Below are 72,089 nucleotides of genomic sequence, written 5' to 3'. Positions count from 1 at the left end.
AGGGAGCTCACCGCAGCAGAGTCTCACAGATGGTCTAGCCAGTCCAGACTGGGGTATGCTGTGTGTCTGTTCCCTGCCATGGCCCCGGAGCTGTTCTGCACTGTTTCTGGTCACCTAGTAGTTATTCTGGAGGAGGAACTAAGACACGCACACCTTACTAAGCTGCCATCTTTGAAGATCTATCATCATCACAAGGTTTTTACAATCACAGGGGCAGAAGATAAAGGCTATATAATCATTATCAGAGATCAGGGCAGCTGGATTACAATTTAGAAATTTTAAGCATTTCCCTTTGTCTACTCCAATATATCAGAAAGCAAAAAGGAATATGTATGTAATGATTCAGTAATTAAAATAATTCCTTAAATCCTAATTTCCTAGTGATTTGGAGCAGGAATGTGCCTGGGTATACTAGTGACAAGGTGGCCAGCATGGCTGGAACTGCTTGAGCAGAGAGCTGACGGAGACAAGGTCAGAGAAGCAAAGTGGGATGTATCTAATTATGTACAGCCTTGTAGGCCATTATAAAAGTTTTGTTTTATTTGTGAAATCTGGCACCATTGCCAGATTTTGAAAGTGGAATGACATGATCCAACTTACACATGTAAAGGATTTCTTAAGAAAGGTAATGGGTGGTGGTGACGGTAGACGAAAACTAATAAAGAGGTTAATTTAGTAATTCAAGGGAGAGATAATTATGGTGATGGGGCAAGGGTAGGAGAAATGGTTGGATGCTGGATTTGAATGCAGGGTCAACATGATTTCCTGATGGATTAGATGGTATTATGAGTGAAGGAGAGTCAATATCAAGTTTTTTTTTGTCCTGAGAAACTGACAGTTCTGTTAGCTGAGGTGAGGAAGGCATTAGGTAGATTGTTTATTTAAGGTATCTGTTAGACATATGAGTGGATTTGGTGATAAAGGATTGGATGTGCGAGTTTGGAATTAGGAAAACAGATTTGAATAGAAATCCAAATTTGGGTATCATCAGCATGTATAAAAGATATTTGATGGCCTGAAAATAGATGAGTTTACTAAGGCAACAAGTATTGGTAGAGACAAGTCCTAAGGTAGAGCCCTGAGACATTAAGAGATCATAGAGCTGCAGAGGAACCACTTGGCTGAGTGTAGAAGGGACACTTCCCAAATCTGGGTTCCTTGCTTGGCCCAGCTAGTAGAGATCACACCAAACAGGACTGAGGAGGAAAAAGAGGCTTATTTATGCCAGTGGGAGGACTGGGGAGATTTTCCTTATCAGCCTCCTGAAGTGATTTTTCCATTGGCTTTTATACCCATCAGAGACAAAGAGAGAGAATTTTCTTAGTTAATAGGTAACAGAGGTAAGGAGAATTTCAGTTGTTTATCTTAGTTATTTTCTATTTCTTTCAGGACTGATATCCTGTGACACCTGGGAAAGGTACCTTCTGTCTAAGGAGATAGATGAAAGGCCTATTATATTTGGGAGGTCTGGGGTAATTAAGCTAACTCAGGTCTGGGTGCAGGCTTTACATTTGCATACTGCTCCTTTGTGAGACTAAGAACTACCATGAACGGCCTGCTTCCACCTTAAAGTTACATTCAAAGGCTGTTTTAAAGGTCACATGTTAAGGCTACTTCATAGTTTCAGGCTCACTTAGAGTTTTAAGATTATATTTAAAAGTTACTGTTACATGAGAAGCAGTGAAAGAGTGAGAAAGTAAAATCAGTAGGGGATGGTGCCCTAGTAGCTGAGAAAAGAAAGTAGATCAAGGAGGAAGGAATGATCAAGTGCATCAAATGGGTCAATGTGAAGTTAACAATGACTCTGATAAGAGATATTTCAAAGTATTTTCAGTAAAGTGGTTGGAGTGCACTTAAGATAACACGAGAGGAGAGAAATTGTGACTACAGACAACTCATTTGATAATTTTTGCTATAAAAGTGGGCAGATAAATGGATGTGTATGAGGATGTGGCTTAAAAATTTGTTGGGTTTCTTTAAAATAGAAGAAATAATGGCGTATTTGAAGGACAGTGGGAATAATCCAGGAGAAAGAGAAAAATTGGTGAAATATAACAAAAGAGGAGAAATGCTGAACTCATGTTCCTTGGTAGGGGAGAAGGGGTGGAACCTGAGGCACAAGTGAAGGAGAACTTTACAGGAGAATGGGTAGTTTATCTATAGCAGCAGGAGAGAAGGCAGATCTTATGGGTACAAATACTGTTATGGGTTAGATGTGGGAGGTTGCATGCATCTGTGGAAATTTTCTTCTCTTACTTGAGTCAATGAATTTGCTTTCGACTTAAGCCACTCAAGATAGCTTCTATTTAATACAACCAAAGATTTCTTGAGAGAACAAGCAAGGGAAATTAAATAATTTCCCCCAGGTTCATGCAGCTAATAAGGAAGCCCAGTATTTAACGAAGTGGAATGGGAGTCAGCCAGATGGTGGAGCTTGTTCTTAAAACCAAGTCTAGTCTAATTCAGTCCTTTAAACAGCTTTTTTTTCACACTATCATCACAAGGTTGTGTATTCATCACCACGATCATTTTTTAGAACATTTGCATCACTCCAGAAAAAGAAATAAAAAGAAAAAAGAAACACTCATACATATTATACACTTTATTCCTCCCTCTCATTGACCACTAGCGTTTCCATCTACCTAACTTATTTTACCTTTTCCCCCCATTATTTGTTTATTTATTTATTTTTATCCATTTTTTTTACTCAACTGTCCATACCCTGGATATAAAGAGCATCAGACACAAGTTTCTCACAACCACACAGTAAATGTTGTATCTTTATACAATTGTCTTCAAGAATCTAGGCTACTGGACCACAGTTCAACAGTTTCAGGTACTTCCCTTCACCCACTCTATTACACCATGAACTAAAAAGGAATATCTATATAATGCATAAGAATAGCCTCCAGGATAACCTCTCAACTCTGTTTGAAATCTCTCGGCCACGGAAACTTTGTTCTTTCTCATTTCTCTCTTTCCCCTTTTGGTCAAGAAGACTTTTTCAATCTCTAATGCCAGTCCTGGTTTATCCCAGACTTTCTGTCCCACATTGCAGGGAGATTTACACCCTTGGGAATCATGTTCTACATGGAGTAAGGCAGTGAGTTCACATTCTGAGATAGTTTAGAAAGAGAGGCCACCTCTGAGCAACAAAAGAGGTTTTCTGGGGGTGACTCTTAGGCATAACTTTAAGTAGGCTTACCCTATCCTTTGCAGAAATAAGTTTCAAAGTGGCAGAACCCAAGACTGAGGGCTCAGCCTATTGATTTGGTTGTCCCCACTCATTGTGAGAATATCAGAAGTTCTCCAAATGGGGAAATTGAACACCTCCCCCCTTCTGCCCATTCCCCCAAGGGGACCCCACAAATGCTTCTTTATTCACTGCCCAAATTGCTCTGGAATTTATCAGGGCCTCATACTAACCTGGACAAACTCACAAAAATCATTCATTCTTGCAGGTGTTTGTTAAGTGACTAGTAGGCATCACACAGCTAAATATGAAACTGGCAGTATCAACAAAAGAGTATGATTTTGGTGCACTGATAGATCAAAGCAGAGAGACATCATTTGGTCAGAGGTATCCAGGAAGACTTCTGAAAGGGTGCTTGAGCTGAAAGCAAAATGATGAGGAAGCATTAAGAAGATAAAGGGCTGAGGAAAGAGTAGTTGAGGCACTGAAAACCGTGTGGACCATTCCTTCAGGTGTGAAAGAGTTCAGACATGTGAGGGAGGGAAGAAGTTCAGAATGGCTGGAACAGAGACTCTAAGAGGAACTGGAATGCCATAAGGTGGAACTGGACAGGGCTAGATCATGGAACTTCTAAAATGGAATTTAAATACAAGGGATAAGTGCTATGAAGCACAAATAGGGTGCAAATTTTAAAAATCGGTGGCAGGAATGTATTTATGAGTCATTTAAAATGTTTTCACATAGTTCAGTTCTCACAGAATAAGTGCTTTTTGTTTTTTTAAAAATGATGTTTTCATTTCTATTTTACAATGAAAAAACTTAATGCCAGGTGACTAGTAAATGTAATCTTTTAAAGAGCCACTTGGATGAAATCTTATGAAGTAACATTGAAGAATAGTGATAAATGGAAAAGAAAATATAATGATGAGTTAGAATATTGGATACTAACTTTGGTGGGCAATTTTATATAAAAATATGATCCATTATATTGTTTCAGAAGTCCCTGATATATAGGACTTCAAAGGTAATCATAATTTGAAATATATACTTTGTTTTGAAGATTAGAAAACAAATCTATGGTTTTAGAAAAGAAAGCTAAAATATAATTTGTTTTATTAAGTGCTTTACTCCAATTTTAAGCATAACTGCCCTAAGTGATAAATATTTTGAAATATATAATTGGTTTGCATTATCCAGTAATTTCCACTTATTCAAATTTGATTTTGAAAAAGACGTAGAAAGTCTCCTCCCAGCATTATTATCATGTTCTAAAGTTCATCTGAAGGGGAGAGAACTTGAGTGACAGCAGCTCCCACCCTGTGTGTGGGATCCTTGTGTGCTATATTATATGGCTTAGATGTAGACAATATTTAGTCTGAAAGTTTTAAGTATTTCATGACTGTCTGTTTGTCATTATGCTACAATTTTGTGGAGTTTGTTGAAAGACCTCTTTTTTTAATGTTTTTTTTCTTCAATGATTTTTAAATTCAGATAAGACTATCTAAATTCTACAATAAGTGGTTCATGCTGTCATCATGAAGCTGTGCATTCATCAGTACAGTTGATTTTGAAAATTTCTTTACTCCAAAATCAATAAAAATAAAAGTAAAAAGGAACACTTAAAACATCCCATACCCCCCAAACCTCCGATTCATTATTTAATTTTTGTCTTTTTTATTTCTTACTCATCTGTCCATACACTGGGTAAAAGGTGTGTCAGTCACACACTTTAATCACACCTTAAAAGCTCTACAGTTTTTCAATCATCTTCAAGAATCAAGGCTAATGGATTCCATTCAATAGTTTTGGGCATTTCCCTCTGGCTACTCCAATATACCAAAAAACTGAAAAGGGTCATCTATATACTGCATAAAAATAACCTCCAGAAAGTCCTCATGATTCTACTTGAAGTTTCTCAGTCATTGAAACTTTATTTTGTCTCATTTCTCTTCCCCCTTTTGGTTAAGAAGGATTTCTCATTCCCACAATGCCAGGGCCAGGCTCATCCCTAGGAGTCATTTCCCACGTTGCCAGGGAGAGGTACACCCTGGGTGGAAAGACTGCTCTTAACGAAACTTTATGCTTGGTGCTGTGGGGCACACAGATAATCGCTGCCCTCATGTGGATTATAATTTATAAATAGAGAATAGAAATCCGATGTTTAGTAATGTAAGGGAGACTACAGTGGGCAATGAGAGTAGCTACCACTAGCAAAGTGACTATAATTATCTAGGTTCCTTTGATGCATTATCTCTAATCCTGTCAACAGCTATAAATAGTTTGAATTATTGTCCTCAAAATCTATAGAAATAGAGGCTCTGAGCCATTAGATGATGTGCCTATGGTTAAATAGCATGAAAAGGGCACAGCCAGGATTCAAATCTAATCCATATTTATTTTTTAAAATATCACTGCTCAGCAACAGAGGTGCAGACAAGATGAATCAGCAGTTACTAAGTTCCCAGGATGAAGTAAATAATTTTTGTTTGTTTTTTTAGTACTTCAATATGTGATTTTGTGATTTTGAAAATGTTTTCTTTTGAACTGTGAAAGTAAAGAATTCTCCTTATAGAAAATTAGAAAATAACTTTTTTGTTTTTTTAGTACTTCAATGTAGTTTGTGATTTTGAATGTTTCCTTTTGAACCATGAAACTAAAAGATACTCCTTGCACAAAATTAGAAGATATTCAAAAACAAAAAGAAGTAAATAAAAATTATTTGTAAGCTTACTAGAGAGAGTCACCATTTACATTCTAGGATAATTTTTTCCTTTTTTTCTTCTGTATGGTCATGACTGTGTCTGTATTGATATAAATTTAAAACTGTATACAACATGACTATAATTTTGTACTAATATATTTATATATGCATATAAACTATATAGCTATAGACATAAAATTATATATAAATTTTGTGAATAAAATTGAAGTCATGTTATATCTAAAACTCATCTTTTTTCACTTAACTGTTTTTTTTGGGGGGAGGGTGCATGGTCTGGGAAGTGAATCTGGGTCTCCCGCATGGCAGGTGAGCATTCTACCACTGAACCAGCTCTGCACCGTTTTCACTTAATGGTTTTTTTCTTGTTAAGTATTTTTTAGTTATCCAATGAACTGTGGAAATGTGATTCCTTATATTTCTGTAATAGTCAGTATTGTGTTTTCATTAGTCAGGATTCTCCAGGGAAACAGAACAGACAGAAATCCGATAAAAATATGTAAATATTGTGAGATTTCTTATAGGAATTGGCAAGTCCAAATTCTGTAGGACAGGTGACAAGCTGGGAACTCTGATGAAGGTTTCATTGGCTGCCCCAGGAGAAGCTGGGTGGTGGAATTAGGGATCAAAATTCTTCTTTCTGACTGCTGCAATCATCTCATTGCTGAAGGCACTTTCCTTTCTTGATTGTACATGTAATCTTCCATGAATGCCATCAACTGACTGATGATTGAAGCCCCTGAAATATCCTAACAGTAACAATCAGGCTAGGGCATGCCATTCAAGTTGACGCACAAACTTATCCACCACAATGGTTTTCCCACAATTTATGTTATTCTCGTCCATTTGTTGAGTTTTATGCTATTGTAAGTTTTATGCTATTATAAGTAATTCTGCACAAAATATCTTTGTAGAACAAACTTGGAATACAATTGTCTTCTCAGAGTACATTCAAGCAGAAGAATTGCTTGACTAAGATGTGTGAATAACTTTAAGAGCTGTAACGCAAATTGCTAAATTGTGTTGGTGCCTTAGAGTGTTTAGTTTTGACTGCGAGTTGGAAAAGCTCTCTTCAGGTCAGGGGAAGTTCGAACTGCATCTTTGCTTCAGCAAGCATTAGTTGAACGTGTAATATGTACCAAACACTCTGTTAGGCTTTAGAGATCATCATAGATGAAGCAAGGTGATCCTGCTCAAAGCAGGTGGTCCTCAGTATGAGTCTCCTCTAGCTCAGATGATCACTTACTCTTTGGATCCTCCCCAAGTTCCTCCCCAACTCCCTGGTGGTATTTTGATGATGTGCTGAGCTTCTTAAGGCAAACAGCCTTAGGTTAGGTCTTAATCTTTGTTTCTATCCAGCTGCATAGTCTTGGATAGGTTATTTAACTTCTTTAAGCTTTTGCACCCATAAAATGGGAATAATAATACAACTGGTACACTTGTGTTTTTGTGAGGATTGAATGGCATGGAAATCAGTTCATTGTCTGGCATAGAATAGATTTGCAGTAAACATCAACTATTATTACCATGTTCCTATGTTGTGATGATTGAGGTGTCAGTTCGATGCTTCTGGAGCTTAATTCTCAATGACGACTGAAGATCCAAAGCAAAAGTGGTGTGGAAAGAAATAGAATAAAAATGTTTATGTCATAATAAATGAAAGGGGTGGAGAGAAACAGTGCTAATGATATCAGATTTTATTTTTGGTGCCAGTCATTGTCTTAAGTGCTTTATATATTATATATATATTAATTTTACCCCATGAGACTATTATTATTATTCTAATTTTACATATGAGATAAATGAAGAAAGAGAAATAAAATAATTTGTTCGATGATTTACCAAGAGAAGTTAAACATGATTCTGTTCTGCTGTACATTTACAAACAGGGTACCCTTTAATTCTTTCTCTAACTCTTTGTAGAAATGATTAAAGTAGTTATCATCCTCATTTTACAGAGGAGGAAATTGGGATTCAAATAATATCAAGAAAGTGTCTGTAGTTCCATGACTATGAAAGAGAGCTGTGTTTGAATCCACAGCGACATGGCACCAAATTTTACAGTTTCCTCTATTCCATTTTGTCTCTTACTTTGAGGAATAAATAGCGAATTATTGTTTTTTCTTGTATGACTAACATAATTTATTACATAGTATTCATAAATACATTTTTCTACTACTCATGCACTCTAAATAAAGTTAAAGATATTGTAAAGTAAATAAGGAGGGTTTCCTCAATGAACTTTAACTGAAGGAATAAATAGCACAGTTTGAAGATTTAATATAATTTCTGTTTTGAATTTTCTTTAGAATAAGAACATGCAGAGACACAAACAGTTGATTTTCGCGTGTCAGAGACAATATTATAAAAAGAGAATCCCTTTTCAAAGTCAGCATGTAAATTAAGACAGCAAAATCTGGTTTGAAAAGTCTTCATTAGTTCATTCCCCAAAGAATTTTAATTATAGCAACTGCTCTACTCTGCCAACTGGTAGAGTTTTCCCATCAGAGTTGTGTGTTTATTCTACAATATGGAACATAATCTGAAAAGTAAGTTCAAGGCTAAGCACTGTTATTGACTGGACATGTCAAAACCCAGTAGGACAGCATTAGCACGTGAACAGCAGGTATTGCATCTGTGGACCCCTGATAATGAGTGTAAACAAGTGAACTCTCAACTCTCAAGTTTCACGCTTCTCATCAATTGGAAAATGAACAAGATAGGATTTGGAGTCTAGGGGATATGGTGGCAAGACACCGGGCTTTTCTTTGCAATGTAAATATATCTGCTAGGTTTACTAGCCTGAAGTGTATTCCGCGCCTTTAAATGCTAAGCCACAATTTCTATCTTCCAAGTGGCCCTAATCAGTTTACCAAACCAAACTGTGTTAAGGTTTGTCTGTGAAAAGTCAAGTAACTAAGTATCGGATCCCCAGGCCAGCAGGTCCTTAGCAATAGAATTCATCTGTGGTGCAGAATGTATTTGACTTCTTCCACGGAGGCAAGTTTTGTCAGACAATAAGCATTTAATAAAGATCCATGCTCCTTTATCTGCAATTCCAAAGTCAAACTTGTTTTGAAAAGACTTTAAAAAAATTACTGTGGAGTTTACATAAAATACCAGATCCTAAATGTTCAGTTTGACGTTTTTTCTTCTTTTAACATTTTGTAAACCTGTGTAATTCCCCACCCAATACAAGACATAAATAATTTCCATTAACCCAAAAGTTTCCTTCTCTGGCATGCTACACCCATTCTCAGACAGTCCTTACAGCAGCCACTTCCTGACTACTATCACCAGTGGTTGGTTTCGCCTTCTCTTGGACTTCATATAAAGTCAGATAGAATATTCTCTTTTGTGCCTGAATTCTTTCATTCAAAACAAATTTTCAGATTCATCCATATTGAATGTAGTTGCCTTCTTTTTTCCCCTGAGCTGTGTTCCATTTTATAAACACAACACACTTGGTATATCCTTCTGTTGATGAACATCTGGGTGTTTCCAGTTGGCTACGATGAATAGGCTGTTATGACTTTCCTTGCATAAGTCACTTTGTGGACATATATTTCTTATTTCTCTTGGGCAAATACCTAGGAATGGAATTGCTGGGTCATAGGGTGGATGTTTAATTTAGTAAGAAACTGCCAACTAGTTCTCTGAAGTTGTTGTACCACTTTTCACTTCCACCAGCAAAGAACAAGAGTTTCATTTGCTTCTCATCCTCACTTGCATTTGCTATTGTTGACCTTTTAGACTTAAGGCATTCCAGTAGATGTGAAATAATATCACATTGTGATTTTTAAATTTGTAATCCCTGATAATTAAAGGTGTTGAACACTTTTACATGTGCTTACTGGTTGTTTTAGTTTGCTGAAGTTGCCAGAATGCAATATACCAGAAATGGGTTGGCTTTTATAAAGGGGATGTATTAAGTTACCAGTTTACAGTTCTAAGACCATAAAAACGTCCAAACTAAGACATGCAGATAAAGATACTCTTGCCTCCGAAGGAAAGGCTGATTTCTGTCTCATGGGAAGGCAGGTGGTGGGCATCTGCTAGTCTTTGTTCCTGGTTATGGTTCCATCATCTCCAGCTGCTGATAGCAGTGACTTCCTCTCTAAGCATCTATGGGCCTTCGCCTAGCTGCTCCAGGGCAAAACTCTGGAATTCATCTCTTAGCTTGGTGTCTCGTGGAAAGGCACATGGCAACATCTGCTGGGTTCTTGAGTAGCTTACATTGGCTGTCCTTGCCTCCGATGTCTCCTGTGGCTGCTGCATTTCCAAACGTCTGGGTCTGAACTTTCCCTGTTGGCATTCCAAGAATCTCAAAATGTCTGTGTCTATGTCACTTCTGAGGTTTCTTCAAAATGTTTTCCTTTTTAAAGGACTTCAGTAAATAATCAAGACCCACCTTAAACAGGCAGAGTCACATCTCCATTTAATCAAAAGGTCACACCCACAATTGGGTGTGCCACATCTACATGGAAACAATCTAATCAAAAGTTCCACCTTACAATATTGAATTAGAATGAGGAGAACATGGCTTTCTTGGGGTACAAAAGAAATAAAAACCAGCACACATACCATTTGCATGTTTTCTTTTGTCAAGAGGCTTATACTTTTTTGGCCCATTTTTTTCATAGGATTGTTTTACTTTCTATTGTCGATCTGTTGAAGTTCTTTATATATTTTGGGTATGAGTCCTTTATCAAACGCATGTATTGCAAATGTTTTTTCTCACCATCTTTGGCTTTCCCGATAATTAAAACCCGAACATTTTAGAATAAACTTGAATAAATTCATTTAGCAGCAAATCCTGATCCCAAGTAATGTATAGTTCTCTAGATTTTACTTATGTCACTTAATAAGAATTTTTAAATGTTTCACTGTAACTATACTAATGTACTTAATTATAAAATACTGTTCCTGAATCCCCGGGAGGTATTATACCATATATTATATAGACACTGTTTTAATTTTCCATAATCAGGAATATTTTAGATCTCAAAAGGCATTTGGTCTCCAGAGATATGAATAAGAGTTATGGACTCAGGTCTCCGCATGTCCTTGTATGAAGATCATGTTACTGGACTGCTCAGTAGCAAACCTGTGGCCAAAAATTGGCACCTTGTATTCGCATAATTTGTTTAATTATCATTATTGTAAAAATTGTTCATGATAGCATCTCTTTCAAAGTATAAATTTCTGGAAGGCATAAACATGCTTGTCTTCTATATTTTCAAAAGCACATCAAGACCTTCTAGCAAATTAAACTTCATTAAATGATAAGCACTCTGAGAAATAAAATGGACTTTTCCTTGTGAATTGTTCAGAGTTGACTTTGGGAGCCTTCATTTCTAAGTTTATAATTCTTTATGTATTTCTTCCACTTTGGTACATTTTGTCTTAGAAATATATTCCTCAAAAGAACCCTTTAACCTAAACATTCAATTATAATAACTGCAAGTTCATATTGATCTAACTTCTAGCTTTACATGATCAGTATTTGGATGGTGACGTGGTGGCGGATTATGCAAACTCAAACGCAATAGTTAATAAAACAGTGACATTTATTTCTGAAATTCTCAACTAGATGATCATTTAAGATATTGGATTGGGTAAAGTTGAGAACTTTCAATTCTTTTAAGTTTTATCAACTTATGTAAGTAATTTTGATTATGTTGATTACCAAAAATTACTTCAGTAGAGAAGTTATTGAAAACAATTTTGATTCTTTTTTCATTTTAACTTGAACTATTTCTCAATCAAAAAGACCTTCATTGTTTTGTGTCTCTTTTTGGGAAAAAATCTTGTGAAAAAAATTGGTTTTTGGGAAAAAATTTTGTGTTCTATCCTTTGTCGAGTTTTGGCTATTTGTTAAATTAGATTAAATATATCAACTCTAAGTCATGATATGCATTTCATGAAATGTATATTAACTCCTTGTCTGTGTGTTTCACTCTTTCTTTTCTTCCAAAATTGCAATTTAACAAAGTCAAATAACTTTAATAGTATTTTCAGGGGGAATTAAACAGGTGGTTGAAAAATAATACAGATCTTTAAAAATATTCACACCTAATAAATCTAAGCTATTGAAACAGAAGATGTGTACTGCAAGATTTTGTTCCTTCCCTAAAGAAATTTTAAGATTATACAAACAGACATATTTTTAAAAGGTGTCTTTCTCTTAGTTATTTCTCTTTACTTTTGACAAAGATGAAGTAGCTATAAAAAGAATGTGGTAGATACACAATGCATTTTAATCCAATGTGAATGAATTAGGACAAATAGAAGAATTTCCCTTGTTATGTTACAGGATTTTATTCAGTGTATTTGCTCACTTTGTAGGTTAGTAAGATAATAGTCAAAGACAGATAGTTGTTTAATATGAATTGAAGCATCACAAGCTTATTCAACAGGTTTGGTTCACAGTGCCTACCCATGCAAAAAAAAAAAAAACTTATCCCCCCAAAAATAGACTGTTGCTTTTACACTTCAAGCTTGAAAGATAAAATTTTCCTGGAAAAGAGATGATGAAAACAAAACAAAACAAAGTAAAAAAAGGGAAAATTGAAGAGAATTATTTTATCTTTGAAACTGATTATGTACCGCTCCTACTCTTTCATATATTGATCTTGCAAAGGATAATGGGAATAGTAGAAATGGACAATGAGGTGTCCCTCAAGAAGAAAATTCTGAAAACAAACTCTCTTACTTTCCTAGTTTAAGGAGACAAGTTTGGAGCATGCATGAGTAAAGGAAGAACCATATTGGTGTATGTTAAACATTTATTGGGTTTGTTTTTATCACCTTGAGGCAAGGTCATGGATGGAGAGCAAGCCCAAGTCCCACATCTCCATGCTTCTTCCTTCTTAGTAAACATTCCCAGACCTCTCTGAACAACTGATATTAGATGAAACATATCCAATGAACAGTAGAGAAGCCACAATGAGTTTATTACCATTCATTTAATATGTTAAACATATTAAGTTTTTAAATCTTCATATCATACAGTTTAGAACAGTAGTATTCATATGGTAGCCACTAGTTATACATGACCACTTAAATTAAAATCAAAATTAAATTAAATTAGTTTTGGTTAATGGATGGTGGTGCTGGTAGCACAATGTTGTAAACAAAAATAAGAGTACTGAGTTATATATTCGAATGTGGTTAAAAGGAATACATTTTGTTTTGTCAATATGCTACTAGAATAAAATTTTAAAACATACATGCACACAGGACTGTACAACACAAAGAATGAATCCTAATGCAAACCATAGACTATTGTTAATAGTACAATGATAGTAATATTCTTTCATCAATTTTAGCACATGTACCATACAAATGCATGGTGTTAATAATAAGTGGTATATGGGAATTCTATTTTCTTCATGTTTTTTTTGTAAACCTACAATTTCTGTAAAAAACAAAAGGAAATTATTGGGGCATGTGAAAAAATTGGGATATAGAATGTAAGCTTTAGATAAATTTTAAGTTTCTTGAACTCAACAACTGCATTTGTGGTGGATACATAGTGAATATCCTTATTCTTAGGAAATGCACAAGTGTTCAAGGAGCATGATGTATTCACCCTTCACTCAAGTGATCAGAAAATGGATTGATGAATAGATAGACAGACAGATGGATAGGTAGATTAATGGATTGATAGATTGATAGAATGGTATGGGAAAGGTGGCAATATATTCAATTTGATGGATCAGGGTAACAGAGGGTAGGAGTAGGGTTGTGTTGGAGTCCTTTGTATGGGGTTTGTATTATTTTTTGTTATCATCCTTAAGTTTGAAAGTATTTCAAAATAAAAAAAGTTTAAAATTCTTAAAAAATTAAATTAAATTCAAATTTCAGTTCTGCAGTCATAGTATTTCAGGTGCTCAATAGCTGCATATGACTTGTGCTTACCATGTGAGACCTCACAGATAAAGAACGTTTCTGTCATCACAGAAAGTGTGGCCAGACTCACTGTTTTAGAATATAAAGTCTGGCCAACTTTATATATATGGCAAGCCATATTCATAATAATCAATTTCCCAAGTGACTTTTATCTTTATTATAGGTTTTCCCTGTCTCAGGAAAAACCTGATTTGCTTTTGCCTAGACAGAAACAACTTTTAATCCATACAAAGAAATGGTAGTTCAGCTACTTCTGAACAAAAGCAAATCCAGTCAGGAGGGGGTCCCCTACCTTTTTTTCCCCAAGAAAAATCAACTTTCACAGAATGTTAAAAATATTTTATGTTGGCTGCATCCTGAGTATTTGCTTGCAGACATCTGCTCCACCACCCCCCGCCCCCCACTTGTGGTGGCATCAGAGGGACTTGTGCGGTGTCTGTTTCAGGTGGTCTCAAGTCATTCTGCAGAGTGTTGGGCAAAGCAGAAGACACGGCACACTGCAAGGCAGAGACCCTGGTCCAGCCAAACATCTGCCCCCACAGCCCCACCTCTCAACTCCACTGAGGCAAAGACTGAAGCATCAAAGAAAAGTACAAATTCCTCACTACACATTTAATTGTGCAAACCTACACCCGGTAAATGTTTTCTCCGACCCAGACTGGTAGTTAGCTTATGCCCTAAAGCATGAGAAAAGGGTCATTAATTATACAGGGAACTCGGTTTTATAAGGAGCACTTCAGTATGGAAAACAGAATGCAAACCACTTTTAACTCATGTGTTTCTAGGTCCTGTCCATAAAAGTGGAACATGGAAGGTTTTATACTACTTCTTATCTTAAGAAGAAAGAAATATTGACCCCTCATTAAAAATATTGCTGGTGGAATGCATAGAGAAAGCAGAGTTAGAATGGAAATTTAATAGGTTGAAGTGAAGTATATAAGTTCTTGCCCGATCCCTGTCCTTGCTAGGGACACACTATTCTCTCTTTTCTCTTTTAACTATAAAGTATATAAAAGGTGTTAGGGCTTACAGAGCTTTTTATTGTTTTATTTTAAAGTTTTAAGGCTGATCTATGGAAATTTAATCCCCTTCACCCCTAAGAAAAATGTGAAAATTCCCATCTGAGTCAGTGTAGAGAAAGAGGAAGGGAGAGAAAGATTGCTTTCTAGCACTTTCCATGAACTACCCAAAGCTGTATCAAGTGGCCACTGTCCCAGTGGACATCTTCCCTTGGAAGCCAACATTTGTGATCAGACAGCTATGACTGCTATTAGAGGGGAAAGCCTTATTCTACCAGGAGTAGGCCAAGATGAGGTTGGTGTCTGTATAGTCTTAGAATCTGTGAGCAGGCTGGGCCAGGCCTGAAACAAAGGGGGAGATGGGCAGATACTGTTTCTGGCAAAATTTCTATCAATTCAAGCAACTACCACAAACCAATTCCTGTGCGGGTCTCCCGCTGAAGAAAGAGTGTAACTCAAAGGTAGTGCTTTGGCTTGCAGGCCATGTGCAATGGCCATTCATGCTGCTTCTGTTAGAATAGCTGACAAATTATTTCACCTCACTTGATTTCCTTTACCTCTTCATCTATAAAACCAGATATGGAAACACCCCTTGCATATAGTAGATTCCAAAGCAACGATGGTTCTTATGGCTGATAATGTACTGTGGGTGACTTTCCCAAGTGGTGCCCCAGGGTTTCATTGAACTAAGACTTTCCTGTCACATCTCTTCCACTTTGGACTTCAGCTTTCTGAGATGACAACTGGGCCAGGACAAAAATTATTTTTGTCTAAAAAAAAAAAATCAAAGGTTTAGATTTTTCTGCTTAGGGTTTTCTCCTTCTGCACCCTCTAAGAAAGGATGTGCTGTTTCTATACCAAATTTTTGGTCTTAGGCTTTTGTGATATGATACCGTAATTAAGGAGGGGGTCAAAAGCAGACTCCAAATGTGGGGCCATAAAAGAAAAGTGGAGTTCATAGAAAGACAAAGGTCCTGGGCCAGTGTTGGAAGAAATATGAAGGCAAAGATAAGGCACATCTTTGTTTGCATGTAAGAAAAAAAAGTGTGAGAGAAAAGGAGGGTTTAAGAAATGTCACAGTGAATAATGTGTTTACAAATATAAGAAGCAAAAAACCTGTACTATTTCTAACTTAATGTTCATCTTGCCAGAGTGTGTGTTTTAGACTACACCAGCACATTGATGTTAAATGCTGTTGTCATTTCTTTAGTAGATTCACAACAAGGCCAATTCCAGTTAGCTCACCTGTGCAAGCACGTTAGTGGCAGATGTGCTTGTTGACTGGAAAACTCTCACTCTCCCTGTGGTTCCATATGATCAGGTGTGTGGAAGGCTTTGTTGTCTAATACACCTGTCTTTTTATTGGAAACTATTTCAGTCAAGGAGATGGTACTAGAGAGAATTTTTACAAAGTCTAGGAACCCATGGTATACCTCAAGTCTAACTGTGGACCAGCTTTTTATTCCTAGATGTAGCATGGGGGAGGCAGGAAGGCTCAGGGCTAGAGGCTTTTTAAATGTGGGACGTTTTATTAGTAGACATTTACAGTGTGAGTGAAAAGCTCCTTGTTGCTAGAGCTGGCAGTCTTCAGGCTGCACCAAAGAATATGATGTGGTTTGAGAATACCCTTTCCAGTTCACCCCAGCACCAGTTGTGAGGTGGGGGGATTGCTCAGAGAACTTGATGTTCAATCTTGTTTTCAGTGTACAAGATCTCCTTTCAGTCATCTAGAATTGCAGAAAAACTATGAAGACAGTTTTAAAATGCCAAGTAGGATTGTGGTTATATCACAACCTTTAGGGACCTTAAATACTGAAAAATTTCTGGTATTCTTCCCACTTACAATCACTCTAAATTACAGAAGAAGACTAAGTTAGTAAAACAAAGTTCTGCTCCCTTCCTCCCATGATAAACTACTTTGGTGCTTCTAATTAAAATATCACATGTATTCTTTCAAAAACAGTTTTGAGATCTTTGATTAGTTGGCATCCTAAGTATGGGTTTAGGCAACCATTGGGTAATTTCTTTCAATGAAGCTGACATGCAATTTGAGAAAATAGCTGAAGGGTGAAGCCAGCCTCCCTGAAACTTGGTAACTGAATAGAGGCTCTCTAGTCAAACTCATTCTCCCCAGCTCATTCTTCTCGACAGTGCCCTGCTGCCCTGGTGGTGGCCTCTTCCCTGGGCATCTAGTGGCTTTGTACTGCCCCCTGGCTGCCCAGGTCCCTCATCCAGACCTGTTGTCTATGGTAGGCTGCAGTTCTTCAAACCTTCCCACTTCCTCCCTCTCGCCGCCAGTAGCATTTGTAGACCATCCCCACGCAGCCTATGTACGCGACAATGTGGCTGATGCATGCACATGAGATGGAATCCCCTGATTTCAGGGTGTGACAACTAGTTGGAAGTCATTAGAATTTATGTACTAGAGCAGATAATAATCTAGCCTGTTTGTTTCTTGTCTCTCTAATAACACAAAGGGCTTTTTCTTTAAGTCAAGCTCCTAGCCAATTTCCCCTAATAAGCCTGTTTGGAATTATCCACCATATTACATAAAACATATTCTCAAAGCATTTATGCTTTTCAGTTTCTTCCAGGTTGTATTGTCTGAGTCTAGAAAATTGATAAAATAATCCTTATTATGGTAATAATGTTATTACTATAATAGTAATAATATTCACAAATAACTAACACTTACATTGCACTTCACAATTTCCAAAGAATGTGATTTCATGGATCTTTTCATCTGAACTTCACACCAGTCTTGTTTTGTAGGTAGAGGAGTTATTATAGCTACTATAGAATAGTTAATGAACAACCCCCTGCCACATTTTAACAGGGACTTTCTAGAGATAGAATTTCTTGACACAAAAGATCAAAACACTATTAGTAGTTTATAATAGTGATTTTCTTTTTTTTTTAATTTTTGGCAGGCTGCAAGGGGGAGGCCATATTTGCACTATAAAGAACACTCTATAAAAAAGTACTGAGATTCCCTTTCATACAGCCCTTATCCCTTAAGGCCCAGGATAACTACTACCTCTTCTGTGAAGCCAGCTTCACTATCCAATAGACATTCTTTATTCTTGCCCTGCTGACAGCAATACTTTTACAAAGCTTTTGTGCTTGCATCCTCACTAGATTGTGCGTTCCTTCAGGCTTATTTTACCCTCTTTTATGTGACCAGCATGTGATACAGTACTTAGAGCACGTAGTAGATGCTCAGTAAACATTTGTTGACTGATGAAGTCAGTGAACGAATGAATCAGCAAATGAATGATTGGGATCAGTTACTTGAGTTGAGGAGAGGCCACTAAATCAAGATTTCTAATTTTAGCAAGGATGTTTTAAGCTGAAGGAATAGGAGAAGCTCTCCAAATTTTAATTCAGAATCTCCCCTGTCAACGTGAAGCTTGTTTTGGATCAGCTCCCTGAAAGCTGCATCTTTTGAAATGCTTCCAAACAGGAGCAGCAGTCTTAAGAGAGTTCAGACAAGCAGAGATTGCTTAGAATAGTAGTTGGATCTAACAGTTCACGAGAGGACACCTTACAATGCTGTCCTTTCCATAAACTAAGAATGATTCCTAAGAAAAGCACTCTTGCTACTCTTTTAAGTGCTTGCAAAAATTCACAGAGGCAGCAGCTTGTAGACAAGGCTAAGATTCCTGGTGACTGATTTTTTAAGTATTCCATTCAGAATAAAAAGAACGCAAATGTAAAATGCATCTTCTGCTAGCTGCTGTTGAAACACAGCAGCTATCATTAGCGCTGATAAGCTGCTTGTCAGCACTGTGACTTCACCTTACAGAAAAACTGCAGACTTTTCCTCATGTATTAGCACAAGAGCTAGTAAAAGGCTTCAATAGCTACTTTTTAGACAGATCTTCTATAGCTTAAAACACTTAATCAACAGAGTTCTGGCTTTACACCCCGGTACATTAATAACATTAATTTCACTCAGCCTTTAGAAGCAAGAGAGTCCCACCTCCAGACGTTTATTTGAAGATGTCTGAGGGCCCACACGGGCGGGAAGGTAACAATACTTCTAAAGAAAAAACTACGTGGAGAAGGTGGCGATTAGGAAGAGTAGTAATTATACCTGAAATGTTAATAACTGGATATCTTTTCTGAACTCTTACAAGTATTTACATTTAAAAAGATAAAATTGCTAAAAAAAAATAGAAGAAGAATAAGAACAGTTTCAGTGAAAAATGGGCAATTTTCTTTTTTGTTATTGATGTTACTGCCTAGTTCGCTTAGTGATTCTTCTGTGTGAGCCTGGATAACTGAAGGAAACCATTATTATGCAAAGTACTCTGGCAGAAATGGCATTACATATCTCATACGATGGGGAATATCTTTCTTTCTTACTTTTTTTTTTTTAAATGCAGGGGGAAAAGAAAAGAAAGGGAAATGAACTATTCAGGGTTTGGGGTTTTCAGTGAAAACTCATTCCTGTGCTTGCCAATATTATCCTGCAGCTGGGTATATACTACTGCTATACTATGAAGGAGAGACTAGAAATTCAAATGGTCTCATCTTATGTTCTTAAGTTCAAGTTAGGGATAGCAGAATATCACTTTTAATAGATTTTAGCATCTCTTCTTTCTTCACAAAGGTCAAAACAAGATTATTCAAGAGATTGGTGGTATGTATCTAAAAGGTCAAATGTACATGTCTTTTTAAATAATTATGAGATAATAAGAGTAAGAATTAGAAAAGCAAGCATTGTTAGTTTTTAAATTCAATATTAAAAAAACACAAAATGATGTTGCTCCATTTACAAAGGAATGACATCAGCTATGGAGAATCCGAAATCTATACCATTTGCAATGTCCATCTTTTTTCTTTCTTCTTGGCCTAAATGAGACCTGGGTATATTTCTGTGAAAAGAAAATCAAGCTTGTATATTTCAAATTTAGATTCAAGGTTATAGTGTATCGAAAGAGAAATTCCTGGAGGGTGGCTTGGTTTTGATAACTCTTTTCCCTTTCACCGTTTGCCAAGGGGAAGACGTTCCTGCCTCTATCATTTGTTTCCATTTTCTTCATTCACAAGACAGATATCAATCTGTAAAGAGTAGAGGAAATAAAGTTAAGCAAGAGGGATATATTGGTTTGCTAAAGTTTCTGGAATGAATATTTCAGAAATGGATTGGCTTGTACAAAGGAGGATTTATTAAGTTACAAGTTTACAGTTGAGACCAAATTAAGGCATCCAGTGAAAGATGCCTTGCTGCTGAAGAACCAAGATGGCATTTGGGGTTCCTCGACCACATCATTTGGTGATGTTGGTTGGCCCTTCTCTCCAAAATGTCTTGGGCTTCTGCATGTCCTCGCTTGTTCCCCCAGGGGCATTTCTGTCTCTGTTAGCATCTCCAAACATCTCTGCACTCTGAGCAATATGTGTCCTCTCATAAAGGACTCCGGTAAAAGATTAAGACCTACCTTGAACTGGGTGGGTCACATCTCTTTGGAAACAACCTAATAAAAAAATTCCCACCCACAATATGTCTGCCCCCACATGGATTAGAAGAACATGGCTTTTCTGGGGTACATAACAATTTCAAACCAGCACAAGGGGCTTTACATATATTTAAGTCTCCAAGTCAAACCCATTATTTTCTGAACTACTTAAAGAAATTAAAGTGCTCCATGATGTTATTTTCAACCACTTGTTGGAATCTTGAAAAGAACAAAACAGTCGTTGAGGGCTAGAGAAAAGCAAACATAATCTTGATATTTTAAAAGAACATTTCAGTATGGATAATTTTCAAACGTATGGAAATGGAATAATATTTCCATTGAACTGTCTTAAACTTATCACACAGTTTCAACAATTATCAATTCTTGTTTCATCTATAATATGTACACTTTTTCCTAGCCTGTAAAATTTTGAAGCAAATCCCAGACATCATATTTTTATCTCCATATTGTTTGATATATATCTATAAAATAACTCATATATTGCAATTAACATAATTGCAATTTCATTATACTAACTAAAAATGGAACAATAATTTATTAATATTATCAAATATCCAGTAAGTGGGCAAACTTCCTATTGCCTCATGAAGGTCATAAGTGGGTTCATTTTATAATTTTTTTGTTTGATTCAAGATCCAATTAAGTCCATATATGGCAGCTGATTTTTTCTAAGTTTCTTTTAATTATTAGTTCCCCTCTCTCTCCCTCTCTCTTTTATTTCTTACATTTTTATTATTGTTATTGAAGAAGGTTATTTTCATGTAACATTTCCTGTGGTCAAAATATTGCTGTTCCATGCTTGTGGGGTACATGGACAAGTTTCTCTGTCTTCTAAATATCCTGAAAATTGGTTGTTGGATCTAAATTTTTGATCAGATTTGGTTTAGTTTTTTTTTTCCAAGACAATTTCATAGGTGATATTTTGTTCTTCTAAAAGTAGGCAAAAAAATATCTGATTTTCTCTCCTTTGGGAGCTTCACAGAACTTGATCTCAGTGTCTACATCAAGTAATTCATTAAGAGGAACAAAATGGTGATATTCTACTTCTATCCTTCATTTATTAGTTGGGTTACTACTATAAGTGAAGTTTTCTTTGATCTACTGTTAAGTTACCCAATAGTACATTAGTATGCAAGAGGCAGGATAAATGTTTGATTTCTTTGTCTTTATTCTTTCATTTTCAAAATAATGAGTTCTATCCCTAACATTTTCTGACAATGGCCAAAATAGGGTTTTTTTTGTATTATAATAAATTCATGAAAGTACACATACTTAATTGCTCCAATACATTGCACTTATTAGTTTCACTGATGTTCAAATGAAATAATTTTTTTTTTCTAGTGAGAGTATCTTTAATTTGGCTCCTGAGAATTTTAAAACTTACTAGAATATACTTGGATAGAGCCATGCTCTCTTGTGTTGACAAGATACTTCAGGATTATCTTATTTGGTTCATCACCCAGATGTAGGAAGTCATTTTTTCTAATGATTTCTGTGTCTTTTCAGAAGGAAATGTTATATGAAGACCATAGTCTGTGTTTTAGATACAAGGTGTACCCTTGCACCTAGATTAAGCATTACTTCTAGGTAGTCATTGTTTCTTTTTTAGTGGATACAATTAGGTATAGGGTTTTGCTTTTTAAAGATAAAATACATCATGATTTCATGTTGATACTTTCTATTGAAATTCAAGTTTTTACATTTGCAACTTCTTTTTCCCACGCTAAGATCTCAGCTTTTAAGGGCAAAGCAGTCTTTGTGTCAATGTCTCTCTAATCACTTTTATCCTCTGATGCACAATTTTTAGACGATTCATCAGGAAAGATTAAAAAATATTCCCCATGTCTTTATATGTTGTTAACAGTTTGTCAGCAAGTGGATAAAACTCTCTGATTCCCATTTTTTCTCAAGGTATGTTTAAAATTTTACTCCATCATCTTCTTGCATTGCTGACAATGCAAGAATTTAACAGCATTGCCATTGAAAATCCAATGACAAATTGAATTTGTTTCTTGTTTGGATGCTCAAAACTATCTATTTTTAAAGTCCAGTGATTTTTATTAATGTTTCTTGGTGTATTAAGTTCATGCTGTGATTCTAACAAAATACCACAAACTTAGTGGCTTAAAAATAACACCTTTATTATCTTTCAGTTCTGAAATTAGAAGTCTGAAATGGATCTCTTTGGGCTAAAATCAAGGTGTTGAGAAGATTGCATCCTTTTCTGAAGGGTCAGAGGGAGAAATAATTTTCTTTTCTTTTTCATCTTTTCGAGAATACCCATATTGCTTGGTTCACAGCCTCTTTACCATCTCCACAGTCAGCAATATTGTCTCTCCCACTGACCACAGCCAGGAAAGCTTCTCTGTCTTTCAGGATTTATGTGATTAGATCAGGCCACCTGTAAATCCAGTTTAATTTCTTCATCTCAAAGCCCTTAACCTTAATCATTCTGCAAAGACTCTTTGCCATAAAGAGTAACGTATTCACAGTTTCCAGGAACTAGGGCATGCACATATTTGGGGAGACAATCACCAAGTCTGCTTAATCACACTTGGTTTTCCTTGTTACAGACCAATTTTCCAGGAGCATGGTAGCTCAGTTTAATGTGTAGTTTCAGATTTTGTCTTATGTTTGAAGCATTTTCTTGAATTATAGATTTTATTGTTACTGTTCATTCTGTTCCCTTGTATTGCTTTACTTTTTTCTGGAATATGTTGCAACTTTTTTTTTTTTTACCTAGCTTCTACTTTGACATGCTCTCTCTAATCTTTTTTATTTCTTTCTTCATGTCTCTGTTATTTATTTAATTTTCTCCTTTTCACCTTCTATTTTTTTATGTATTGTGTTTGTTTTTTCTTGTGTTCCTTCTGGTTTAGTCTTCATTTCTGAAGGGCTTTTTTTCTTTTATTTTAAATTTTCTTCTGCATTCTATCCCTTATTTACTTATATTTGTTTATTTATGATAGAACTTCGTTTGCACTTATGCTCATTCTTTGTGTTATACAGTTTTATTTGTTCTGACAAATGCATAATGTCATATATCCTCCATTACAGTATTATACGGAATAGTTTCACTACTTTAAAAATTCCCTGGGCATCATTTATTTATCTCTCTCCTCTTGTCCCAAACTCCTGGAAACCACTGATGTTTCTACTTTCTCTACAGTTTTTCCTTTTCAAGAATGTTATATAGTTACTGTTATGTGGAAGGTAACCTTTTCAAACAAATCTGTTTCATTTAGCATTATGCCTTTAGAATCCTTAACATCTTTTCAAGGCTTGATATTTCATTTCTTTTCATAGTTCAATAATAGTTCATGGTATGGATGTACCCATAGTTTTATTTTGTAATCTAATCACTTATTGAAAGACATATTGGTTTTTTTTGGCAACTGTGAATAAGGCAACTATAAACATTCATGTCTAAGTTTTGTGTGGAGATAAGTTTTCAATTTAATTGGGTCATTATCTAGGAGCATGATTATGGAATATGTTTAGGTTTGCAAGAAACTGGCAACTTGTTTTCTAAAGCGGCTGTACCATTTTGCATTCCCATCAGCGATAAGAATTCCTGTTGCTACACGTCCTTGCCAGCACTGTCAGTTTTTGAATTTTGGCCATTTTAATAGTTGTATATTGTAATCTCAGTGTTTTAATTTGAAAACCTCTTATGCCATATAATGTTGCTTATCTTTTTATATTCTTATTTGCCATGCTCTTTGGTGAAATTGTTCAGTTATTTTCTTCATTTTTAAACTGCTTTTTTTTTTGTAGTAGTTGTTGTTGAGTTTTGAGAGTTTTGATATTTTGGACACAAGTCTTTTATCAGATATGTGCCTTGTAAATATTTTCTCAGTCTGTGGTTTTTCTTCTCATTCTTTTTACAGGGTCTTTAGCAGAGAGGAAGGTTCTAATATTAACACATTTTTGTGATTTTTTTCCTTTCATAGATAGTGCTTTTAGTGTCTTACTAAAAACTCATCACCAAATGCAAGGCCCCCTAGTTTTTTGCTATGTTATTTTCTAGAAGTTTTATAGTTTCACATTTTACATTTACGTTTATGATCTATCTTGAGTTTAATTTTTGTGAAAAGTGTAACACGTTTAGATTTTTTTTTTTGGTATATGACTATCCACTTGTCCCAGCACCATCTGTTGAAAAGACTATTTTTTCTCAATTGACTTTCCTTTGCTCCTTTGTCAAAGATTAGTAGACTGTACTTGGGTGAGTCTATTTTGGGCTACATTTTGCTCTATTGATCTATTTGTCTATTCTTTCACCAATACTGTCCTGTCTTGATTACTGTAGCTTTACAGTAAGTTTTAAAATTAGATAGTAGTTGCTCTCCTACTTTGTTTTGGCTATTCTGGATCTTTTTCCTTTCCATGTAAACTTTAGCATCAATTTGTTAAAATAAAAAATATATATATATTCCTTGCTGGGAGTTTTGATTGGGGGTTGTGTTGAATCTATCGTACAAGATAGGAAGAACTGATACCTTAACCATATCTTGACAATTAATATGTAATATCGCTCCATCTATTTAGATCTGGCTTTGCTTTTTTCACCAATTTTTTTTCAGTTTTCCTCATAAAGATCCTTTGCATATTTTGTTAGATTTATACTTAAGTATTTCATTTTTTGGGCTAATGTAAATGTTGTGTTTTTTTGAAATTCCAGTTGCCATTGAGGTCTATAGAGAAAAAGTGATTTGTTAGTATTTACTTTGTATCCTGCAAACTTCCTATAATCATTTATTAGCTCTAGGAGTTTTCCTATGGATTCTTTGGGATTTTTCTACATAGATAAATCATGTCATCTGCAAACAAAGACACTTCTATGTGTTCCTTCAAAATTGAATATATTTTATTTCCTTTTCTTTTTTATTTCATTCCAGTCTGATCTTGAATAGGAGCTTTGAGATGGGCTACTCTTGCCTTGTTTCCAATCTTAGGGAGAAAGCATCTGGTTTTTTACCATTGAGTATAATGCTTGCTGTGGAGGTTTTTGTAGATATTCATTATCAGGTTGAGGAAGTTCCCTTCCTTTCCTAGTTTTCTGAGAGTTTTCATCATGAAATGGTATCAGATTTTGTCATATCCTTTATGTGCATCAATTGATAGGATCATATGGTTTTTCTTCTTTAGCCTTCTCATATGATGGATGGTTTTAACAGATTTTTTAAATGCAATTTTATTGATATGTATATATATATATACACATACACATACCATATAATCATCCAAAGTGTACAATCAGTGGTTCACAGTATTGTCATCTAGCAGTGCATTCATCATTGTAATTGATTTTTGAACATTCTTATTACTCCAAAAACAATAAAAATAAGAATAAAATAAAAGTATAAAAAACACACCCAAAACATCCCATACCACTCCATCCCCCCTCTTACTTATTTTTTGTTTGTTTGTTTTTATTTTCTTACTCATCTGTCTGTATTCTGGATAAAGGGAGTTCAGCCACATTTTTTTTGCAATCACATGGTCACACCTTGGAAGCTACTTAGTTTTATAATCATTTTCAAGAGTCAAGGCTATTGGATTACAGTTCAACAGTTTAAGTATTTCCCTATAGTTACTCCAATACACCAAAAACTGAAAAAGAATATCTATATAATGCATAAGAATAGCCTCCAGAATGACCACTCAAATCTGTTTGAAATCTTTCAGCCACTGAAACTTTATTTTGTTTCATTTATCTTCCCTATTTTGGTCAAGAAGGCTTTCTCAATTCCAAGATGATTCCTAGTTCAGGCTCATTCCTAGGAGTCAGGTCCCATGTTGCCAGGGAGATTTACACCCCTGTGAATCATGTCCCATGTAGCAAGGAGAGCAGTGAGTTCACCTGCATAGTTGGCTTAGAGAGTGAGGCCACATCTAAGCAACAAAAGAAGTTCTCTGAGGGCCACACCTAGGCATAATCATAAGTAGGTTTACCTTTTATGCAGGAATAAGTTTCACAAGAGCAAACCCCAAGACTGAGTGCTGGGTCCATCAACTTGGCATTTTCCAATGCTTGTGAGAATATCAGATTTTCCCAAGATGGGCAAGTTTAATATTTCTACCTGTTTCCTTTTCAAGAGGAATTTGCAAAAACTTTTTTTATCTTTTGCCTAGACTATTCTGGGATGTATCAGGGTATCACACTAACCTGTACAAACCAACAAGATCTCGTTCCCTATTCAAGGTTCCACTTAATTATGGTGTTCAAATAAGCTGACCATACAAGTTAAATTAGACATCGTGCTGCCAAAAATATAAATTTTGCTCCAGATAAACATCTTTTCCTTTGGTCTCACATGAAATTGACGTTGTAATGTACAGTCAAATCATCCTTTATCCTTTAGTCTGATTTACTTAGTTTTAACCAGATCAACTTCATTCATATCTCAAATTGAAGTCTGATCACTTTTTCAGTGTTTTTGACTATTGCTCTATGGAATAATGCAGACTTTCACAACTGTGGAACTCTAGCTCTGTATCTCAGGTATCATACAGATACATGAAGTTCCCAGAAATGACCAGGTTATTCACAAAGAGCTCAGCATCTCAGAATTTAGAAATAACAGTTACCAATCTGGAATAGATGTGATTGCTGTATGAGCTAACAATCTAGGAATTTTTACAATAGGCCTTCCCCTGATACTATATGCTCTTGAATTCAATTCTCAGAGCTTACACATTATAGTTAGTCCATTTTAGTGAGGCATTGTATGTCTTTTCGTTTCTGGCTTATTACACTCAATATACTATCCTCAAGGTACGTTCACTTAGTTGCATGCTTCACTTCGTTTCTTCTAGTAGCCACTCAATATTCCATTGCATGTTTACACCACAGTTCCTTCTTCCATTCCTTAGCTGATGTACCCTTAGCCCATCTCAATCTTTGCAGATTGTGAACACCGCTGCCATAAATACAGTGTGTACATGTCTATTTGTGTGCCCGTTCCCATTTCCTTCAAACATATACCTAACAACTAGGCTGTAGGATCACATGACAACCCCACACTAGCCTCCTGTGGAGCCACCACCCTGCCCTCCACAGGGGCTGCACCATTCTACTTTCCTACCAGCAGTAAATAGGTACATCTTTCTTTCCATATTTTCTCCAGCACTTGTATCTATCTGTTCATTTTAAACAGTTTTATTCACTTTTTATTCACACTCCGTGCAATTCAACCCAAGTAATAAATCAATAGTTTGTATAATCACATAGACATGCCTTCACCACCACAATCTCTATGAGGACATTTCCATTTTTTTTCCACAAAGAATCCCATACCCTCCCCCATATCTCCTGCTTATTAACATTTAGCTTTGGTATATTGCCTTTGGTACATTTACTGGAAGCATATTTCAATGTTGCTGTTAACTATAGAACTTAGCTTGCACTGATTTTATTTCACTGTATACCATCCCATTTTCAACGCCTTGCAATGTTGGCACTCATTTGTTCTCCCTCATGCAAAAATGTTCTTATATGTGTACATTTAATCACCATCATTATCCACTTTAGGCTTTGCTAAGTTATACTGACCCAGTCATTATTCTCTGTCTTTCCTTCTGGTGTCATACATGCTCCCAGCCCTCCTTCAACCATACTCACACTCAGCTTTGTTCAGTTACTTATAATATATAGCTACTATCTGATAGCATTGCATTATTCATTTCTGTAGCTTTACAATCTGTCCTTTTGTAAATTCTGTAATCCTTCAGCATCAAATGCCCAATCTTTACCCTCTTTCTAATTCTTAATTACCTATATTCTCAACTTTAACTCTCAAAATTCACTCATTAATGTTAGTTCATGTTAGTGAGACCATACAGTATTTGTCCTTTTGTTTTTGACTAATTTCCCCCAGCATAATGTCCTCAAGATTTATCCATTATGTTTTATGGTCATGACTTTATTCTGTCTCAGAATTGTATAATATTCCATCATATATATATATACCACAGTTGGTTCAGTCACTCGCCCCTTGATGGAAGTTTGGGCTGTTTCCATCTCTTGGCAATCATGAATAATGCCATTATAACCACTGGTGTGCAAATGTCCATTTGTGTCCTTGCCTTTAGTTCCTCTGAATATTTATCTATTTAACTGATTTTTGTATACTTAACCAGCTTTGCATACCTGGAATAAATCTCACTTGGTCCTGGTAAATAACTAGAAAACAATTTCTTAACGAAACTGGGTGTGATTGAGAGTGTATAACAAACAGCCAAAAATGATGATTAATATATTGATTGTACACTAAAAATGTTGATTAGAATTGATGACCTGCTGAAGGTTAACCTCTAGTGCTTAGCCGCATCTGATTCTATAACTTTACCAACTACAATGGAATTAAAAAGGGTATTGAATAATAGGCATGGACAAAATCTTTAGGGGCATAACTAATATACTTGTTTACAGTAATCTTTATTTTGTGTTCATCATCAGAAAGTGATATTTCTTGAGGTATAGAAACAGTACAAATGGGCACATCTTAAATATATGGTTGTCTCTAGTGTATTTTTGATCTCCATTATTGTGCTTTTCATCCCCATAATTTGTATCATGTTTTTTTTGCAAATTTCAAATTCTTCTTTATACTGACCCATTGTCTTCTTAAGAAGACCCCATGTGAAGTCTGATACACACACTCAGAAAAGTCACAAAGATGGTGAGGAAGCAATGTACAGTTGCATATGTTGAATGGCTAAAAGTCTTCTCTGATTCTGTTGTGCTTTGTTCATACCCCTTTTATAACATAACACACCTCTCATGGTGGCATAGTTAATTACATTCACATATCTGTCCCTAGTATATTATAATACTATTTTTTGTTAAGTGCTAAGTGCTTGATATTATAATAGGCAATTTACACAAATTATTGTATTTAATATCTACACAAACTTATGTGGAAAGTGTCATAAGGAGATAAGTAGGAGATGGATTTTCTATGAGTATAAAAATGTAAGTCAACACATAATACAGTAAAGCATAATACAATGAGATAGGAAAAATCACCTGAAGAAGATAAGATGTTATGATGGTCAGCAAAATGAACATTCCCAAAGACACACAATATCAATAAGAAGAAAACTGGATCACTTATATAAGCAGACTAAAGGGAATAACACAGAAATTACCAAGTCTTGAATATTTTCTGGTCCCCACTGCTAAGGTTCTCTTCAAGGTAAGGATAACATAGAGAAGTTGTCAGCATTAACCTTCTACTATTTCTGGTCCCACTTTCACAAACTCACCTTTGTAGCATGACGTGTGCATCCAGATACTTCAGCCTAATGCCATTAAATAGCCTCTTCTCACTTGTTTATTCTGTTTCCATGTTCACTGAACAGCCACATAAGTTTACCTACATGGAAAAAAGCAGTATTCATATAGTTATAGCTATTTCTGGTCTACTTGAAAATAATTTTTCTTGAAAAATCAAGGAAATGGTTTCTGATCAGGTTTTGGCTTTCTCTACAGCTTGATTGCAGGAGAGCATGTGCTGAGCATATAGATATCACATGTTTCTAGTGTCTGTGTGGCAGGAATTTCTCACTGTCAGTCAATAAGTTAGCATTCTGATATTTGAGCCTATTTTGCATATGATTTAAAGCTCATGAATCAGACTGTCAGGGTCCATCACCTCTTGTTAGGACAGGAGTTGGTTTCTGAGTCTTCCAAGCAATAGGCGAGAACAATTTGGTTCCCTTTGGAGCATACTGCTGCACATCTGGATATACATATATATAATAATAGATATACAAATATTTGGTCAGAAGACCACAGATGATGTTTATAACTTCCTTCCTCCTCCACCTATAAATAGATATACATATATCTATTATCATATATAATGTTATAGTAAATATAACACAAATCTTTCCTACCATTTATTTTTTAAATTTTGTTTTAGTCCATGAAATAAAATGTGATGTTGACTCCAAGCCCTACAATATCCATATCTCTTTTGTTTGCCACTGTTGTCTCTAGAGTTGGCACATAACCTGGAATGCATCAGAGGCTTAATGAAAATATGTTCACTGATTGACTAAAGAAAAACTAGAAAATGTGGATAAGCAATCAAAACCCGAAACAAAACAAAAACATAGAGTTCAAATGAGTGGAGATAAGACTGGTGACAATCTAGGCCAAGAGTTGACTGTTATTCTGTAAAGGACCAAACAATAAATATTTGGGGCTTGTAAGATGTCTCCATTGCAGCTAAGCAACTCTGCCATTGTAAGCTGAAAGCACCCTTAGACAATATGTGAATGAAAGAGCATGGCTATTTCCAACAAAACTTTAAAGAAGCAGTAGACCATATTTGGCCCATGGGCTGTTATCTGGCCATCCTTAGTCTAGGCTATTACAGCCTAGAGTAAGAATGATGAGTACAAAAAACTGAACCACAAGGTTTATGTTCAGACATGTTAAATATACAAACATAATATATCCTAAGGAATCCCAATGTTAGGATTGTTGGAGTGTATCATGCAAAGTCTCACATGAACTCACAGTCATCCCTCATTAAATTCCCTGAGATGGCCTAGAGGTCATTCTACTAATGCATTGAGAAAAATATCAGCAAGCCCCGACAGCCTTGGAAAACTCTGTAATGGCTGCCCTTCATAGTGTGGAGATAACAAAAGGGAGAAGATGCTTTTGGAATGAACTCCAATTTCAGTGAGGATCATGGGGTCCTGGAGAGGCCAAAGCCATGAGGCAACAATTAATTGCCAGGAACAAGGTGAGACATTTACCATAATGGTCAGTGGGGCTAATGTGGTAATCTGAACTTTTTGATCTTCAGAAATCTTTGGCATTGGCTAATTGATTCTGGTTTCCCTCTAGACCTGTGATCCATTTTGTGAATGTCACTAAGCCTTTGTGCCCCAGAAATCTTGGTGTTTCTCAATGTACTCAACTACAAATTACCCTTTGTAGCAGGAATAATGCTTATGTATGTGTTTAATAACAGGAATATTCCCTCACCAAGGCTGATATAAGTACTGCCACTGCCTTGTGCTGAGGCAGGCCTACAGCAGAGACCAAGAATGCACCTTTGATAGTGCACCATCTTCTGTAGTAATTAAGCAGCCAGCAGAGGCAGGTGGGACACCTTCCATCAAGCAGACAGTAGCAATTCATTAATGGAATGGACATTTATTCTACATAAAGACTTTTCTTTCTTCTAGCAGTGATTTTTTCAGTACAACTACCCATGGCCTTAACAAAATCCAAATTCATCATAATGGTATTCTATACAATTTTGCTTCTAACCAATAAAGTTATTTAACAGAAAATTTAATATAGCAATAGATTCATGCCTAATAAACTTATTGATGTTAATGCATATCCCATCACCCAGCAATTGTTGGACTAATAGAAGAGTAATTTAACTTACCAATTAGGAGAAAATGCATACTTACAAGGTTAGCAGGATAAGCTTTTAACAAGAAATAAAGAATAACTGCATAGCACTGGTTATTATTATATAGAATGAACCATTCAGATAACTTGGGCCTCCTGAAACTACCACTTCGGTGTCTAAAGATTTAAGGATCTTAGTTGCCAGGAGAGAAAAACTCTTACCAGAAGACTTGACAATGGTCTATTGAATTGGGAGTTGAGATTGCCATCAAATCATATTGTATTATTCATAGCACTGAACTCACAGGTAAAGAAGAAGCTGTCTTTACTGGCTGGGGTTATCAACCCTGATGATTAAGGAGAAACTTGGTTTTTTGCAGCACAGTGGTAACCCAGGAGATTTTAAGGGTGCCTCTTAGTCTTTCCATATCACCTATGTCAATACTAAACTTTAGCAGAAAACCACAACAACACAAACAGAAAACTACAACAACAAATGCAGTGCTGCCAAGAATTCATATTCTTCCCAAATAAAGGTGCACATGACTTTACCAGGTATAGAAAACTGACCTGTTGAGGGTGAAGGGAGCATGGAATAGGTAAAAGAGGAAGGAAGTTAGAAACATCATCTGTGGTCTTGTGACCAGATACAGAATTCAGAATCTTAACAGGGAAGCCTATTTTTTCATTATTTTTCATATATATATTAACTAAATTTCTCTTTCTTCTAACTTCTTACTTCCTTTTAACTTTCCTTTATTCTTTCCTGTAGTGGTTGCTTTTAGTGGCAAACTTGAAAATTAAGTCTTTAGTTACAGAATATTCAGGTGGGGTTAGGTATAAATTAGAAGAGGAAGACCATCGTACAGAGAGGGTCTAGTGACTATTGGAACTTTGTGTCTCCTCATTTTGGGGAGACAAGAGAGTATTTTTTTTTTATTAGAGAAGTTGTGGGTTTATAGAACAATAATGCATAAATTACAGGATCCCCATTACCATCCTATTATCAACACCTTGCATTGGTGCTGTACATTTGTTACAGTTACTGAAGGCACATTTTTATAATTGTATGAACTATAGTCCATAGTTTGACTTGCGATGTGTTTTTATGAAGAGTACTTGCATCTTGTTAGACAGATGCATGAAGTTGTTGTAAGGAGATTATTTAAACCTATTAGGAGAACACACATGATGCTGAGTGGCCAAAAGTATGAATTTTGCTTCATATTTGGCTATTTTCTCTCAGCATTATAGTTTACTCTATGGTTCTGAAATCAGGATTCTGTAAACTGCATTTTCTGGACTACTCTTTAAACTGCTTTACAGTTGGTTTCTGGTAATGAAGTCAGTCATGGCAATAAGAGGGTGAGAGGAGGGGGAGAAAGGATTAATTTTCTGTTTTGAGCTCTGTCAGCTTCCCTAAGGCAGTCAGGGGCAGCTATTGCTTTAGTCTCCAGCTTCTTTCACATACTCATTGCTAGTTGTTCTGGGCCTCCTGAATCCAGCACCAGCCGTCCACTTGTCATATTGTGGTCCAAACACCATCTACATTGCATAACACCCACCCCTTCTGCCACTGAGAAGTCAGAGCACTAACTATACTATATGCCCTCCAAGATCTAAGCATCAACCCATGGAAAAGAGCCTCCTCCAAGCTCCTAGGTTCTGTTAGCTCAACCTCTTCCTAATGATGACTGTTGCTTCCTGCAATTACCAATATTTGCATAAACTCAGCCCTTAGGGGTAGTAGTTGCTTGCCATAGTTACAAATATTTGGGTTACCTTAACATTCCAAACCTGTCAGCCATTCAATCTTTGGCAGTCAATTCTCTAATGTTAATTCCCATCTATTGAAATGCCTCGTATACTTTCAGTCCCATTTATTTATTTTTGGGGCCGCACTCAGATTGACAGAACTTGCTTCTAATTCATATTTGATTCTTAACACTTATCCAGGTCCTTGGCATCTAGCAAATGCTGAATAAATGCATAAAACTTATGAGGTATGAAGATTTCCATAAAATATTTGACATACTGAAGGTTGAATAGGGAGGAAGGATTTCAAGCTATGTGTCTGATTCTAGTATAAATTATGTAGAAGAAGACTTTGCTTCTATATAAGGAGAAAATTTCTATTGGCAGTAATGGAGTAAATTATGTCAAAAAGCACCAAATTGTTCACTTTTGCAATTATTCAAATTGAGGTTGAGTGACCTTTTCTCAGGGACACAGTGGAGGGCTATTCATTAAATGGGTTGAAGGTTAGATAATATAATCTTTTAATTATCTTCTAGCACTGTCTATGATCTCATTCAAAAGCATTTCTCAACTAACTCAAATGCACCCTTTCTCTTGCCAGCGATGAGGAAGCTGTCACAACACAGAGGGATGTTAATCACTTATTTTTGTGTAGTTCTTTACCATTTTCAAAATGTCCTAACATTCATTTTCTTTTAATTTTTCCAAATTTCGTGAGTTAGAGAGACCAGTAATCACGTTTAACAGATGAGAAAACTGAGGTTCAGAAGGTAGAAACAATCCATCTATTCTTCTTTTATCCTGCAAAATATCATGACAGTATTTATAGGACCATGTTTGAGGAACAGGCGAGAGAGAAAGAGATCAGAGTTGGAGGGCCCTGAGATCAAATCTGAAACCTTGGATCTCTAGGGGCCTGGAACCTGGATTTGTAAAATTTTTAAATGTCTTCTTTCCCAGCCATTACTCCTCTTTTCTGTTACAAAATGCAATTTATGATCTCACCATTTGGTACAGAATTCCAACAAGCTAAGTTTTTTTTTTAATTGTTGTTGTTGTTTTTTAGAATGTTTTCTTCATTAAAAAGTTTGTAGAATATTCACTTTTGAAATATTGAGATTAGGACCATTCCTGGTTTTCAACCTTTCTTCCTGCCTTTGGCTAAGCAGTGCTGTAAGTTTAGTTTTATATCTGAGAGCTAAATGGCATAATGACTCTAATGACTTTATACATGGAAAAATAATGGAATGGTACAAATTAAACATTTCTGCTGAAAGTTGGAGTCTATGGAAGGATTCACTGGCCCCAGTATCTTCAGAAGTAGGCATTTTCAGACACCACCTCCCTCCCCGCCACTCAAAAAGCGTGGCATTTAAACACTAAATGTTCTTAGTGTTCATTAAAGTTAGCAACAGAAAACACAGTTTTCGGAATCTCCTCATGCTTAGCTGAACTCCAGGGCTTTAATATGCACTTGAACTAGGAAAGACACTAGAGAATGTTGGTTTAAGCCCAAGAGACATCTCCAAGGTTAATAAATAGTCTCTATGGTTCAAAGATGCTGTTCTGAATTTAAGCACTAAACTAAGTGAAATTACATTTGTGAATTCCCTTTGGCATCAAAAACATGTAAGCATGCTTCTCTATTTTATAACTCATATTTCACATGTATTAGAATTAATAAGCACTAATTTCAGGAAACAAACAAGTAGGCTCAAGTTTATTTTCCACTAATTGGCTTATATTCAAAACCCTGGCCTCTCCTCCCTATCACAGTCCTTAATAAAGACGTGTGGCGTTGCTTGTTTCCCAGAGGACTTTCACTGAACATCAGTTTCATCTATTCTTTTGGATGATGGGTTACTATTTCTTTACGGTGCACTCCACAGAGTTCCATCACGATAAATTTTGCACAGGACATATAGCCTATATTTTAGTTCACACATCATAAACATACCTCCAAATTTGGTGACATATATATGCATTTATAGCCACATTAAGTTTATCAAAAGACCAAAGTTCATTTTAGTTTTACAGATATTCAAGTACATATTTAGAGTGCTTTAGGAACCACTTATCTAGAAGTTAAAATTTCTTATCTGATTATAAGGTTGAAAATTAATGTGGAGTTGCCATATGTTGGAATGCCATAGAACCTATTAGACTATTTTAATAGTTACCCCATTTCTAGAAGGAAGAATCAAGCAAACTCTCCATGCCTGTTAAATCCATTTTTAATCACCTACCTATGCTTCAAAGTTTCTCTTTTATTTCTTTTATATTTGATTCAGGGCTAAAAATATAAATGCTCCAATAAACCCTCACAATACGGTGAATGTATTTCCAGTTGGTGCTACAATTTTGGTTCTTTTTTGTGCAGTCTCATTAACTCCTCTTTGATTCTCTTCATAAAATTCTATACTTCACACAGTTATGTCTGAATGCTCTCTATTCTTAAGCTATCAACTAGTATTTAAATTGAATTGCATTCCCACTCCCCACCCCTATTTTTCTTACTTGTGATTGGGCTAAAAGAAGTTGTTCAGAAAAGTTGTAACATATTTAGCCTCCTTAAATTTCTAGAGTGTATAGAAATAGAGAAGACTAAAAGGAACAAAATGTTAGTGGGAATGCAGATGGGAAGAAAAGCACTGAGCACAATATTTCTCCCAGGTAATCAGAACTAGAGGATTTATAAGGAATATTTTGTTCTGCAATGTCAATGCACTCTAGAGAAAAAATGCATAAATTTGATCAATATGGCAATGCATTTGTCCCTGGCACTAATAGCTAATTTATAACATGAGGAACAGTTACTCCAACTACTATGGCATTTGTTCCACCTTGGTCCAATTCTTCTACATCTAATAAATGCTATTTTTTTTGGGCAAAATATAGTAATTCATAGGAAATCACATAGAATTAACTGGAATGCGTTTGTCTGCTAAGATCCTTATTTGGAGATGTTTTTGGCCACCTTCTTTCAAATCCGTTCTGAAAGTGTATTCTATTCCATCATCGCTTGAGAGTGAAGGGGAATGATAGTGTTGGAATTTTTAGAGAAACAAAATGAAGGGCAGTGTGGCTGGATTGAACAAGAGTAAGGATGGTACACGATGACGTCAGGAATATAGGAAAGGATAGGTCACATAGGACCGTACAGTCCAAATTCAGGATTTTAGGTATCACTGTGAGTTAAATGATAGGCTATTGGAAGGTTCTGATGAGAAGACTGAAATGAATGGACTTTACATTTTAGCAGATGACAAGGTGGAAGCAAGGCGAACCATTGGGAGGCCATGTGATGATCCAGTTGAGAGGTCATAGTGTCTTGGACCAGGGTAGTATTATTGTAAATCAAAGAATTTGTTAAGGTTTGGGTATTTTTTCTTCAGTTTTATTGTTATATATTCACACACCACACAAACCATTCAATGTATACAGTCGCTGGCTCACTGTATAATCACGTAGTTGTGTATACATCCCCATGATCAATTTTAGAACATTCTCATTACTCCAGAAGAGAAATAATAACAAAAAATAAAACTCAAATCCTCCCATATCCCTTATCCCCTCCTATCATTGACCCATAATATTAGTTTGTAATAAATTTGTTACTACTGATAAAAGACTATTAAAATATGACTGCTAATTTTAGGTCACAGTTTGCAATAGCTATGTTTTTACCCACATCCCTCTATTATTTTTTTACATTTGTAATGCTTCATATAAGAAGTTATTTACATATATGATTTTAGATAACCACTTTCAATCAAATTCACCCATAATATGTTACTATTTCTTATAATCCCCAAAATGAGCTACCATCACCTCTATCAATTCCCGAACATTTAAGTTCAACCTTGTTAACAATTCTGTGCATATTGGGTAACATTCCACCTTCTCTTTCTTCTATCTATCTCTAGATACCCTATATTTTACATTTTTCCCCATGCATATCCTTATTTTGTTATACACTGGCTGAAGTGGGTATCATTCACAAGATTTTTACAATCCCTTTGCTGCAAGATAATACCTATATAGTTAAACAATCATTATCAAGATCAAGGCCACTGGTTTGCAGTTCAGCAATGTCAGGTATTTCCTTCTGGCTGTTCTAATACACTAGAAACTAAAAGTAAATATCTATTTAGTGATTCAATGGTGATAATCATTTGTTAAATCCTAACTTCTCTGTTACAATCCCTCCCTCTCACTTGATTGATTTTTTAATCTTCAGGGGTACTTGGGCATGACCATTCTAACTTTTTCATACTGAAAAGGAGTATTAACATTTGGGGTAGAAAATGTAACATTTAATGGACTTGGAGAGTGATATTTCTGAGTTTCAGGGCTTATCTGGCATAGGAACAATCTGGAGTTTTTACGTTTTTGAAAAAATAAACTTAATAAGTAAAACTTTTATAAAGTCTTAGATAGAGCCCAGGGTATTTTTTAAGGTTCTCAGGAATATTGCTGTTTAGGGTGTGGTATACCATGCCAATTTGCTATATTTGACTGAAGCTTGCATAAGCATAACTCTAGAATGATCTTTTGACCTTTGAAATCTTTTAGCTACAGAAACCTTATTATATTTCAGTTCTTTCCCCGCTTTTGGTCAAACAGGCATTCTTATTCCCACAGTGCCAGGACCAGGCACATCACTGGAAGTCATGTTCCACATTGCCAAGGAAACTTACACGCCTATGAGTTATGGCCCATCCATAACTCATAGGGAGGAGGGCAGAGAGTTTATTTGCAGAGTTTGGCTTAAAGAGAGTGAGGCCACATCTGAGCAACAAAAGAGGTTCTCTGGGAGTGACTCTTAGGCATAATTATAGGTAGGCTTAACTTACTCATTACAGAAGTAAGTTTCATAAGGGCAAGCCTCAAGATTGAGGGATTGGTTTAATAATTTGGGAGTCCATAATGCTTAAGAGAATATCAGGAATTTTCTAAGTGGGGAAGATCTCCAAGGAATTTTATTTTGGGGGGTGCATGGTCTGGGACTTGAACCCAGGTCTCCCATATGGAAGGCGGACATTCTACTACTGAACTACCCGTGCACCCTCTCCAAGGGATTTTGTAAATGATTTTTTATTTTCTGCCCAAAGTACTCTGGAATGTATCAGGGTATTACATTAAGCTATACAGAATAACAAGAGCTCATTCCTTACTCCAGGTGTCATGTATTCAGAATGTTTAAATAACCTATTTAAACAGGTTAAGTTAGAGAATGTGCTATAGAAAATTTAAAGTTTGGACAAAATAAACGTCTCTTCCTTTGGTCTCTCACAGAAGTTGAAGATTTACAATACAACCAATATCATTCTCTACCCTGTATTCTGATTTACCTCAGTCCTAGCCAGATCAGCTTCATTCATACCTTTAATTGAAGACTGATTTATTTTTCAGCTTCTTTAACAGTTATGTGGGGTAATACTGACCTGCAGAGCTGTAGATCATTTCTTAGTACATTTGCATCGATTTAGAAAAAGAAATAAAAAAGACAACAGAATAAGAATTAAAACAATAATAGAAGAAAAAAAAACAAAAAACCTATACCTCACATGCAGCTTCATTCAGTGTTTTAACATAATTGCATTACAATTGGGTAGTATTGTGCTGTCCATTTCTGAGTTTTTATATCCAGTCCCGTTGTACAGTCTGTATCCCTTCAGCTCCAATTACCCGTTCTTTTTTTTTTTTTTTTAATTAATGGAAAAAAAGAAATTAATCCAATATTTAGAGATCGTACCATTCTACATATGCAATCAGTAATTCTTAACATCATCACATAGATGCATGATCATCATTTCTTAGTACATTTGCATTGGTTTAGAAGAACTAGCAACGTAACCGAAAAGGATATAGAATGTTAATATAGAGAAAAAAATAAAAGTAATAATAGTAAAATCAAAACAAAACAAAACAAAACAAAAACCTATAGCTCAGATGCAGCTTCATTCAGTGTTTTAACCTGATTACTTTACAATTAGGTATTATTGTGCTGTCCATTTTTGAGTTTTTGTATCTAGTCCTGTTACACCGTCTGTATCCCTTCAACTCCAATTGGCCATTATCTTACCCTGTTTCTACCTCCTGCTGGACTCTGATACAAGGACTATTCCAAATTTATTCTCGAATGTCTGTTCACATCAGTGGGACCATACAGTATTTGTCCTTTAGTTTTTGGGTAGACTCACTCAGCATAATGTTCTCTAGGTCCATCCATGTTATTACATGCTTCATAAGTTTATCCTGTCTTAAAGCTGCATAATATTCCATCGTATGTATATACCACAGTTTGTTTAGCCACTCGTCTGTTGATGGAGATTTCGGCTGTTTCCATCTCTTTGCAATTGTAAATAACGCTGCTATAAACATTGGTGTGCAAATGTCCGTTTGTGTCTTTGCCCTTAAGTCCTTTGAGTAGATTCCCAGCAATGGTATTGCTGGGTCATATGGCAATTCTATATTCAGCTTTTTGAGGAACCGCCAAACTGCCTTCCACAGTGGTTGCACCATTTGACATTCCCACCAATAGTGGATAAGTGTGCCTCTTTCTCCGCATCCTCTACAGCACTTGTCATTTTCTGTTTTGTTGATAATGGCCATTCTGGTGGGTGTGAGATGATATCTCATTGTGGTTTTGATTTGCATTTCTCTAATGGCCAGGGACATTGAGCATCTCTTCATGTGCCTTTTGGCCATTTGTATTTCCTTTCTGATAGGTGTCTGTTCAAGTCTTTTTCCCATTTTGTAATTGGGTTGGCTGTCTTTTTGTTGTTGAGATGAACAATCTCTTTATAAATTCTGGATACTAGAGCTTTATCTGATATATCATTTCCAAATATTGTCTCCCATTGTGTAGGCTGTCTTTCTACTTTCTTGATGAAGTTCTTTGATGCACAAAAGTGTTTAATTTTGAGGAGCTCCCATTTATTTATTTCCTTCTTCAGTGTTCTTGCTTTAGGTTTAAGGTCCATAAAACCGCCTCCAGTTGTAAGATCCATAAGATATCTCCCAACATTTTCCTCTAACTGTTTTATGGTCTTAGACCTAATGTTTAGATCTTTGATCCATTTTGAGTTAACTTTTGTATAGGGTGTGAGAGATGGGTCTTCTTTCATTCTTTTGCATATGGATATCCAGTTCTCTAGGCACCATTTATTGAAGAGACTGCTCTGTCCCAGGTGAGTTGGCTTGACTGCCTTATCAAAGATCAAATGTACATAGATGAGAGGGTCTATATCTGAGCACTCTATTCGATTCCATTGGTCGATATATCTATCTTTATGCCAATACCATGCTGTTTTGACCACTGTGGCTTCATAATATGCCTTAAAGTCAGGCAGCGCGAGACTTCCAGCTTCGTTTTTTTTCCTCAAGATGTTTTTAGCAATTCGGGGCCCTGCCCTTCCAGATAAATTTGCTTATTGGTTTTTCTATTTCTGAAAAATAAGTTGTTGGGATTTTGATTGGTATTGCATTGAATCTGTAATCAATTTAGGTAGGATTGACATCTTAACTATATTTAGTCTTCCAATCCATGAACACGGTATGCCCTTCCATCTATTTAGGTCTTCTGTGATTTCTTTTAGCAGTTTTTTGTAGTTTTCTTTATATAGGTTTTTTGTCTCTTTAGTTAAATTTATTCCTAGGTATTTTATTCTTTTAGTTGCAATTGTAAATGGGATTCGTTTCTTGATTTCCCCTCAGCTTGTTCATTACTAGTGTATAGAAATGCTGCAGATTTTTGAATGTTGATCTTGTAACCTGCTACTTTGCTGTACTCATTTATTAGCTCTAGTAGTTTTGTTGTGGATTTTTCCAGGTTTTCTACATATAGTATCATATCATCTGCAAACAGTGATAGTTTTACTTCTTCCTTTCCAATTTTGATGCCTTGTATTTCTTTTTCTTGTCTAATTGCTCTGGCTAGAACCTCCAACACAATGTTGAATAACAGTGGTGATAGTGGACATCCTTGTCTTGTTCCTGATCTTAGGGGGAAAGTTTTCAATTTTTCCCCATTGAGGATGATATTAGCTGTGGGTTTTTCATATATTCCTCTATCATTTTAAGGAAGTTCCCTTGTATTCCTATCTTTGAAGTGTTTTCAACAGGAAAGGATGTTGAATCTTGTCAAATGCCTTCTCTGCATCAATTGAGATGATCATGTGATTTTTCTGCTTTGATTTGTTGATGTGGTGTATTACATTAATTGATTTTCTTATGTTGAACCATCCTTGCATACCTGGGATGAATCCTACTTGGTCATGATGTATAATTCTTTTAATGTGTTGTTGATACGATTTGCTAGAATTTTATTGAGGATTTTTGCATCTATATTCATTAGAGAGATTGGTCTGTAGTTTTCTTTTTTTATAATATCTTTGCCTGGTTTTGGTATGAGGGTGATGTTGGCTTCATAGAATGAATTAGGTAGTTTTCCCTCCACTTCGATTTTTTGAAGAGTTTGAGGAGAATTGGTACTAATTCTTTCTGGAACGTTTGGTAGAATTCACATGTGAAGCCATCTGGTCCTGGAGTTTTCTTTTTAGGAAGCTTTTGAATGACTAATTCAATTTCTTTACTTGTGATTGGTTTGTTGAGGTCATCTATGTCTTCTTGAGTCAAAGTTGGTTGTTCATGTCTTTCCAGGAACCGTCCATTTCATCTAAACTGTTGTATTTATTAGCGTAAAGTTGTTCATAGTATCTGTTATTACCTCCTTTATTTCTGTGAGGTCAGTAGTTATGTCTCCTCTTCCATTTCTGATCTTATTTATTTGCATCTCTCTCTTTCTTTTTTTGTCAATCTTGCTAAGGGCCCATCAATCTTATTGATTTTCTCATAGAAGCAACTTCTGGTCTTATTGATTTTCTCTATTGTTTTCATGTTTTCAATTTCATTTATTTCTGCTCTGATCTTTGTTATTTCTTTCCTTTTGTTTGCTTTGGGATTAGCTTGCTGTTCTTTCTCCAGTTCTTCCAAGTGAACAGTTAATTCCTGCATTTTTGCCTTTACTTCTTTTCTGATACAGGCATTTAGGGCAATAAATTTCCTCTTAGCACTGCCTTTGCTGCATCCCATAAGTTTTGATATGTTGTGTTTTCATTTTCATTCGCCTCTAGGTATTTACTAATTTCTCTTGCAATTTCTTCTTTGACCCACTCGTTGTTTAAGAGTGTGTTGTTGAGCCTCTACGTATTTGTTAATTTTCTGGCATTCCGCCTATTATTGATTTCCAACTTCATTCCTTTATGATCCTAGAAAGTGTTGTGTATGATTTCAATCTTTTTAAATTTGTTTAAGACTTGCTTTGTGACCCAGCATATGGTCTATCTTTGAGAATGATCCATGAGCACTTGAGAAAAAGGTGTATCCTGCTGTTGTGGGATGTAATGTCCTATAAATGTCTGTTAAGTCTAGCTCCTTTATAGTAATATTCAGATTCTCTATTTCTTTATTGATCCTCTGTCTAGATGTTCTGTCCATTGATGAGAGTGGGGAATTGAAGTCTCCAACTATTATGGTATTTGTGTCTATTTCCCTTTTCAGTGTTTGCAGTGTATTCCTCACGTATTTTGGGGCATTCTGGTTCGGTGCATAAATATTTATGATTGTTATGTCTTCTTGTTTAATTGTTCCTTTTATTAGTATATAGTGTCCTTCTTTGTCTCTTTTAACTGTTTTACATTTGAAGTCTAACTTGTTGGATATTAGTATAGCCACTCCTGCTATTTTCTGGTTGTTATTTGCATGAAATATCTTTTCCCAACCTTCACTTTCAACCTATGTTTATCTTTGGGTCTAAGATGTGTTTCCTGTAGACAGCATATAGAAGGATCCTTCGTTTTTTAATCCATTCTGCCAGTCTATGTCTTTTGATTGGGGAATTCAGTCCATTAACATTTAGTGTTATTACTGTTTGGATAATATTTTCCTCTGCCATTTTGCCTTTTGTATTATATATTCATATCTGACTTTCCTTTTTTCTATACTCTTCTCCTACCTCTCTCTTCTGTCTTTTCGGTTCTGACTCTAGTGCTCCCTTTAGTATTTCTTGCAGAGTTGGTCTCTTGGTCACAAATTCTCTCAGTGACTTTATGTCTGAGAATGTTTTAATTTCTCCCTCATTTTTGAAGGACAATTTTGCTGGATATAGGAGTCTTGGTTGGCAGTTTTTCTTAGTAATTTAAATATATCATCCCACTGTCTTCTAGCCTCCATGGTTTGCTGAGAATCTACACATAGTCTTATTGGGTTTCCCTTGTATGTGATGGATTGTTTTTCTCTTGCTGCTTTCAAGATCCTCTCTTTCTCTTTGACCTCTGACATTCTAACTAATAAGTGTCTTGGGGAACGCCTATTTGGGTCTCATCTCTTTGGGGTGCGCTGCACTTCTTGGATCTGTAATTTTAGGTCTTTCATAAGAGTTGGGAAATTTTCAGTGAAAATTTCTTCCATTAGTTTTTCTCCTCCTTTTCCCTTCTCTTCTCCTTCTGGGCACACCCACTCACGTATATTTGTGCGGTTCATATTGTCCTTGAGTTCCCTGATACCCTGTTCAAATTTTTCCATTCTTTTCCAATAGTTTCTGTTTGTTTTTGGAATTCAGATGTTCCATCCCCAAATCACTAATTCTATCTTTCTGTCTCTTTGAATCTATCATTGTAGGTATCCATTGTTTTTTCTATCTTTTCTACTTTGTCCTTCACTTCCATAAGTTCTGTGATTTGTTTTTTCAGTTTTTCTATTTCTTTTTATGTTCAGCCCATGTCTTCTTCATGTCCTCCCTCAATTTATCGATTTCGTTTTTGAAGAGGTTTTCCATTTCTGTTTATATATTCAGCATTAGTTGTCTCGCTCCTGTATCTCATTTGAACTATTGGTTTGTTCCTTTGACTGGGCCATATTTTCAATTATTTGAGCGTGATCGTTATCTTCTGTTGGCGTCTGCGCATTTAGGACAGATTTCCCTGGGTATTGGATCCAAAGTTTGGAAGATTTGTCTGTGAAATCTCTGGGTTCTGTTTTCTTATCCTGCTCAGTATGACTTTGAGTCTTAGGTGTCACACAGGCACCCAAAGTTCCAGGGAAATATCAGGTTATACATATAGAGCACAGCATCCTAGAATTAAGAAATAACCATGAAAACTCTGGAATAAATGTGACTGTTGTAAGAGCTCATAATCTGGGTCTTAATTTTCTTGTAAGTATTATCTTAATAAGACCATAGAATATTTGCTTTTTTGTTTCTGGCTTATTTTTCTCAATATAATGTCTTCTAAGTTCATTCATCTCATGGCTTGCCTCACGACTTCATTCTGTTCTGTAACCACAACATATTCCACACAAACATCAGTGTACAAATGTTTAGTTGTGTCCCAGCTTTCAGTTTTTCTGAATATAGACCTAGAAATGGGATCGCATGATCATACGATGACCCTCTATTTAGCCCCCTGTAGATCTACCACAGTTTCCTCCAGAGGGGCTTCACCTTTCTACTTCCCTACCCACACTGAATAGAGTCATTTCTCCACATCTTATCAGCACTTGCATCTTTCTGTTTGCTTATTTATTGAATCTGCAGATTTTATTGAGATATGTTCACATACCTATATTCTATCCAAAGTATGCAGCGTCTCACAGTATCCTCACTTAATTGTGCAATCATCACTCTCAGTTTTACACAATTTTCATTACTTCAAAAAGAAAAATTACAGATAGATGCTCACACACACAAATAAAACCCAAAACACCCCATAACACTTATCCCTTCCAATTATTTACCCCAATATAGGTGTGATATGTAAGGCATTATAGTTAAATATAGTCCATAGCATGCAACTGGTAATTTTACCGCATATATCTCTGTATTAATAATTCTTTGTACAAGTGTCATATATTTGTAGTCGTTCATGCACGAACTTATTTATATTTGTAATGTTAATTGGTGAGATTCATGACTTTAAACAATGTGTTTCAAATTTATTGCCAATACAGCACTACTAATTATAATCCCAATAATGAACTACTATAACCTCTATCAATTCCTGAACATTTAACCTCTGCATTGTTAACAATTCTGTACATATTAAGTAACTGCTCTTCGTTCTCTAACTTATGTTTATCTCTATCCCCTATATTCTGCATTTTAAGACTGTGACTTGACCTTTTCTTTGTGGTTCATATTAGTGAAATCATACAGTATCTGGCTTATTTTACTCAGTATTATGTCCTCAAGTTTCATTCATGTTGTGCATGCTTTAGGACCTCATTCCTTCTTGCTGCTGCATAATATTCCGTCATATGATACCACATTTGTTTCTCCACTCATCTGTTGATGGACACTTGGATTGTTTCCATCTTTTGGCAATTGTGATAAAGGTTCTATGAACATTGGTGTGCAAATATCTGTTCATGTCTCTGCTTTCAAACATTCTGGGTATATACCAAGTAGTGGAATTGATGGATCATAAGGAATCTTGATATTTAGTTTTCTGAGGAACTTCCATATTGTCTTCCCCAGAGGATGTACAATTTTATATTTCCACCAGCAGTGAATACGTGTTCCAGTTTGTCCACATCCTCTACAACATTTTTAGCTTCCTGTTTGTTTTATAATGGCCATTCTTATAAATGTGAGATGATAACTCATTGTGGTTTTGATTTACACTTCCCTAATAGGTAATGAAGATGAACATTTTTTCATGTGCCACCATTTGCATTTTCTTTTTGGAAAAATATCTATTCGTATCTTTTGCCCATTTTATAATCGGGGTGTTTATACTTTTGCGACTGAGTTGGAGGTTTTCTTTTTTATATAATGAATTTCAATATTTTCTTCCATTGAGTTCACCACCTCGTCACCTTTTTGATGAAGTCCTTTGAAGCACAGAAGTGTTCAGTCTTGAGGAGTCCCCATTTATCTATTTTTTTATTTCATTGCTTTTGGTGTAAGGTCTAAGAAGCTACCTAATATAACTAGGTCTAGAAGATACCTCCCTACATTTTCTTTTAGGAGATTTATGCTACCAGCTTAGAACTTGAGTCACTTTGAGTTGATTTTTGTATAGGGTGTGAGGTAGGGGTCCTCTTTCATTTCCTTGGATATGGATATCCAGTTCTCCCAGCTCCATTTATTGAAAAGATTATTCTGTCCCAGTGCAGTGGTTTTGAAGGCCTTGTTGAAAATCAATTGACCATAGATCTGAGGGTCTATTTGCAAATTCTTTATTTGATTCTATTGGTCAATATGTCTATCTTTGTGCCAATACCATGCTGTTTTTACCCCTGTGGCTTTATAGTAAGCTTTAAAGTCAGGAAGTGTAAGTCCTACCATTTTGTGCTTCTTTTTTAAAGGATATTTTTGACTATTTGAGGTCCCTTTCCCTTCCAAATAAGTTTGATAACAAACTTTTCTGAGTCTGTAAAGTAGGTTGTTGGAATTTTGAGTGGTTTTGCATTGAATCTGTAGAAATCTGTCGATTTCTGTAAAATTGATATTTAATGACATTTAGCCTTTCTGTCCATGAATACAGAATGTCTTTTCACCTATTTAGGTTCACTTTGATTTATTTTGCCAGTGTTCAGGACTTTTACATCCTTGGTTATGCTTATTCCTAAATGCCTGATTCTTTTAGTTGCTATTGTAAAAGGAATTTTTTTCTTGATTGTCTCCTGGGGTAGGTCATTACTAGTTAATAGAAAAACTACTGATTTTTGCACATTAATCTTGTATTCCTCTGCTTTGCTGAATTTATCTATTAGTTCAACTAGCTCTGTCAGATGTCTCAGGGTTTTCCAAGTGTAGGATCATGCCATCTGAAAATAACAAGAGCTTTACTTTTCCTTTCTGATTTGAAAGCCTTTTATTTCTTTTCCTTGCTTAATTGCTCTAGCTAGAACTTCTAGCACAATATTGAATAACAGTGGTGACAGTGGGCACCCTTTTCTTGTGTTGGATCTTAAGAGGAAAGCTTTCAGTCTCTCGCCATTGAGAACTATGTTGTCTGTGGTATATGTTCTTTATCATATTTCCTTCTATTCCTACCTTTTGAAGTCCTTTTCTCAGAAAAGGATGTGAATTTTGTGTATTGCCTTTTCAGCATCACTCAGGATGATCATGTGATTCTTCCTTTATGATTTGTTAATATGTTGCATTACATTGGTTGATTTTCTTGTGTCGAATCATCCTTGCATGCCTGGAATAAATCCCACTTGGTCCGGAGGTGTATAATTCTTTTAATGTGTTATTCGATTCAATTTGCAAATATTTTGTTGAGAATTTTTACATCTATGTTCATAAAAGAGATTGGTCTGCAGTTTTCCCCTCTTGTAGTATCTTTATTAGGTTTTTGTATTAGAGTGAGGTTAGCTTCAGAGTATGAGTTAGGTAGTGTTCCTTTTTCTCCAACTCTTTGGAAGAGTTTGAGCAGGAATAGTGTTAGCTCTTTTTGGAATGTTTGGTAAAATTCCCCTATGACGTCTTGGGCTTTTGTTTGTAGGAAGGTTTTTGAGGACTGATTGAATCTCTTTATTCATGACTGGTTTGTTGAAGTCTTCTATTTCTCCTCTAGTCAGTATATGTAACTGTGTTTCTGGGAAATTGTCCATTTCATCTAAGTTGTCCAGGTTGTTGGTGTACAGTTTTTCACTGTCTTACAAATACTTCTGTTTCTTCAGGGTCCATGGTAATGACCCCCATCTCATTTCTGATTTTGTTTATTTGCACCTTTTATTTTTTTAGCTTTGTCTGTCTAGCTAAGGGTAGACCAATCTTGTTGCATTCAAAGAACCAACTTTTGGTTTTATTGACACTCTTTTTTGGTTGTTGTTTCTGAGATCATTTATTTCTGCTTTAATCTGTTATTTCCTTACTTCTACTTGATTGAGCATTAGTTTGCTGTTCTTACTCTAGTATGTTTATAATTAGATCTGCAGTCAGATCTTTGTTTTTTGCTCTTTCTTTCTTTTTAATATATGTGTTTAGAGCTATAAATTTCCCTCTCAGTGCTACCTTCACTGTGCTTCACATTCCGTAGATTTTTAATTCTCATTTTCATTCATCTCCAGATATGTACTGATTTCTCATGCGTTTTTTTTCTTTGACTCACTGGTAGTTTAAAAGAAGGTGCTGTTTAACCTCCATGTATTTGTTAAACTTCCAGTTCTTTGATGATTATTGATTTACAGGTTCATTCTATTATGGTCAGAGAAAGTGCTTTGAATAATTTCAGTCATTTTAAATTCATTCAGACCTATTTTGTGTCCCAGCATATGATCTATCTTAGAGACTATTCTATGAGCATTTGAGAAGAATGTTTATCCTGGTTTTGGGGTGCAGTGATCTATGTATGTCTGTGAGATCTAACTCATTCATCACATTGTTTAGGTTCTCTATTCCATTATTGATCTTCTGTTTGGTTGTTCTATCTATAGAAGAAAGTGGTGTATTGAAGTTTCCTACTATTATTGTACAGATGTTTATTGTTCCCTTCAGTTTTGTCAATGTTTGCCTGATGTACTTTGGAGTTCCTTGTTATGTTTGGGTACATAAACATTTATGATTGTTTTTTCTTCTTAGTGAATTGACCCTTTCATTAATATGTAATGTCCTTCCTTGTCTCTTTGACATCTTTGCATTTAAAGTCTATTTTTTTTCATGATATTAGTATAGCTAGCCCTGCTTTCTTTTGGTTGCAATTTATATGGAATATCTTTTTCGATCCTTTCGCTTTCAACTTATTTGTATTCTTGGGTCTAAGATGAGTCTCTCATAAACACCATATAGATGGGCCATGTTTTTAAATCCATTCTACCAATCTGAATCTTTTAGTTGGGGAGTTTAATCTACTACCAATTAAAGTCATTACTGTAAAGACAGTTCTTGATTAAACCATCTTAGTAAAACCATCTTTGGTTTTAATTTGCCAGATATGATTTTTTTTCTTCTCTTTATTTAAATCCTTTAAGTAACCCTTACTAATACTTTTCAATTCTGTGCCCTCCTCAGCCTTCTCTTTCTTGTCTTTTTTTTAATCTGACAGAACTTCCTTTAGTATTTCTTGTAGGGCAGGTCTCTTGTTACCAAACTTTCTCAGCATTTGTTTGTATGAAAATTTTAAACTCTCACTTTTGAAGGACAGCTTTGCTGGGTAAAGAATTCTTGGCTGGCAACTTTTCTGTTTCAGAACCTTAACCATGCCTTAGCACTGACATCTCACTCATGGTAGCTATTGAGCAGTCAGTACTTAGTTTTATGTGACTTGTCTTGTATGTGGTGAACTGCTTTTCTCTTGCTGTTTTTATGACTCTTACCTTATCTTCAGCACTTGACAGTGTGATTAGCATGTGTCTTGGAGTGGGTCTATTTGGATTTGTTCTATTTTGAGTTCATTGGACTTCTTTTGATTTGCATATTTATGTCTTTTATAAGGGTTGGAAAGTTTTCGCCAATTATCTCCTCAAATAATCTTAGCCCTTTCCTCTTCTCTTTTCCTTTTGGGAAACAAATGATTCTTATATTTGTGTGCTTCATGCTGTCCATCATTTCTCTGAGATCCAAATCAAATTTTCCATCTGTTTTACCATTTGTTCTTTTGTGCATTCAAATTCAGTTACCTTGTCCTTTAGTTCACTTATTCTTTCTTCTGCCTCTTCAAATCTGCTGTTGTGTGTTTCTAGTATATTTGTAATTTGATCTACAGTATCTTTCATTTATGTAAATCTATTTACTCTTGTAAATTCTTCTTTATGCTCTTCTAGTGTCTTCTTGATAACTTTTATGTCTTGAGGTAACCCACTGAAATTATTTAAGAGATTTGTATATGTATCTTTGATTAGTTTCAAATTCTGTGTCTCTTCTGGTTTTTTTATTTGGTCATTTGGCTTGGCCATATCCTCTTGCATCTCAATGTACTTTGTGATTTTCTGTTGGTTTCTAGGAATTTGATTATATTGATAAGATTATTTTGAAAGTTGATTTCCTTAGCTCATCTTAAATTTGGTAAATTGCTTGGATTTGCATTGAAGTTGTCCTTTGGCATTTGTTTGTCATTAATTCACAGCCAAACCAAGGCTGAGACCTCCCACAAGAGATGTCAGTCTATTTGGAAATCTGTTGAAGACTGGGCAGAAAAGCAGTTTACCAGAGTATACTTAGCCTATCTTCCTAGCAGATGGCACTCTTGGGCCACATCTTTGCCTCAAGCCCTGCCTCCTCTTGCCTGCAGTCCACTGGCCAGGCAAGAATTCAGTCAAAGAAGCAGGTCTCCATACGTGCTGAAAACCACCAACTCTCGAGGTGAGGGTAGCACTGTGCACCTCTCTAAAGAATCTACTTGTGGGCACAATGTGTCTGGTGATTCCCAGGTTTCCAAATGGAGTGACCTTGGGCTGTGGGTCTGAGACTTTCATCTTCCCCAGCCCGTAGGCTTTTCATTCACTGCTGAATCCAGACCAGCATAAATCCATGGACCTCTGGGGTTGGGAAGAGCTCCTGACACTGCACTGTAGCTCTCTCCCTTGTCCCCACCCTTATGCTTGTGCATGTTGTGAGCACTCCGGGCCTCTGTGGAGAAAGGAGAAAGACAGTGGGACCCAGAGTGTTTTTCTCACAGGCCATTTGTCAAATCAGCTCTGCTGTGGGTCCCCTCTTCTCTCAAGCAGAAGGTCTCCCAATTTTCTCCCAAACTAGTTGCTTGTAGCGGCTTGCCTCAAGGTTGGGGGTAGACTCTGGACACTGCAGCAAGGTTTCTGTTGTGAATAAAATAAGTTTGCCAGTTCCTAGGTTTCCACACAGGAGCTCTAGGCTGCGGGACTGAGAAATGACTCCCCAGCTGGCTGTGGATGTGGGAGTGTGGAAGTGTGGCACTCACCAGCCACTGCTCCGTCCCATGCATAGCAGCTTGCCCCAGGTGCTGTCATGATGGGATAAACTCACCCCATCCTCTGAGTCATATTTTCTCCATTTTTTCAACCAGGACCACCTTATATAATGTAGAAGTCACTCTCTGGCCATTTGTACCCTGGAACTGCTGTTCCAGTCATTTTCTTCCTTTTCTCTATAGTTATTCTATGGTGGAGTAGTTAGCTCTGCTTATCCTATGCTGCCATCTTCCTGGAAGTATCTAGGTTTTGGGTATTTTCGAATTAGATTGATATTCTTTGCCATTGAATTGGATGTAGAATATGAAGAAAAGAGAGAACTTGAGATAGTTTCAAGGCTTTTTGCTTGAGGAACAGGGAGAATGGAGTTGCCATTTACTAATAATTTGATTGTTATGAGCAGATAAGAGGTAAATCCCCATGAAATGAATATGATGGGTGACCTGTTCTAAGTTGTGTGTGTGTGTTTTTTTTTTTGACCACAGAACATGGAACCATTGTTACAATTAATTCGCAAGTAGCACCTTTTGGGAAATTTCGTTCTGGGTTTAAACTTTCTATTCACACACACAGCGTTGCCTTCAAATACAGCCCCAGCCCCAGCCCCAGCTGTAGCACAGACATTTAGCAAAGGACTGTTGTGAGGTCCTTCCCCAACTTTCTCAACCACTACTAGACACAGTTGGTATTCGAGTGTACAGGGTAACTGGTACCAGCAGGAATTTCAACAAAGGGGAAATCAGGTGTGAATTAATTCACTCGCTTTTCCAGTCCTCGAACAAAAATTGATGACAGCTGTTTTATGCTCTGCTCACACAGCTCTCTGAAGTAAATAAATTAGTGATAAAGAAATGAATCAAGTCTAAAACAGAAGACAGTATGATATTGGGTGTCTTAATGGCATTCTGATCCATCTCCCTAACATGCTTCTTTTCCTATTTTTAATTTTGTTTAAAAGAGGAAGTCCTACTATTTCTCAAGATTGAGGGCTCATCTCCTTTAATAATGAGGCACAGATTTGCTTTTTGTATAATTCTAAGGATACTTTTACCATTTAATCTACACTTAGAAGAGTATTCCCCTCATTTCCGTTATCAAAATAATTCCAGAAAATGTTTATCTATCAGTTTTGAAAAATGTGGCCAAAATTATGGACGATTTTTACATTTACATGGGACAACACATGAATAACTTTCCTCTTTACAGCTAAAGGAAGTGAGTAGCAGAGGGATTAAATGACCTACTTTGTTTAAACAGAAGTCAGTGAATGATTATCTGACTTAGTGAAACAGAACATTTTGATGAGTAATACCTTATGTTCCATTATAGCAAAATCTGAGTTCCAACACTGATGAAATAAAAGAGTTAGAATGTTAAATAATGGTATCTGTGATGATCTGAAGGATTCGTAGGCCCCAGAAACTATCATGTCCTTAAAGCTAATCCATTCCTGTGAGACGAGACCTATTGTGGGTGGGGCTTTTTGATTAGGTTATCTCAGTTGAGGCATACCCTAGATGAGTCTTAATCCTTTCAGTGGAGCCCTTTATAAGAAGCTGAGAAAGAAAGACTCACATAGAAGCTGAGAGAGAAGGGCACAGACAGAAGCTCAGAGAGGAAGCCAATAAGCCACAAACTGGAAGTAACAAACCCGGAAGAGAAGGGAAAGACCACAGACCCGCTGTGTGCCTTGCTGAGTGACAGAGGTCTCCTGGATTGCCAACAGCCTTTGTTCAGGAAAAAGGTATCATCTTGCTGATGCATTGATTTGGACTTTTTCAGGGCTTCAGAACTGTAATTTGTAAGCTACTAAATCCCCAGTGCTAAAAGCCAGTCCATTTCTGGTATACTGCATTTCAGCAACTTTAGCAAAGTGAGGCAGTGTATAAGAAAAAAACCTGAGGGTTCAAATGGAATTTCATGTGTGTTTTTCCCTCCTTGGATTTTGAAACTTACATGACTTCTATTCAATTCATTATTCTTAAAGCAAAGACAACGAAGTTAGTAAATACTGGATTTAAAGGAAAGTGTTATCCCACTTGCAGAGAAAAGGAGGGACATCCTAGGTGGAGAATGGCTGGGCAGGTGAGAAGGACCTTCCTGGGACTGAGCAGGTGGTTCTGAAGTGATACAGCTGTGTCTGGCCATGCTGTGAGCATCTCGGTTACTGTCTGCTCTTCTAAATTCTTGGGATCCTTAAAAAACAAAAAAGTCCAGTTGCGAAGTGAAAATATTCAGAATTCAGTTGACTTCGTAATGTTCCTTAGAGTGTAAAACCAAGTTTCTAAAATGCATAACAAAACAATGATTACTGACTCTTTCTCCACTAACATCAAAGTACTGTTTTTCACTTTAACATTTTAATTATTTAATGCACTGGGAGGAAAGTGATAGAATCCAGGTCTGCTTAAAATTCTGTGGAAGCAGAAAAATTCACACTAGAGAAATGTTATCAATTTAGATGTGTATCCTTTCTATTCGACTTATGACTTAATGACTTACGTCAATCAATAATGCAGATGCTTGTTTAATGACTATTCACTTAGCCAGTTTTAGTTCTACCTGCAAAATGTTACCAAAGAATCCTCTTGATGACTTTTTTTTTTAATTTCTCCCTGGCTAGAAATTTCTAATAAAAGCAAAAAAATTGTGTATTGAAAAGGGAGTTTTGGCCATTTAAATTCATATGAATTTGTTTTTTCTCCGTTTTGTGCAAACTAAAAGCTGTATATTTGTGGTAGGCTGAATAATTGGTGGTTCAAAGAGAACCACCTCTTAACCCCCTGGAACCCATGAATACGTTAAATTACTTTGGCAAAAGGAAATTAAGTTTGCTAAGCAGATGACTTTAAAATGGGGAGATTATCCTGGATTATCTGGGTAAAACCAGTATCAAAAGGTCCTTAAAATTAGAAGAGGGAAGCAAAAGAGAGGGTTTGTGTGATGAAATGTGTGAAGGATCCATCGAACTGTTGCTGGCTGTGAGGGTGGAGGAAGGGACCACAGGCCAAGGTGTGTGGGTGGCCTAAGACACCGGAAAAGGGCAAGGGAACAAATTCTGCCTAAAGAGCCTTCAGAAAGGAATGCAGCCCTTTGATACCTGTCTTTAGCCCAGTGAGACCCATTTCGGACTTCTGAACTCCAGAACTGTAAGGTAATAAATGTACATTGCTTTAAGTCACTAAATTTGTGGTGATTTGTGATTGTAGCCTTAGAAAACTAATACATGATATTCAAAATGACATCTGATGCAAAGTCAATTGATGTCAATAAGGAGCATTTTGATCTAAATAAAGATGTATTTCATAATAGTTAATAAATGATGGAATATTTCTTCATAAAAAATCCTAGTTTTTGCAATAAACCATAATATGTAGGCTCCTCACTTTTTTTTTTTTAATTTAAAAGTTTGTGTATTCTACAGTCTAATAGTCTTGTGGATCGCAGAATGTGAAGTTACTAAGTCACACTTGTTTCTATCAGTACCAAAAGTACTAGGTCAAATGAAAAGCATGGTCCAGATCATATGACTTTTCTAGTACTAATAATTCTTGTTTGTTTTTCTTAATTCATCCAGCTACTTTCTCAGGAATAGAAAAGGAGGTAGGGAAAACTATAGGATTAAGAAATTCATCCCATTTCTAAACATCCATTCAGAAATAAAACATTCCATTTCTAAGCAAGGCAAAGCAAAGATGGATTTCTTTAGCAGTTTTTAAAATCTCATTGTTTCAACAGTTCTAAAGTCATAAATACCTGAAAAACCCTATTATGAACATAAAAGCTGGCTTAGCAGTTCCTTAGATGTTGAGAAATCATTTTAGGGGTGCTGAATTTATTAACAAAATAAACAAATTAAGAAACTCAACTGACAAAAGACACGTTTTTGCTTGAATTTTAATCCAGCCTCCTCTGAGATAGGGACTCAGGCTCATGGTCTCATGCTCTTGGACAAAATCCTATCAGGACCGGAGTACCATGGGCAAAATGTCCTTTTCAGCAGTTCCACCTCTTTTCTTACTTTCAGAGATTCATAAGCGTGCCATAAAAAGATCTACTGTAGGTTGAAACTTGGCAAATCAAAACCTCAGAATGGGTGCAGTTTCCCTTTTCTTCAAATTGGAAGAAAACGTCTCAATGGATTGAATTTCTAGAAACATTAGAAGTTGGAGTTTCAAAGACATCTTGCATTTTCTTATAATAAGATGTCTTTATTCTTTTAATTATACAAAACAAGGATGATACTATCAGAGTGGAGCCCTCCCACCCAGAGAGGGCCATAGGTTGGCTAATTTACTGGGTAACCAGTGGCTATGAAAACACTCCATTCTGGTCTGCAAGCTAAAATAACAATTAAGTGACATAAAGCTGCAATTTACAAAGAAAGTTTTTTAAGGTAAACCCATCCATAACAGGCCGGTTCAAATCCTATCTGATAATCTGTGGGGCCAAATGAAAATAGACTCCAAAATGAAACACAACAATGTTACTAACTTGAACTAAATGGCAAGGGGCAAAGGCATTGTAAATTGCAAACTTTGTGAAGAATGGAACATCATTAAGAGGAAATTAAAACCCAAGATAGGCAAATAGATTATAGGAGATATTGTTGTTTTAAATAACTTCAAGTCTCCAGGACCACACAAATTGCACATCAGGATCCCTCAAGAGCCTGGAGATGAATTGCAAAACCACTCTCTGTATCTGAAAAATTGTGGAAAATGGGGAAGTTGCCAGAAGGCTCTAAAGGGGCCAGAGTAGTACGTTCCAAAAAAAAAGAGAATAGGTGAACTAAGAAATCACAGATCAGGTGTTGTTCTAGCTTGCTAGCTGTCAGAACGCAATATACCAGAAACAGAATGGCTTTTAAAAACGGGAATTTAATTAGTTGCTAGTGTACAGTTCTAAGGCCAAGAAAATGTCCTAGTTAAAACAAGTCTATAGAAGTGTCCAATCACAGGCATCCAGGGAAAGATACCTTGATTCAAGAAGCTCAATGAAGTTGAGGGTTTCTCTCTCAAGTTGAAGGGCACATGGCGAACACAATCAGTTTCTCTCTCATGTAGAAAGGCACATGGTGAAAACAGTCAGGGTTTCTCTCTCATCTGGAAGGGCACATGGTGAACATGGCATCATCTGCTAGCTTCTTCTCCTGGCTTCCTGTTTCATGAAGCTCCCCGAGAGGGATTTTCCTTCTTTATCTCCAAAGGTCACTGGCTCGTGGACTCTGCTTCTCATGGCTATGTCATTCTCTGCTCTCTCAGAAATTTCTCTTTCTCCAAAATGTTTCCTCTTTTATAGGACTTCAGAAATTAATTAAAACCCACCCAAATGGGTGGAGACACTCCTCCAGCTAATCCAGTTTAACAACCACTCTTGATTAAATTACATCTCCAGGGAGATGATCTAATTACAGTTTCAAACACTCAATACTTAATAGGGATTAGAAGAAATGGCTGCCTTTACAAAATGAGATTAGGATTAGAACATGACTTTTCTAGAGTGCATATATCATTTCAAACCAGCACAGGTGTGTTATAGAATGAATTGTTCCCCTTCAACCTCCAAGCACCTAAAAAGAAGATAGCTCACGTCCTAACTCCCATCTTGTGTCTGCAACTCTAATTAGAGGTAGGATCTTCGAAGTTGTTATTTGTTAAAATGAGGCTGAAGTGGATTAGGATGGGCTCCCATCTAATATAACTAGTGTCCTTATAAGGAGAGGAAATTTGGACACAGACAGAAACAGATGCCCATGGGAGAGCAGTAGAGATTGAATTATGCTACCAGAAAACAAGAATGCCAGGGATTATTGCCCATTTCCATCACCTCCAGAAGCCAGGAGAGAAACATAGAATGGATTCTCCCCTTAAGAGGAAACTGATGCCTCGATTTTGGACTTCTGGCCTAAGAACTGTGAGAAAATAAGTTACTGTTGCTTTAAGCCATGTAGTTTGTAGTATCATTTAACAGCAGTCCTAGCAAACTACCACAAGGAATATGCTGCTGATCCTCTGAAAAAAATATAGAAAAATTTAGCGGAAATTTGTGAGGCCTTATAAGAGACAAATTTTGATCATGAGGAGTCAATATGAACAGTCCATCTGTGCCTAAAGTCAGCCTTTCAACTCCAGCTCATTGACTTCTCTGTATCTTCTCCTCAACTACTTCTCCAGAGTCTGCATTTCTCTAAGGGCACAATTATCTTATATTACCCAGACTCAAATGCTGGAAGATGCTTTGAAAGGCCTATTAGGATCCAGGGTTTTAAAAGATAATTGTTAGAACATTTTAGGACAATGTTCTATCTCTTTGTGAAAACCTCAAAGGCCATAATTTCAATATTTCACAACTTTCATTTGGGCTTTTGAGATGGTATCATTATGCTAATTCTTTCCAATGCCCATTTGCAGTCTTACTGGGTTTGGTTAAAATTAACTTTTAAAAAATTTTTGTTCTTTATGAACCTAAGAGTGCAAGTGATCACCATTTCCCTCATAATAACTCTTCTTATTTTTGAAGACAGTATAGATGGCATTTATTAATTGCCGCTTTTTCTACTCCTTCTATAACCCCCTATGATCTTGCTTTTACCCTCATCATTCTGAAGAAACTGCTCTCTCAAAAGTCACTCATGAGGTATGAAAGGGTACATACTGTCTTCTGACTATGTGACATTGTGGAAAATACTAAACTATAGAGACAGTAAAAAAGATTATTGGTTCTCACGGTGTTCTAGTTTGTTAGCTCCTGGAATGCAATATATCAGAAATGGAATGGCTTTTTTCCCCCTCATTTACTCAATTTATTTTACCCTTTATCCCCCCTATTATTTATTTATTCATTTATTTTTATCCATATATTTTACTCATCTGTCCATACCTTGTATAGATTCTCACAATCACATAGTCACATCGAGAAAACTGTATCATTATATCATCATCTTCAAGAAACATGGCTACTGGAACACAGTTAGACAGTTTCAGGTACTTTCCTCTAGCCACTTCAATAGACCACAAACTAAAAGGGGATATCTATATAGTGCCAAAGAATAACCTCCAGGCTAACCTCTTGACTCAGTTTCAAATCTCCCAGCTACTGAAACTTTATTTTGTTTCATTTCTCTCTTCCCCCTTTTGGTCAAGAAGGCTTTCTCGATCTTTTGTTGCCAGCTTATCCTAGGCTTTCTGTCCCATGTTGCCTGGGTGATTTACACCCCTGGGAGTTATGTTGCATGTAGGATGGAAGGCAGTGAGTTCACATGCTGAGCTGGCTTAGAGAGAGAGGCCAACATCTGAGCCATAAAAGAGGTTATCTGGGGGTGACTCCTAGGTCTAATTTTTAGTAGGCTTAGCCTGTCCTTTGCAGGACTAAATTTCATAGGGGAAACCCCAAGATTGAGGGCTCAGCCTACTGATTTGGTTGTCCCCACTGCAGAATGGCTTTTTAAAAAGGGAATTTAATAAGTTGCTAGTTTATAGTTCTAAGGCCAAGAAAATGTCCCAATTAAAACAAGTCTATAGAAATGTCCATTCAAAGGCATCCAGGGAAGATACCTTGGTTCAAGAAGGCTGATGAGGTTCAGGGTTTCTATCTCAAATGAGAAGACACATGGCAAACACAGTCAGGGTTTCTCTCTTGGCTGGAAGGGCATATGGCAAACTCAGCATCATCTGATAGCTTTCTCTCCTGACTTCCTGTTTCATGAAACTCCCTGGGAGGCATTTTCCTTCTTCATCTTCAAAGGTCATTGACTGACGGACTCTCTGCTTCATGGTGTTGCTGCAGCATTCTCTGCTCTCTCTGAATCAATCATTCTCCAAAATATTTACTCTTTTATAGGACTCCAGAAACTAATCAAGACCCACCCAAATGGGTGGGGACATGTCATCACCTAATCCAGTTTAACAACCACTCTTGATTAAATCACATCTCCAGGAAGATGATCTGATTACAGTTTCAAACATACAGTATTGAATAGGGATTATTCTACCTTTACGAAATGGGATTTTGATTAAAACATGGCTTTTCTAGGGTCCATACATCCTTTCAAACCGGCACACATGGGTTAAGGGGTGTTGGTGGAAGGATAAATATGTTAGCACAATGCATTTTCTTCACTTTTTAATTGTATAATATAAGATATTTGCAAAGCAAAGAAATAAAAAAGCAATAGTTTTCAAAGCACTTCAACAAGTAGCTACAGGACAGCTCCCATAGTTTGTCATGAGTTACCATACCATCATAGCAGATTTTCCCTTGTAGCTGCTCCAGAACAATGGAGGCTAGAAGGAATGATTTTTTTTTTTATCAACACAATAGACTTAAAAAATTTTTTTGTGTGAAAAATAACATACATACAAAAAGCAATACATTTCAAAGCATAGCATAACAGTTAGTTGTAGAACAGATTTCAGAGTTGGTATGGGTTACAATTCCACAATTTTATACTTTTACTTCTAGCTGCTCTAAGATATTGGAGATTAAAGGAAATATCAATGAATGATTCAGCAATCATATTCGTTTGCTAACCACTATGTTCACTGTATAACTCCACCATCACCTTTTGGGGTATTTGGGCTATGGCCATCTTAACTTTTTCATGTTTGAAGAGGCTGTTAATATGAGGTAGGGAGATAGAACTATCTGATGTTATGGAGAAGCTGGGCCTTCTAGGTTTTGGGACTTATCTGGTCCAGGGACCCATCTGGAGGTTGTAGATTTCTGGAAAGTTACCCTAGTGCATGGAACCTTTGTAGAATCTTATATATTGCCCTAGGTGTTCTTTAGGATTGGCTGGAATGGTTTTGGTTGGGTTTGTCAAGTTATGATAGGCAGCAATGTCTAATTGAAGCTTGCCTAAGAGTGACCTTCAGAGTAGCCTCTTGACTCTTCTTGGTCTCTCTCAGAAACTGATACTTCATTAGTTACACTTCTTTTCCCCCATTTATTCAAGATGGAATTTTTAACCCCATGGTGGTTAAAAACAAAAAAATAGGGCTAGATCCATCCCTGGAAATCATCTCCCACACTGCCAGGGAGACTTTCACCCTGAATGTCATGTCCCATGTAGGCGGGAGGTCAAAGATTTGACTTGCAGAGTTGGCTTTAGAAAGAGTGAGGCTATGTCTGAGCAACAAAGGAGGTTCACCAGAAGTAACTCTTAGGCACACCTATAGGTAGGCTAAGCTTCTACCCTACATACATAAGCGTCACAAGAGTAAGCCTCAAGATCAAAGGCTTGGCCTAGTGATTTGGGTGTCCCTAATCTTTGACACAGTATCAGGTGTTTCCCTGGCGATAAAGTTTAATAATCCCATTTTTTTTTTCTCCCATCCCTCAAGGGACTTTACCAATACTTTTTTTTAATTAAAGAAAAAAAAAGAACTTAACACAACATTTAGAAATCATTCCATTCTACATATGCAATCAGTAATTCTTAACATCATCACATAGATGCATGATCATCATTTCTTAGTACATTTGCATTGATTTAGAAAAAGAACTAGCAAAACAACAGAAAAAGATATGGAATGTTAATATAGAGAAAAAATAAAAAAATAATAATAGTAAAAAAAAGAAAAGGAAAAAGAAAAAAAAGAGACACAAACAAACAAACAGACAAACAAACAAAAAAAACCTAGCTCAGATACAGCTTCATTCAGTGTTTTAACATGATTACTTTACAATTAGGTATTATTGTGCTGTTCATTTTTGAGTTTTTGTATCTAGTCCTGTTGCACAGTCTGTATCCCTTCAGCTCCAATTACCCATTATCTTACCCTGTTTCTAACTCCTGATGGTCTCTGTTAACAATGACATATTCCAAGTTTATTCTCTAGTGTCGGTTCACATCAGTGGGACCATACAGTATTTGTCCTTTAGTTTTTGGCTAGACTCACTCAGCATAATGTTCTCTAGGTCCATCCATGTTATTACATGCTTCATAAGTTTATTCTGTCTTAAAGTTGCATAATATTCCATCGTATGTATATACCACAGTTTGTTTAGCCACTCGTCTATTGATGGACATTTTGGCTGTTTCCATCTCTTTGCAATTGTAAATAACGCTGCTATAAACATTGGTGTGCAAATGTCCGTTTGTGTCTTTGCCCTTAAGTCCTTTGAGTAGATTCCCAGCAATGGTATTGCTGGGTCATATGGCAATTCTATATTCAGTTTTTTGAGGAACCACCAAACTGCCTTCCACAGTGGTTGCACCATTTGACATTCCCACCAACAGTGGATAAGTGTGCCTCTTTCTCCACATCCTCTCCAGCACTTGTCATTTCCTGTTTTGTTGATAATGGCCATTCTGGTGGGTGTGAGATGATATCTCACTGTGGCTTTGATTTGCATTTCTCTAATGGCCAGGGACATTGAGCATCTCTTCATGTGCCTTTTGGCCATTTGTATTTCCTCTTCTGAGAGGTGTCTGTTCAAGTCTTTTTCCCATTTTGTAATTGGGTTGGCTGTCTTTTTGTGGTTGAGTTGGACAATCTCTTTATAAATTCTGGATACTAGACCTTTATCCGATATGTCGTTACCAAATATTGTCTCCCATTATGTAGGCTGTCTTTCTACTTTCTTGACGAAGTTCTTTGATGCACAAAAGTGTTTAATTTTGAGGAGCTCCCATTTATTTATTTCTTTCTTCAGTGCTCTTGCTTTAGGTTTAAGGTCCATAAAACCGCCTCCAATTGTAAGTTTCATAAGATATCTCCCTACATTTTCCTCTAGCTGTTTTATGGTCTTAGACCTAATGTTTAGATCTTTGATCCATTTTGAGTTAACTTTTGTATAGGGTGTGAGATACGGGTCTTCTTTCATTCTTTTGCATATGGATATCCAGTTCTCTAGGCACCATTTATTGAAGAGACTGTTCTGTCCCAGGTGAGTTGGCTTGACTGCCTTATCAAAGATCAAATGTCCATAGATGAGAGGGTCTATATCTGAGCACTCTATTCGATTCCATTGGTTGATATATCTGTCTTTATGCCAATACCATGCTGTTTTGACCACTGTGGCTTCATAATATGCCTTAAAGTCTGGCAGCGTGAGACCTCCACTTCGTTTTTTTTCCTCAAGTTACTTTTAGCAATTTGGGGCCCCCTGCCCTTCCAGATAAATTTGCTTATTGGTTTTTCTATTTGTGAAAAATAAGTTGTTGGGATTTTGATTAGTATTGCATTGAATCTGTAAATCAATTTAGGTAGAATTGACATCTTAACTATATTTAGTCTTCCAATCCATGAACACAGTATGCCCTTCCATCTATTTAGGTCTTCTGTGATTACTCTTAACAGTTTTTTGTAGTTTTCTTTGTATAGGTCTTTTGTCTCTCTTGTTAAATTTATTCCTAAGTATTTTATTCTTTTAGTTGCAGTTGTAAATGGGATTCATTTCTTGATTTCCCCCTCAGCTTGTTCATTGCTAGTCTATAGAAACAATAAAGATTTTTGAATGTTGATCTTGTAACCTGCTACTTTGCTGTACTCATTTATTAGCTCTAGTAGTTTTGTTGTGGATTTTTCCGGGTTTTCAACGTATAGTATTATATCGTCTGCAAACAGCAATAGTTTTACTTCTTCCTTTCCAATTTTGATGCCTTGTATTTCTTTCTCTTGTCTAATTGCTCTGGCTAGAACCTCCAACACGATGTTGAATAATAGTGGTGATAATGGACATCCTTGTCTTGTTCCTGATCTTAGGGGGAAAGTTTTCAATTTTTCCCCATTGAGGATGATATTAGCTGTGGGTTTTTCATATATTCCCTCTATCATTTTAACGAAGTTCCCTTGTATTCCTATCTTTTGAAGTGTTTTCAACAGGAAAGGATGTTGAATCTTGTCAAATGCCTTCTCTGCATCAATTGAGATGATCATGTGATTTTTCTGCTTTGATTTGTTGATGTGGTGTATTACATTAATTGATTTTCTTATGTTGAACCATCCTTGCATACCTGGGATGAATCCTACTTGGTCATGATGTATAATTCTTTTAATGTGTTGCTGGATTCGATTTGCTAGAATTTTTTTTTTTTTTTTTGGGTTAATTATCTTTTTTTTTTTTTAAGGTTTTTTTTTTTATTAATTAAAAAAAGAATTAACAAAACAATTAGAAATCATTCCAATCTACATGTACAATCAGTAATTCTTAATAACATCACATAGTTGCATATTCATCATTTCTTAGTACATTTGCATCGATTTAGAAAAAGAAATAAAAAGACAACAGAATAAGAATTAAAACAATAATAGAAAGAAAAAGAACAAAAAAAACAAAAACAAAAAACCTATACCTCACATGCAGCTTCATTCAGTGTTTTAACATAATTGCATTACAATTGGGTAGTATTGTGCTGTCCATTTCTGAGTTTTTATATCCAGTCCCGTTGTACAGTCTATATCCCTTCATCTCCAATTATCCCTTCTCTTTTTTTTTTTTAATTAACAGAAAAAAAGAAATTAACCCAACATTTAGAGATCATACCATTCTACACATGCAATCATTAATTCTTAACATCATCACATAGATGCATGATCATCATTTCTTAGTACATTTGCATTGGTTTAGAAGAACTAGCAACATAACCGAAAAAGATATAGAATGTTAATATAGAGAAAAAAATAAAAGTAATAATAGTAAAATCAAAACAAAACAACACAAAACAAAACAAAAACCTATAGCTCAGATGCAGCTTCATTCAGTGTTTTAACATGATTACTTTACAATTAGGTATTATTGTGCTGTCCATTTTTGAGTTTTTGTATCTAGTCCTGTTGCACAGTCTGTATCCCTTCAGCTTCAATTACCCATTGTCTTACCCTGTTTCTAACTCCTGCTGAACTCTGTTACCAATGACATATTTCAAGTTTATTCTCGAATGTCCGTTCACATCAGTGGGACCATACAGTATTTGTCCTTTAGTTTTTGGCTGGATTCACTCAGCATAATATTCTCTAGGTCCATCCATGTTATTACATGGTTCATAAGTTTATCTTGTCTTAAAGCTGCATAATATTCCATCGTATGTATATACCACAGTTTGTTTAGCCACTCTTCTGTTGATGGAGATTTTGGCTGTTTCCATCTCTTTGCAATTGTAAATAATGCTGCTATAAACATTGGTGTGCAAATGTCCGTTTGTGTCTTTGCCCTTAAGTCCTTTGAGTAGATACCTAGCAATGGTATTGCTGGGTCGTATGGCAGTTCTATATTCAGCTTTTTGAGGAACTGCCAAACTGCCTTCCACAGTGGTTGCACCCTTTGACATTCCCACCAACAGTGGATAAGTGTGCCTCTTTCTCCGCATCCTCTCCAGCATTTGTCATTTTCTGTTTTGTTGATAATGGCCATTCTGGTGGGTGTGAGATGATATCTCATTGTGGTTTTGATTTGCATTTCTCTAATGGCCAGGGACATTGAGCATCTCTTCATGTGCCTCTTGGCCATCCGTATTTCCTCTTCTGAGAGGTGTCTGTTCAAGTCTTTTTCCCATTTTGTAATTGGGTTGGCTGTCTTTTTGTTGTTGAGATGAACAATCTCTTTATAAATTCTGGATACTAGACCTTTATCTGATGTATCATTTCCAAATATTGTCTCCCATTGTGAAGGCTGTCTTTCTACTTTCTTGATGAAGTTCTTTGATGCACAAAAGTGTTTAATTTTGAGGAGTTCCCATTTATTTATTTCCTTCTTCAGTGCTCTTGCTTTAGGTTTAAGGTCCATAAAACCGCCTCCAGTTGTAAGATCCATAAGATATCTCCCAACATTTTCCTCTAACTGTTTTATGGTCTTAGACCTAATGTTTAGATCTTTGATCCATTTTGAGTTAACTTTTGTATAGGGTGTGAGATATGGGTCTTCTTTCATTCTTTTGCATATGGATATCCAGTTCTCTAGGCACCATTTATTTAAGAGACTGTTCTGTCCCAGGTGAGTTGGCTTGACTGCCTTATCAAAGATCAAATGTCCATAGATGAGAGGGTCTATATCTGAGCACTCTGTTCGATTCCATTGGTCGATATATCTATCTTTATGCCAATACCATGCTGTTTTGACCACTGTGGCTTCATAATATGCCTTAAAGTCAGGCAGCGTGAGACCTCCAGCTTCGTTTCTTTTCCTCAAGATGTTTTTAGCAATTCGGGGCACCCTGCCCTTCCAGATAAATTTGCTTATTGGTTTTTCTATTTCTGAAAAATAAGTTGTTGGGATTTTGATTGGTATTGCATTGAATCTGTAAATCAATTTAGGTAGGATTGACATCTTAACTATATTTAGTCTTCCAATCCATGAACACGGTATGCCCTTCCATCTATTTAGGTCTTCTGTGATTTCTTTTAGCAGTTTTTTGTAGTTTTCTTTATATAGGTTTTTTGTCTCTTTAGTTAAATTTATTCCTAGGTATTTTATTCTTTTAGTTGCAATTGTAAATGGGATTCGTTTCTTGATTTCCCCCTCAGCTTGTTCATTACTAGTGTATAGAAACGCTACAGATTTTTGAATGTTGATCTTGTAACCTGCTACTTTGCTGTACTCATTTATTAGCTCTAGTAGTTTTGTTGTGGATTTTTCCGGGTTTTTGACGTATAGTATTATATCGTCTGCAAACAGTGATAGTTTTACTTCTTCCTTTCCAATTTTGATGCCTTGTATTTCTTTTTCTTGTCTAATTGCTCTGGCTAGAACCTCCAACACAATGTTGAATAATAGTGGTGATAGTGGACATCCTTGTCTTGTTCCTGATCTTAGGGGGAAAGTTTTCAATTTTTCCCCATTGAGGATGATATTAGCTGTGGGTTTTTCATATATTCCCTCTATCATTTTAAGGAAGTTCCCTTGTATTCCTATCTTTTGAAGTGTTTTCAACAGGAAAGGATGTTGAATCTTGTCGAATGCCTTCTCTGCATCAATTGAGATGATCATGTGATTTTTCTGCTTTGATTTGTTGATATGGTGTATTACATTAATTGATTTTCTTATGTTGAACCATCCTTGCATACCTGGGATGAATCCTACTTGGTCATGATGTATAATTCTTTTAATGTGCTGTTGGATACGATTTGCTAGAATTTTATTGAGGATTTTTGCATCTGTATTCATTAGAGAGATTGGTCTGTAGCTTTCTTTTTTTGTAATATCTTTGCCTGGTTTTGGTATGAGGGTGATGTTGGCTTCATAGAATGAATTAGGTAGTTTTCCCTCCACTTCGATTTTTTTGAAGAGTTTGAAGAGAATTGGTACTAATTCTTTCTGGAACGTTTGGTAGAATTCACATGTGAAGCCATCTGGTCCTGGACTTTTCTTTTTAGGAAGCTTTTGAATGACTAATTCAATTTCTTTACTTGTGATTGGTTTGTTGAGGTCATCTATGTCTTCTTGAGTCAAAGTTGGTTGTTCATGTCTTTCCAGGAACCCGTCCATTTCCTCTAAATTGTTGTATTTATTAGCGTAAAGTTGTTCATAGTATCCTGTTATTACCTCCTTTATTTCTGTGAGGTCAGTAGTTATGTCTCCTCTTCCATTTCTGATCTTATTTATTTGCATCCTCTCTCTTCTTCTTTTTGTCAATCTTGCTAAGGGCCCATCAATCTTATTGATTTTCTCATAGAACCAACTTCTGGCCTTATTGATATTCTCTATTGTTTTCATGTTTTCAATTTCATTTATTTGTGCTCTAATCTTTGTTATTTCTTTCCTTTTGCTTGCTTTGGGGTTAGCTTGCTGTTCTTTCTCCAGTTCTTCCAAATGGATAGTTAATTCCTGAATTTTTGCCTTTTCTTCTTTTCTGATATAGGCATTTAGGGCAATAAATTTCCCTCTTAGCACTGCCTTTGCTGCGTCCCATAAGTTTTGATATGTTGTGTTTTCATTTTCATTCGCCTCGAGGTATTTGCTAATTTCCCTTGCAATTTCTTCTTTGACCCAGTCGTTGTTTAGGAGTGTGTTGTTGAGCCTCCATGTATTTGTGAATTTTCTGGCACTCTGCCTATTATTGATTTCCAACATCATTCCTTTATGGTCCGAGAAAGTGTTGTGTAAGATTTCAATCTTTTTAAATTGTTAAGACTTGCTTTGTGACCCAGCATATGGTCTATCTTTGAGAATGATCCATGAGCACTTGAGAAAAAGGTGTATCCTGCTGTTGTGGGATGTAATGTCCTATAAATGTCTATTAAGTCTAGTTCATTTATAGTAATATTCAGACTCTCTATTTCTTTGTTGATCCTCTGTCTAGATGTTCTGTCCCTTGATGAGAGTGGTGAGTTGAAGTCTCCAACTATTATGGTATATGAGTCTATTTCCCTTTTCAGTGTTTGCAGTATATTCCTCACGTATTTTGGGGCATTCTGATTCGGTGCGTAAATATTTATGATTGTTATGTCTTCTTGTTTAATTGTTCCTTTTATTAGTATATAGTGTCCTTCTTTGTCTCTTTTAACTGTTTTACATTTGAAGTCTAATTTGTTGGATATTAGTATAGCCACTCCTGCTCTTTTCTGGTTGTTATTTGCATGAAATATCTTTTCCCAACCTTTCACTTTCAACCTATGTTTATCTTTGGGTCTAAGATGTGTTTCCTGTAGACAGCATATAGAAGGATCCTGTTTTTTAATCCATTCTGCCAATCTATGTCTTTTGATTGGGGAATTCAGTCCATTGACATTTAGTGTTATTACTGTTTGGATAATATTTTCCTCTAACATTTTGCCTTTTGTATTATATATATCATATCTGATTTTCCTTCTTTCTATACTCTTTTCCATATCTCTCTCTTCTGTCTTTTTGTATCTGACTCTAGTGCTCCCTTTAGTATTTCTTGCAGAGCTGGTCTCTTGGTCACAAATTCTTTCAGTGACTTTTTGTTTGAGAATGTTTTAATTTCTCCCTCATTTTTGAAGGATAATTTTGCTGGATATAGGAGTCTTGGTTGGCAGTTTTTCTCTTTTAGTATTTTAAATATATCATCCCACTGTCTTCTAGCTTCCATGGTTTCTGCTGAGAAATCTACACAAAATCTTATTGGGTTTCCCTTGTATGTAATGGATTGTTTTTCTCTTGCTGCTTTCAAGATCTTCTCTTTCTCTTTGACCTCTGACATTCTAACTAGTAAGTGTCTTGGAGAACGCCTATTTGGGTCTAATCTCTTTGGGGTGCGCTGCACTTCTTGGATCTGTAATTTTAGGTCTTTCATAAGAGTTGGGAAATTTTCAGTGAAAATTTCTTCCATTAGTTTTTCTCCTCCTTTTCCCTTCTCTTCTCCTTCTGGGACACCCACAACACGTATATTTGTGCGGTTCATATTGTCCTTGAGTTCCCTGATACCCTGTTCAAATTTTTCCATTCTTTTCCCTATAGTTTCTGTTTCTTTTTGGAATTCAGATGTTCCATCCTCCAAATCACTAATTCTATCTTCTGTCTCTTTAAATCTATCATTGTAGCTATCCATTATTTTTTCTATGTTTGCTACTTTATCCTTCACTTCCATAAGTTCTGCGATTTGTTTTTTCAGTTTTTCTATTTCTTCTTTATGTTCAGCCCATGTCCTCTTCATGTCCTCCCTCAATTTATCGATTTCATTTTTGAAGAGGTTTTCCATTTCTGTTCGTATATTCAGCATTAGTTGTGTCAGCTCCTGTGTCTCATTTGAGCTATTGGTTTGTTCCTTTGACTGAGCCGTATTCTCAATCTTTTGAGCGTGGACAGTTATCTTCTGCTGCTGGCGTCTGGGCATTTATTCAGATTTCTCTTGGTGTTGGACCCAGCAAGGTTGTAATATTTTTCTGTGAAATCTCTGGGTTCTGTTTTTCTTATCCTGCCCAGTAGGTGGCGCTCGTGGCACCCGTTTGTCTGCGGGTCCCACCAGTAAAAGGTGCTGTGGGACCTTAAACTTTGGAAAACTCTCGCCGTCCTGGGGGTTCGCTAGCCGAAGCGGCTTGAGCCGGCCCGACGCAGGGAGGGTTGCTTGTCGCCGCAGCCAGGGAAAAAGCCCGTCCGAATTTCCTAGTCGGCCCTGGGCAACAAGCGTGGCGGGAGGGCGCCGGCGGCAGCGGCCCACCCGAGAGAGTGCACGTTCCCCGGGAGTCACGGGTTTGGAAGGGGCCTCCCCCACCCGTCACCGTTCTCCGCGGCCTGGGGGTTTCCGATCCAATTCTCTCAGTTGGTCCGGGGGCTGCGCGTGGTGTGGGCGCCAGCTGTCTTTGTTTCAGGGGACCGCCTCTCCAATTCTCCCAGCCGGCCCGGGAAGGGGGAAGGGAGTAACTCCGGCCGCTTCCCGCCCCGCCCGGTAAGGCCCGCACGCCTCGGCGATCTCACCCGAGCTGCTTCTCTCAGCCAGCCAGCCGTTCCAGGATGGGGTACGCTGTCTTTTTTATCTCTGTTGTGGCTTTGGGCGCTTTCTGTATTGTTTCTACTTCGCTAGTAGGTGTCCTGGAGAAGAAACTAAGATCCGCGCGTCTTACTAAGCCGCCATCTTCCCCGATTTGCTAGAATTTTGTTGAGGATTTTTGCATCTATATTCATTAGAGAGATTGATCTGTAGTTTTCTTTTTTTTGTAATATCTTTGCCTGGTTTTGGTATGAGAGTGATGTTGGCTTCATAGAATGAATTAGGTAGCTTTCCCTCCACTTCAACTTTTTTGAAGAGTTTGAGCAGGGTTGGTACTAATTCTTTCTGGAATGCTTGGTAGAATCACATGTGAAGCCATCTGGTCCTGGACTTTTCTTTTTGGGAAGCTTTTGAATGACTGATTCAATTTATTTACTTGTGGTTGGTTTGTTGAAGGTCATCTATTTCTTCTTGAGTCAAAGTTGGTTGTTCATTCCTTTCTAGGAAGTTGTCCATTTCATCTACATTGTTGTATTTATTAGCATAAAGTTGTTCATAGTATCCTTTTATTACCTCCTCTATTTTTGTGAGGTCAGTGGTTATGTCTCCTCTTCCATTTCTGATCTTATTTATTTGTGTCCTCTCTCTTCTTCTTTTTGTCAATCTTGCTAAGGGCCCATCAATCTTGTTGATTTTCTCATAGAACCAACTTCTGGTCTTATTGATTTTCTCTATTGTTTTCATATTCTCAATTTCATTTATTTCTGCTCTAATCTTTGTTATTTCTTTCCTTTTGCTTGCTTTGGGGTTAGTTTGCTGATCTTTCTCCAGTTCTTCCAAATGGATAGTTATTTCCTGAATTTTTGCCCTTTCTTCTTTTTTGATATAGGCATTTAGGGCAATAAATTTTCCTCTTAGCACTGCCTTTGCTACATCTCATAGGTTTTGATATGTTGTGTTTTCATTTTCATTCGCCTCGAGATATTTACTAATTTCTCTTTTAATTTCTTCCTTGACCCACTCATTGTTTAAGAGTGTGTTGTTGAGCCTCCACATATTTGTGAATTTTCTGGCACTCTGCCTATTATTGATTTCCAACTTCATTCCTTTATGATCTGAGAAAGTGTTGTGCATAATTTCAATCTTTGTTAATTTGTTGAGACTTGCTTTGTGAACCAGCATATGGTCTATCTTCTGAGAATGATCCATGAGCACTTGAGAAAATGGTGTATCCTGCTGTTATGGGGTGTAATATCCTATAAATGTCTGTTAAGTCTAGCTCATTTATTGTAATATTCAAATTCTCAGTTTCTTTATTGATCCTCTGTCTAGATGTTCTGTCCATTGATGAGAGTGGTGAATTGAAGTCTCCAATTATTACGGTAGATGTTTCTATTTCCCTTTTCAGTGATTGCAGTGTATTCTTCATGTATTTTGGGGCATTCTTATTTGGTGCGTAAATATTTATGATTGTTATGTCTTCTTGTTTAATTGTTCCTTTCATTAGTAGATAGTATTCCTCTTTGTCTCTTTCAACTGTTTTACATTTGAAGTCTAATTTGTTGGATGTTAGTATAGCTACTTCTGTTCTTTTCTGGTTGTTATTTGCATGAAATATCTTTTCCCAACCTTTCATTTTCAACCTATGTTTATCTTTGTGTCTAAAATGTGTTTCCTGTAGACAGCATATAGAAGGATCTTGTTTTTTAATCCATTCTGCCAGTCTATGTCTTTTGATTGGGGAATTCAGTCCATTAACATTTAGTGTTATTACTGTTTGGGTAATACTTTCCTCTAACATTTTGCCTTTTGTATTATATATATCATATCTGATTTTCCTTCTTTCTACACTCTTTCTCCATACCTCTCTCTTCTGTCTTTCCGTATCTGACTCTAGTGCTCCCTTTAGTATTTCTTGCAGAGCTGGTCTCTTGGTCACAAATTCTCTCAGTGACTTTTTGTCTGAAAATATTTTAATTTCTCCATCATTTTTGAAGGACAATTTTGGTGGACATAGAATTCTTGGTTGGCAGTTTTTCTTTTTTAGTAATTTAAATATATCATCCCACTGTCTTCTTGCTTCCATGGTTTCTGCTGAGAAACCTACACATAGTCTTATTGGCTTTCCCTTGTATGTGATGGATAGCTTTTCTCTTGCTGCTTTCAAGATCCTCTCTTTCTCTTTGACCTCTGACATTCTAACTAGTAAGTGTCTTGAAGAATGCCTATTTGTATCTATTCTCTTTGGGGTGTGCTGTACTTCTTGGATCTGTAATTTTAGGTCTTTCATAAGAGTTGGGAAATTTTCAGTGATAATTTCTTCCATTAGTTTTTCTCCTCCTTTTCCCTCCTCTTCTCCTTCTGGGACACCCACAACAC

Source organism: Tamandua tetradactyla, chromosome 4, assembly GCF_023851605.1.
Source record: "Tamandua tetradactyla isolate mTamTet1 chromosome 4, mTamTet1.pri, whole genome shotgun sequence".
Lineage (NCBI taxonomy): Eukaryota > Metazoa > Chordata > Mammalia > Pilosa > Myrmecophagidae > Tamandua > Tamandua tetradactyla.
This window is presented reverse-complemented; position numbering follows the sequence as displayed.